This window comes from Chenopodium quinoa, unplaced genomic scaffold (assembly GCF_001683475.1).
Source record: "Chenopodium quinoa cultivar QQ74 unplaced genomic scaffold, ASM168347v1, whole genome shotgun sequence".
Classification (NCBI taxonomy): Eukaryota; Viridiplantae; Streptophyta; class Magnoliopsida; order Caryophyllales; family Amaranthaceae; genus Chenopodium; species Chenopodium quinoa.
Genome location: NW_018742726.1, coordinates 536,031 through 608,119, shown reverse-complemented (window position 1 = coordinate 608,119; position 72,089 = coordinate 536,031). Strand labels below are relative to the sequence as shown.

The window sequence follows — 72,089 nt, the reverse complement described above, 5'->3', positions numbered from 1 at the left end:
CAATTTTAGATCCACTTGTAATTTATGATCTCCAAAAGGAATGTTAAATACACTTGATTTCCACTTGATCAACAAATACAAATTGAAATAATATAAGGATGTTCTGATCTAATATATCCAAGAATTTTTTGGTGATATCAATGAATATGCAAAATTGGTTCTTTCTCACAACCAGGTATACAGTCGCACTCTAGTGGCTTTTCTATCCATAGGCCCAGGCAATGGCCTCAAACTGACCACAATATACAACAGTTCAAAAGGCATGAGAAACAATCAAACAAGCAAGATTCTTATAGGCTAACAAGAAAATAGATTAAAAAGAAGAAAATGCTACTACATTTTGAAGTATTAGTGTATTACCCACTAAAAGTTTTCAGAATGCATAGAAACATCTTAACAATATTACGAAATTTAGTACTACATGGAATCGATAAAAATCTTCGCCAAAAAAGCCATACAAAAAAAAAAAAAAAAAAAAAAAAAAAAAACCCATCCAATTGAAGCAATATTACCTCTTTTCCAAATTTTCCTCATTGCCATTCACTTGCTTCACATCTCCATGACTCTTCTCTCTCTCCTCATTCTCTTTCTTTGTTACTTTCTATTCCTCTCATTACCCAACACCAAAGCTTTTTCTTTTGTTTTTGTTTCAAGGTTCCTCTAGAATGAATTTAAAATTGTTAAATTGGATGTTTGTACAGAAAGCTGAAACGACAAAAAATCAAACCAATAGTAGAACATCAATTGCGGCATTGAATGTTGAGATTAATCAAATAAAGGCCGATTACTCAAAGAACCACCTAAATTGCAGCGATTTACCCAAAAAAGGTGTGTTATATTCTCCAATTCTGATTTAAGATGCTACTGAAGTTTAAGACAATTCAATCCCATCTCTTAATTTAATTTATATTCCTTATCACCCTTCGTCCTAGCCTCAATTACTATGACCCAGATAGCAAATCAATAATTCCACAATTTCAGAATCTACATTTGAAGATTAACGCATACTAATTGAAAGAAAGGGAAAAAATTGACAAAAATCAAAGATTAATCGGCATTAAATTGGGGAATACAGGTAAAAAAACAAAAAATAAACAATTTCTTCATTATCTTAAACAGCTAAGAAACTGAAAGCAAATTAAATAACCGGTATAACTCAATAAATCAATAACCAACTCACTTATTCATTAAATTAACTCACTAATTCACCAAATAACCATATGGTACTTTGTAAAAAAAGCCAACAAGACTAATCAATACTTTATCTAAAGTGACAGTAGTTACAAACCGCTAAAGGAGAAATCAACCATAGCACATAAAGAATAAGAATGTCATGCTTAAAATAAACTCTCACCAGTTTAACGGGTTCCGCACTTATGTCTTGATGGAATTCAAGTGGCTTCTGCTGCTCAATCTGGGGCCCACTAGCGTAGTCACAGTGGAACCTTATCAAAATGCAGGTGATATTGTTAGCATTACACTGGTTATAAGCACTCTTGCTAAATTTCCCACTAGCTATTTCGGGTTCTTCATCTGCCCAGGCCAAGCACTTGAAACAACATCATGAATTCCTGACCACAAAGCAACCACAAACAACTCAAGCTAATTGATAAAAACTTTGAATATAATCTGATGCAAAAAAAAAAAAAAAAAAAAAAAAAAAAAAAACACAATGCATAAGTGAGATAATGGATAATGATAAGACTATGGAAATAAAAATAAATAACTAAAAAATGGCCCATATATATAGAGAGATTATCCTCTTCAAGTTGAAAAGAGAATCACTAAAAGAACCAAGAATATTACTCTTTTACCTAGTAGATCCTACTCAAACAGAACACATTCAACATAAGGATATGGTTGAATATGCTAGATTGATGGTCAGTGTATCCATAGATGGTGAATTCCCTGAGGTAATTGAATTTGAAGATGAAAAGGGGAATGTAATATCTCAAAAAGTGCTATGAATGGAAGCTTGTTCAATGCAAGACTTGCGGTGGTCTTGGTCATGAGAGTGCAAAATGCCCAAATCATTGGGTTAACAAAAGAGATATGGCAGGGAAGGATAAGTAGAACAAACATAGGGTGACTAAGGTGTGGCAGCCTGTGAAGAGAAGGGGTGAAACAGAAGGAGGAGGGTGAGGGTATTCAGGTTAATGTTTATACTGGTAACAGGTTTGAGTGCCTTAATTCAGAGCTTGAACAAAATAATGACATAGGACAGCAGATTGATAAAAACAGGAACAGAAGTGGAAGGCTGTGTTGTATCAATGAAGGTCAGGTGTTATATAGAGGTATGGAGGAGGGGGAGTGTTCTTTTGTACTGAATGGATAATATTGGTTTCTGGAAAATTAGGGGATTGAATAAGCTCAGTAAAAGGTGTGATGTGTCTTGGTTCCTTAGACATTATACCTTGGGTTTATTTAGTCTCTTGGAAACTAAAGATAAGAGTAAGAAGTTTGGTGAGGTGTTTAGCAGTTTTGGTAGGGATTGGTCAGTAGTGGCTCATTATGGGAAGAATGATAGAGGTAGGATTTGGTTGATGTGGTTGCCTGGGATTTTTCAAGTAACTGTTCTCAGGATTGAGGTGCAACTGATTCATGTGAAGGTTACCCAAAGAGCTTCTGGTACTGTTTTCTGCTGCACTACTGTTTATGGCTTTAATGAGCTTAGTAGGAGGGTTGATTTGTGGCAGCAGCTAGTTGAGATATCCACTTGAATTTCAAGTCTATGGATGGTATTTGGCGATTTTAATAATATACTCATTTTAGAGGACAAAGTTGGCTCGAGTTGTACTTTTGCTGAAGTGGAGGCCTTCATAGAGTGTTTACATAACTCTGGCTTGATTGATTTTAAAGTTGGTGGTTTGTTTTATACCTGGAACAATAAACAAAGTGGTGAAGGGAGAGTGTGCTCTAAGATAGATAGGGTTCTAGTCAATAATCAATGGTTGGATCATCATGATAGTGCTTCTGCTACGTTCTTGCCTGAGGGTTTGATGGACCATACTCCATGTTGTGTGAAGATGTTTGGCCAGAAAGAAAAGATCCTTAAGACTTTTAAGTTCTTTAACCACTAGGTTGATGATCCTAGGTTTAGAGATGTGGTGAATAAGGGGGAGTGTTCTGTGTATGGAACTGATATGTTTCAGCTCGTAAAGAAGCTGCGAGCTGTTAAAGTGGAGTTGAAGAGGCAAAACTTAACCAACTTTTTGAATGTTGAGAATGAGGATGCTTTGGCAGCCAAGATCCTGATGCAGGTTCAAGAGAGGCTTAATAAAGATCCACAAAATGAAGCTCTAATTGAGTAGGAGATACAGGCTAGAGAGAGGTATAATTATGCTCATGCTGCTAGATACAAGTTTCTTAGGCAGAAAGCTAAGCTTTACTAGTTGAAGGAGGCAGATTTGAACACAGAGTACTTTCATGCTTTTATCAAGAAAAGAAGAATGCACAATAGGATTTGTGGTATTGTGGACAAAGATGGGATTTTGGCTCATGAACCTGAAGCTGTGGTCTCTACTTTTATTGACTATTATAAGGAGCTACTGGGTTCTAGTAAACCTGCTGAAAGGAAGTTGCATCAGGCTATTATTGAAGAGGGTAGTTTGTTATCTGATATTCAGAAGAATAATCTGTGTAGAGCTTTCTCTGTAGAGGATGTGAACCATGCCCTTTGGAGTATCGATGATGATAAGGCCCCGGGACCAGATGGTTTCTCAAGTAAGTTTGTCAAAGCTTCTTGGGATATTGTCAAGGATGATTCATGTAAAGCTGTCTTATCTATCTTTGATCATGGTTGTCTTCTTAAACAAGTTAATGTCACTCTCTTGACCATGGTTCCAAAGGTAGAGGATGCTTCTCATGTTTCTCAATATAGACCTATTGCTTGTTGCAATGTTGTGTATAAACTTATTTCTAAGCTTCTCTGCTATAGGCTGAAGGAGGTGTTGCCTGATTTAATTAGTGAAATCAGGGTGCTTTTGTGGGGGGTAGGTCCATTTTGGATTATATTCTCGTTTGTCAGGATATGCTCAAGAACTTAATAACAAGAGGAAAGGTCCTAGGTGTGCAATTAAAGTGGACCTAAGGAAACCTTATGACTCAATTTTATGGTCCTTTATTAGAGATATGCTGGAAGCTTTGAATTTTCCTAGTAGGTTTATTGGCTAGTCATGGAATGTGTCTCCACTCCTTCTTTCTCTCTAATGATTAATGGAGGTGTGCAAGGATTTTTTAAGGGTCAGAAGGGTATTAGACAGGGGGATCCTGTTTCTCCTCTTCTGTTTGTTATAGTGATGGAGTATCTATCAAGATTACTTAAGAAAGTTGGCAAACTAAGGCACTTTAAATTTCATCAAGGATGTAAACATATGCAGTTGACTCACCTGGTGTTTGCTGATGATTTGATGATGTTTGGGCTTGGTGATACTCATACTATGTTATTGCTTATTAGAGCTTTAAAGACTTTTGAGTTGGTGTCTAGTCTGGAGGCAAATTCTTTGCATTCTATTTTGGTAGTGTTGTGGAGGACAGACACTCTGAGATGTTGGCTTGCTCTAGATTCACATTTGGTAAATTTCCTTTCAAATATCTTGGCATTCCTCTTAATGCTAAGTATCTCAGGATTTCTAATTTTGACAGCATTATTGATAAGATGATTGCTAGACTGACTTGTTGGGAAAGTAGGAACTTGTCCTACAGGGCCAGAATAACTCTCATTAATTCTCTGCTTATTAGTCTTCATTCCTACAGGCTCAATGTCATCTTCTTCCTAAGGGTGTGATTCAAAGAATGGTGCAAATCTGTAGAGCTTTCTTATGGTGTGGATCTTTTGTCCTTGGTAGAACTCCTCCTGTGGCCTGGGATTGGATTTGTAAAGCTAAAAAGCATGGAGTTTTGGGTATTAGAGATTGTAGTTCTTGGAACAAAGCTGCTTTGGGTAAATATGTTTAGAAGATTGCAAAAAAGGAGGACTCTCTTTGGGTTAAGTGGGTCCATAGCATCTACTTGAAAGAAGCTGATTGGTGGGATTACACCCGCAAAAGAAGTGATAGGTGGGCTTGGAAGAAGCTGTGTTCTGTTAAGGATGATTTGAAGGAAAGTTTCTTAGTTACAAGGGGAACAGGATAAGGTTGGTTGGTGTAAATGGGTGTGGAAAAAATTTAATGTTCCCAGACACTCTTTCATTACTTAGATGGTTGTGCAAGGGAAGCTCAGAAAAAGAGATAAACTAGTAAGGTATGGTGCCTGTGTGACTGGCAGGTGTTTATTGTGTGACATGAGTATTGAAAAGCATGATCACTTGTTCTTTGAATGTCAATATAGTAGAGCATGCTTAGATATTGTTAGCTCTTGGCTTTGCTTTACTGAGATACACTACAGTGGAGCTCATACTTGGAAGCATTGGTTGAGAATTGGAAAAGATCGTGTAAGGAAGAAAGTTTTGCTTACTGTCCTCTCTACTATGGTCTATTACTTGTGGTTAGCTAGGAATAATGTCTTCTGGAAGAAGGCTTTGGTGCACCCTACGAAGTTATGCAGAATCTTGTGCTTGGAGGTCATTTTAAGGGTCCAGCAGCTTGTTGATAGTAGGTGAGTCTGTGTTCCTTAGTTGGTGTGGCTGGGAGTTGCTCTGTAGCTGTTGTTGTTGTTGGTTCCTGTTCTGCTGCAGGGTTGGGTTCTCATGTTGCCCTGTTCTGCTCCGAGCTGCTGCACTTTGATGTTGTGTTTCTCTGTTATTGCTGGTTCCTGTTTTGCTGCAGGGGTTGTTTGCTTCTGGTTGCTGCTTCTGTTGCCAGGTTGCTCTTTTATGTTGGTGCTGGTTGGTTGGTTTATGTAGCCCTTGTGTTTTTGTGGCTGGGTTTTGGTGTTGTATGTTTCTGTTTGTTTGTGTGCTTGCCTGTCGCTGCTGTTGTTGCTGAGTTGCATGTTGCTGGTGTGTTGCTGGTTTTGGTGTGGCTGCTGCTGGTGCCTGTTGTTTATTACTGATGTTGCCACCTGCTGTAGTGCTGCTGTGTTGCTGTGATGTGTACAGGAAGCTATTAGCATGCTTATAGTTGTCCTATTTGTGTAATTTCGTTGATGGTTGTTGTGGTTTGTTGTCCTGGTCCGTGTAAAGAGTACCCTTCCTAGAAGGTGCCTTTTTACTTGAGTCCAGGTTTGGTTTTACCCCTTTCTGTTTTAGGAACCCTTCCTAGAAGGTGGCCTTTAAACAGTTTGTGGGTGTTTGGGTGTGTGTTTGCCTTAGGGCTTGTGTAGTGTGGGGTTACAGCTAAGCTAATTTTGTAAGTTGTAACTGTTATTCTTTGGTAATAAAATTTTTATATATATATATGTATATATATAGGGTCGGGATCCGGTGAGAACCACCCTTTATGTGAGAACACTCCTAATATATGAGAACAAATCTAAGCCGTAGGATTAGATTAAAGTAGACGGTTAAGATTAACGGAGAACAAGTAATGACATTAGTGTAAATAATGAAACTGCCCAACTTCATATTTTACCCAAAATATCTGATTTTCTCTCTCATCAAACACTTTCACACTTTCCTTCATCTTCTCTCTTAAAACCACCAAATTTTCTCTAAAATGCATTGTAACTTCTCCAAATCAAAGCAAATCACATCGATTCCTTTTGATTTTTGCTCAAATTCAACAAATTTTATTCATAAACTTATATAAAATAAGTTGAATTGGGAAATTTAATTAGAATTTTTGCAAATACTAACCCTAATTTGGCGGAAGAACAAATTGAAGAAAATTTGGAATGGAGGTTGGCGAAGAACAATTAATTCGTACAGAAATTTGTTCTGAAATGCAATGGTAATTTATACTCCAATATTTTTAAAGATTTTGATGATTTTTTGGGCGATTTTCGACTAACTTTTGTGCGATTTTATATGCCAATTCCATCGATTTTATTTTATATATTTTTTTCCTGATTTTTGTGATTTCTATGCGTTTTTTTTTAATTATTTTTTGCAGATTTCGTTCGATTTAAGTAGTTCGATTTTTTTGGTTGAGTACATTTTTTGGTTGTTGTCTTAGAGTACTTCCTGAACTTTGAGCATTGGTTATAGCATAACAAGAACTTGGATGTTTCTATTTTAAGTGACATTCTTTTTTCCATAGTCATGAACTCCATTGTTATTCTTTGACTTATGCTTACTATTGTTAAGGCTTGGATTGTTGGTAGAAAACTGAATTAAATGAATATTTCAATTGAAAACCATGTAAGCTATATACACTATCTTCCGATGTACACTTTTCATGATGTGTTGAAGAGCCATACTTCATGGTGTTTTTTCCCAAACTCATAAGCTCAATTTTCTTTCTGTGATTTCTAACTAAGGTTATATTCATAGATTATTGTTACTGATGGGTTGCCATTTTGCTGTGATTGCCATGTTTTCCTGCACTAAAATATGATAATGTGGCCATTTCAGGTTATGGCTTCTTTATGTTGTGAAAAAGTTAGTATTCCTTTTCGACCACTGTTGGTTCAGATCACTGATTGTCTTGACTTTCCTAAGCCTACATATTTTGTGGTTGATGCAGTTAAGTGTAGTTCTTGTGTTTATATTAGAATGTAGGGTGAATGAGGTATTTTTTGTTTAATGGTGGTGAAGCAGAACTACTGCTGACTCAGAAGAAGTAGCAGCACAATGAGCAGTATATATATTCTTGATTAACAAATACAATATATGTGTTGGTGATTTTACTATGGATAAGATGTGTATGTATGACTACTGTGGGAAACTTTATAGACTCAAACGAAATTCTCTAGAAAGTGGTGATAAGAGAAGAAGGGCTGCCAAAAAGGTTGTAGGTGATGTAGTACATGTTTTGCTTGATTATGTGGGATTTCTACCTAAGGTTATTAGGAAGACTGGGGTTCATGTAACAGGAAAGACCCTGAACTTGTATTGTATCAGAAGCACTTGTTGGAGTTTGCTGCCATATTGGTAGAATGATGATCACCACGTTCTTTGTTTTTCTGAGGGAGGTAGTAACAACAACTTAACTACTATACACTTCATCATGTGTTATAATATTGGCCGATTCATTGATACTTGAAAGAGACAACTCTAAGGGATTGACTAAAATTATTTTTAATCTGCCATCTTTTGCAGAAAAATTTTACTTGACAATGGCATTGAGAAGATCATCAGAAAGGCCAAAGAAAGTCATCAGAATTGCAAGGCTGCTGCAACAGATGCTCTACGAGATTTGGGGCATGATAATTACAACTTGTAATTCCGACTGATGTTGTTGTACAAGAATGTCTTCCTCTGGATTATAAAGTGAAGTCTCAAGCCTCCATAAGAAGTAATTTTCTTCGCTTGACTTAAATCAGATTTGTTGTTATTGTCAAAATGTCTGTGTAATATGAGGAATCTAGAAAGAGATGGTATGAATGTTCATGTTATATTCCTGAAGTGGTCTCAATTTGTGAGTTTTACTAGATTCAATACCTAGCATTAGCATGTTTATGAACAGAGAATCAGCTGTCTGGTATTCAGTCTATACTCCAGTTTTTCTTTTCGGTTCCTTTTGTGCTCTGTGACTGGATCTTATATCTTATATACTTAGAGCCATATATTGGAATTCACCTATTTAAGTTAATTACAATGTATATAGATTAATGAGCAATCAATTTTTTTACTCATTTAGCAAATGAGCAAATAGTTAGTTGCTCATTTGTCAAATGAGCAAACATTTCTTTAATCATTCATGAAATCAACAAGTATTTCTTTGCTCATTTATCGAATGAGCAACAATTCTTTGTTCATTTTATCAAATTAGCAAACAACTCTTTGTTGATTTATCAAATGAGCTGATTAAAAATTTATAATATAGAAAATGATTTAAAACATATGATAAACTTATTAGCTCAATTGGTAGAGCACTATGCAAATGCATAGGGGATGTAGGTTCAATTCCTACATAGGTTATCTCTATAAACAAAATTAATTAAAAAAAAATCAAATTCGTACTAAATTATATGAGCAAATAAATGGTGTGAAATGATTTATAACTATATAAACTTTGTTACAATTAAACTCTCATACAAACTTATGTTTCCACATTACATAAATGAACCTACATGGGATTCGTACCCACATCTTTTGTGCATTTGCACAATGCTCTACCCTTGAGCTAGTAGGCTAACGTATATAAAACATTCAAACACACACAAATGAGCATTAACTTGACAAAATGAGCAAGAATCATTTTCTCATTTGAAAAATGAGCATTAAATAGTTTACTCATTTGACAAAGGAGCATTGAATTTTTTTGCTCATTTGACAAATGAACAAAAAAATTAATTGCTCATTTGTCAAAGGAGCAAATAATTAATTGCTGATTTGTCAAAGGAGCAAATAATTAATTGCTCATTTGACAAAAATGAGCATTAAATAGTTTGCTCATTTGACAAAGAAACATTGAATTTATTTGCTCATTTGACAAAGGAGCATTGAATTTTTTTGCTCATTTGACAAATGAGCAAAAAATAATTGCTCAATTGACAAATGAGCAAAAAATTAATTGCTCATTTGACAAATGAGCAAATAGTTAGTTGCTCATTTGTCAAATGAGCAATTATTTGTTGTTGATCTGGTGATTGACTCAACAAATTGTCTAAGAAGAACCGCACATACCTCTTCACCTGCAAGCCGAATAAGAATATATTCAGGTTTAAGATGCAGAGACACAGGAAGTCTGTCTAACTCTAGCAGCAGCATCAAGGGGAAGAACATAAGGTAGCAAGCTATATAGGGGGAAAGGCAACATCAGCTAGTAAGGGGAAAAAAGACGTTAGAGAAGCAGGCAGGGGAGGGGGATAAGACACTAGAGCAATAGGCAGGGGAGGGGGAAAAGACACTAGGGCAACAGGCAGGGGACAGGGAAAGGAAATAGCAGCTAGCAGGAGGGAAAGAAAAATGAAAAGAAATATATTAGTCCAAGACTTTAAAAGAAAATGTGTTATTTTCCTTATTCAAAGCTATAAGCTTGTTCAGAAGAGATGAAAGCATTTAAGTGCAAACTTTAATCAAGAACGGTATCTGAGGGCACAAAACAGAAGATGTGTTATATGAATCTAGTGTTCTCTACCTAGCCTCACTTAATTGACATAATCCCTAGGGCTATGAGCAGAAATACCTTGTAGAACTAATCCTACAACCCTCACAAAAACCGAATACCAGTCCTCTTTATAATCTGTTCTGATTAGGGGATTTTTATCCACCAATCAGCATCCGACACGTGGGCCAGCCAGGTTTCGCCACGTATCCTTCATGTAGGCCAATAGGAGCCTGCCACGTGTCATCAAGAGATTCGTCCTCCTTGGACCAATTACAATGTGACACGTGTCCACCCATGCCAAATGGGAAAACCGGCCAGCAAGGCCCAATCATTGTGGGAGGCTCAGTCAGCCTTAGGTTTAACCTAAACCTAGTACTGGCACGCATCCCAAGGCATATAAATATGCCCATTAATCCTCATTAAGGGGGGATTACGCACATTTAACACTCTAGAGAGACCCTATCACTTTTATTTCCGCATTAATTACTCCTTAATCAAGTACTAACTTGACCGTCGGAGGCGGATCTCCAATCATCCGGGGCATCCGTTTGTTTTGCAGGTACAGGCGTCTGGTTCCAGTCTCGGAATTGTAACTCTCCCGCAGGACATCAGAAAACCCCGAAACATCTTGGCGCCGTCTGTGGGGAGAGTACTTCTGAGATTGCATCCATGTCTGTACCGACTCCTGAAGAGAGGCGTCCCCTAGACGACCCTCAAGTTCAGTCGGACCATGATACTGAGGAAGAATTTGAAGTTGAAGCTCACACAGCTTCAGACGGGACCCTAAGGGCCCGACGCACCCGTCATACCGAAAGGAGGGAACGGGAACGTCTTCAAACTGGACTCAGTGATCCAGCCGGCGCACCGCCTGTTCAGCAGCAGCCGGCTGATGGGTCTGATCCCATTACAAGAAACGAACTCATGACCTTCATGAGGGGCTTCAAGGGAGAGATTCAAGAGTTGCTCAACAAGAAGCCGCCTGCTCTGGCCAAGGAGCAGTCGGCTAAGAAACCTTCCTCTTCAGGGAAGAGGAAGCCTGTTCAAGGGCGAGAGGCGACCCCTCATCCTAACTCTAGGAAGTGGGAGCCGACTGTCCTTGATTTCACAAAGTACCGCTTTCCTACCCCAGGAAAGAGAAAACCTGTTCGTCATATTCAGGCGGACGGGTCGAAGAAAACATACACAGATGCTCGGCTATTGCTAAAGCAGAAAAAGACTGACCGATTGTCAGATTCGGCCTCTACTTCAGACTTCCAAGACAGTTTACGCAATACCTCGATGAGGCATACTCAGTCGCATCATGAGAGTCAGTCAGGCGGTACCTCTCGTCAGTCCGGCTTTCATAGTGACCAGGCGGTACAAAACTTACCATTTGTATCACAACAACAATATTTTTTGCAGCCACCTCTGTTTGGTGGGCATGCATCAAAGAATGTCCAACCTATGGACTGGCAGCTACGGTTGCTTAGACTTGGGGAACAGCCGTCGGCCTTCTCCAAGGAAATTGCTGAAGCCGCTCAACCGGCCAAAGTGAAAAATGTATTAGTAGGCGCCTATGACGGCACTACTAACCCAGAAGACCATTTGATGGCATTCACCAACCTAATGTACCTTCAAGGGTTGGATGATCCCACTTGGTGCAAGTGTTTTCCAGCGACTCTCAAAGGAATCGCACAACAATGGTTCGGCAACCTGCCGACTGGTTGTGTGAATAACTTCAGGACGCTTGCTTACTTATTCACCTCCAACTTTGCCATGAACATACCTGCGAAGAAGACGACCCTTGATTTAGGAACGATTCAGCAGGGCGAGAAGGAGGGGCTTCGTTCTTACATCAGGCGGTTTAACCTGATGAGAATACAGATTCAAGGGTTACCGGATGAGGTAGCCTATACTGACTTTTTCAGAGGCCTCAATGACGGATCGACATTCAAATTTGATTTGGTTCGAAAGAGGGTGGCGACTCTTCAAGAGGCCTTGATTGAAGCGGAAGCCTATATACAGGCGACTGATCTTTGTAGTACGGGAAAACAGTCGGACGGGAAAAGGTTCGACAAAAAAGAAGGACGACAGAAACAGTCGTCGAACAAAGATGAGAAGAAGAGAAAAGAGGTTTGGGCGGCTGATTCCTCTAAACAGCCGGCCCAGAAGAAGAAGAAAGAATTCAAACCATACTCCCCAAAGTATGCGTTTAACAAGGATAGCCAAGCTATCCTAAAGGAAATCAAGGGACGAATCTCAATTGAGAAGCCGGTCCCCATGAAGGGTTCTGCGAGCAACCGGAACCAAGAAAAATTCTGTGATTATCATAAAGATGTTGGTCATCACACCAACGAATGCATCAGTCTCATGCGGTATCTGGACCGCCTGGCTGAGCAAGGCGATCTTGACTCTTATGTCAAGAAATCTACGGGGAACACTTCCTCGAAAAAGCAGTCGGCCAAAAAGAGTCAACAGGCCGACAGCTCCGATACAGATGATGCAGTCGTCTACACCATTGCAGGCGGCTTCTTAGGAGGCGGCCCCACTATTAGGGGCAACAAAGACAATATCAGGCGGCTAGATGTAAATTCCGTTCACCAAGAACGGCCCTGCAAATATTCATTTCCTGAGATTGTCGTCACTGAAAAAGATCTAGGAGGGGTAAGGGGGCCGCATGACGACCCTATCGTTATTGAATGTAAAGTAGCCAACCAGAGAGTTGGCCGAATCCTTATAGATACCGGAAGCTCCTCAGATCTAATCAGTAGCAAATGTCTGTCAAAACTCAAATATCAGACTGATTGCATACATCTGGCATCTCACCCTTTAGTAGGGTTTGGAGGAGGAGGAGTCCACCCAGTGGGACAAGTAGATTTACCCATCCGCCTGGGTGAAAAAGGGGAAGGACGACACATGGTAGTCCGGTTCCTGGTAGTAGAAGAAATCTCGGCCTACAGCATGATTCTGGGACGACCAACCCTGAATAATTCCAAGGCTGTTATAATCCCATCTCTTATGTTGCTCATGTTTGAGAGGGATGATGGAACAGTCGGGTCCCTAAGGGGAGATCAGAGGATGGCCCGAGAGAGCTATCTCTCGGATATCAAGCCCACTGTTATGGCCGCTGGGTCCAGTGGTGGAAAAACAGACCTTGACAATGTCAAGGAGAGTGCGCCTGTTAAAGAAGCAGGCGGCAAGAAGAGAAAGGCATCCCAGACGGGGGCCGCAAGAAAAGACAGAAAATAGCAATCATTGGCAGAGAAGCGGTCGGATGAATTCCGCCCTCAGCCGGCTGGTGAGCATACGGACCTGATCTTAGACGACTCGCGTCCTAACCGAACAGTCAAAGTTGGGACGACTGCTCTGAGAGTCCTGGGTGACGACTTTCACAAACTATTGAAAGAATACAAGGACATCTTTGCATTCGAAGTCCACGAAATGCCAGGCATTAGTACTGACCTGGCGGTACATAAACTGGCTGTGGATCTGAAAAAGAAGCTGGTAAAGGCAGAAGAAGCGGAACCATGGCGAAGAAAGAAGTCAGGCGGTAGCCGCCGAAGTTAAAAAATTACTTGATGCAGGGTTCATTCAGCAATGTTACTTCCCAGACTGGGTTGCAAATGTGGTGCTTGTTAAAAAACCAAATGGCCCCTGGCGAATGTGTGTAGACTACACAGACTTAAACAAGGCGTGCCCAAAAGACAGTTACCCTTTGCCTAAAATTGATAACCTGGTCGACTCAACAGCCGACCATGCTTTGATGAGCTTTATGGACGCCTACTCTGGTTTCCATCAAATTCCTTTATGAAAGAAAGATCAGGAGAAGACGGCCTTCGTCACTGATCAAGGGTTATACTGTTACACGGTCATGCCGTTTGGTCTTAAAAATGCCCCGACCACCTTCCAGCGAATGATAAACACTGTGTTCTTTGATCAGATTGGGAGAAACGTCGAGGCATACATTGATGATATGATTGTCAAGTCTAAGCTTCAGATAGATCATCTGTCGGACCTCCGAGAACCTTTCGCCACACTCAGGCGGCACCATGTCATTCTCAATCCCAAGAAATGTGTATTTGGAGTTGAGTCTGGGAAATTTCTCGGATTCCTTATCAATCAGAGAGGAATAGAGGCGAACCCTGAGAAGGTGCAGGCGGTCATCGACATGCAGTCGCCTCGTACCGTCCGAGAGGTTCAGAAGTTAACAGGTTGTCTGGCGGCCTTGGGAAGATTTCTAAGCCGATCAGGCGACAAATGCTTATACTTCTTCCAGGCCATTAAGAAGAAGGCAAGGTTTGAATGGGGGCCGGATGCTGAGGCGGCCTTCTAGAAATTGAAAGTTCACTTGCATTCCTTGCCGAGGCTGGTCAGCCCTTTGCCCAAAGAAGTACTCTACATGTACCTGGCCGTCTCTGATCATGCGTTAAGTGTTGTTCTTCTTGCTGAAAGAGACGGTTTTCAGCTCTCGGACTACTTTGTCAGTCATGTATTGAAAAATGCCGAGTTGAGGTATCCCTTAGTGGAGAAATTTGGTCTTGCACTCTTCATGGCTGTTAAAAAATTGAAGCCCTACTTTTTGGCACATGTAGTCGTCGTTTATACAGATCAACCTATCAAGCGGCCACTAACCACCATGGAGTCGTCAGGCCGGATGATCAAATGGGCCATAGAAATACAGAGCCTCGAAGTTAATTTCGAGCCTAGAAAAGCAGTGAAGGGGCAAGCCTTTGCTGACTTTATTGTTGAGATGACTCGTCCCCCTGATTCTCGAGATCTAGACCAAGTCTGGAAGGTATATGTGGACGGAAGCTCTACTTCAAATGGTTATGGAGCAGGCGTCATATGTCAGTCGCCAGAGGGCGACAGGTACGAGTATGCTCTACGCTTCAGTTTTCAGGCCTAAAATAATGAGGCAGAATATGAAGCTTTACTAGCCGGAATCCGCATGTGCAAGGCGGCAGGGGCACGAAAGATAAACGCCTGTTCCGATTCACAATTGATAGTGAGTCAGTATAATGGCGAATACGAAGCAACCCATCCGACCATGATCAAGTATTTACAGGCGGTACGACAAGCAGTCGGATCCCTTGAAGATTTTCATCTGACTCAAGTGCCGAGATCAGAAAACAACCAGGCGGATGCACTTTCAAAATTAGCATCATCCGCCTCTTGTGATACTCCTCGAACTGTTTTTTGGGAAGTAATGGAGAAGAGAAGCATCGAGGAAGACCCTATTGGAATCCTAGACAGAAGCTCAACCTGGATGGATCCAATCGGGGCATATCTGACAGACGGTACCCTGCCGGTTGATCATCACCAGGCGGCTGCGCTGAAAAAACGAGCAGCCAGTTTTGGAATGATAAGGGGAGAACTTCACAAAAGAGGGTACCTTCAACCCTACTTAAAGTGTGTCACTCCAGAAAAGGGACGAGAGATACTAGACGATCTTCACTCTTGTTACTGCGCTTCCCATATAGGCGGTAGGTCGCTTGCTCAACGAACAAGGCGGCAGGGCTACTTTTGGCCTACTTTAGAAGCAGATGCAATGGAGATGGTGAAAAAATGTGACAAGTGCCAAAGGTTTGGCAAACTAATTCACCGTCCGGCTACTGACCTCACTACCATCCATAGCCCACTACCGTTTGCTAAGTGGGGCATGGATATTCTGGGTCCCTATACGCCTGCTACAGGCGGAAGGAGGTACATACTTGTTGCAGTCGACTACTTCACTAAATGGGTGGAGGCGGAGGCTGTAAAGGGAATCAAGACGAAGGATGTAATTTCATTCATCTGGAAAAATGTCATCACTCGGTTCGGGGTTCCCATGTCTATGGTTTTTTATAATGGTCCCCAATTTGAGACGCCTGTTCTCAAAAGCTGGTTGGGTGACCAAGGAATTGCACACCACTTTGCATCAGTCGGCCGTCCACAAGCAAACAGCCAGGTAGAAGCCTTTAATAAAATCATCTCAGACGGTCTCAAGAAAAAGATTGAACGAGCAGGCGACCTATGGGCGGATGAATTACCACATGTTTTCTGGGCCATTAGGACGACTGAAAAAGGGGCGACTGGAGAAACTCCATTCCTCCTAACCTATGGTGCGGAAGCTGTTCTTCCAATTGAACACTACGAGCTGACTCTTCGAGTAATGCTATATGACGAAGAGGCAAACTGGGAAGCCATGCACCTGGCATTAGACTCACTCCCAGAAAGTAGGGGCAATGCTGTCTTGCGCCATGAAATTTACCGCCTGAGAATGACTAGATCATACAACAAAAAAGTACACAGGCGTCCACTCAAAGTGGGGGACTTTGCACTTAGAAAAATGGAAGCAGTTGGTAGGGCTAATGAGTCTGGCAAATTAACTCCCAACTGGGAAGGACCCTACCGAATCTATGAAGAGGTCAGGGACGGTACCTACCGTCTAGAAACACCAGACGACCAACCGTTGCCACGAACCTGGAATGTAGATAATCTTAAGAAATATTTCTTTTGAATGATGTAAATAGTCGAGGGCTACTTAATAAAAGTTTGATGTTTCATTCAATTTTGTACTAAGAGGGGCATGCCTACTGACAAACAGTCGGCTACTCTCCATGTTTAATTTTCATTTTTACCTAAGAGGGGCATGCCTACTGACAAACAGTCGGCTACTCTCCATGTTTAATTTTTATTCTTATTTAAGAGGGGCACGCCGCTTGTTCCACACAAACGGCTACTCTCCCATAACACAGTTCACCAAGAACTATCAAAGGCTCATGGCTAAAATGATCAGACCAGGCGCCAAGCCAACTGATCCAAATATAAGTTCAATTCGACCTGTCCCAACATTATAGCAGGCGTCCGACGGCATCCATCCGGATGAAATTCGTCGCAGAGAGCAACTCCCTTTTGGGTGGAACATTGTTCTATAAAATCATTACACGGCACCTATACGACTGTCTAACCAAGACAACCACGTAGCTGTTTCCAGGACAAGGATACCTCTCACTTAACTGACTAATCAGGTCAAACAAGTGTTCGCAGTAACCATCCGTGTCAACCAACCGACTGAACTACTTGGGATAAGAACAGTTGGTATCTTATGAGTTAATAGCCAACAAACATTCATGTTTACTTGGTCACTCCTTTAAAATTTAGTATGAAACTAAAAAGGTGTTCATACGGCGCCTGTTCACACTAGATTAAATGTGGCGGGGAACAGTCGGCCTGGACCGACTAGAGTTTCTAGCCTAAAAGAAAACAAACAGGGCAGATAGGAAACCACCTTCCTACTTGGTTGAAGGGGATCCAATCTTTAAAGTGGCCGACTGATCGCTTAGCCTGGAAACAGACAACCAATCGTCCAGGGGCATAGGTGGCGTGACTAACTACCTCGTACCTTTCCGCAACTATCGGCCATGCAAAACAGTCGGTATAGTATGCGATTGGATATCAGAGTTTCGATACTTAGCAAAGTCGAAACAAATTCGAAACGAAACATTTTGGCATAAAAATTCATACCCCCGGCCCCTTGGCCGGGTAAAAGATACAAAAAGAAGCTGGTCATTAAGACCGGAAAAATATTCAAAACCCCGGACCCTTGGCCGGGTAACAGAAACAAACGGCACGCAGGCCGTAAAAAGAAGACATAAAGCTTAAGAAGGGGGCAGATCTTCAATAATAGCAGTTGCCGCCTTGTCAGCACTCTTTTTGCTGGACTCGGCTTCAGCTGCATCCTTGTTCGATGCATCCACCCTAAGCGGCACAAGCGACACTACCGGCTCCTCCTCCTCCAACGCCTCGTCCTCAGCAGCCGCCAGGATCTCTTGATTATATCTATCGGAACACTGGCGGTACGTTTTTTCCCATGAGGAAAAGTCGGCATTGGGGAAGAGGCGGCCCTAGGTCAGGCGCTAGATCTGAGCAGAGTCTTCCATCATCTCTCGGACCAGCTCCTTCTTTTCTTGCTCGGCCTTTGCCGAGAGCTCCTGAGTAAGACTCTTCTCCTGGGTCACCAGGCGTTCCTTAACGTGTGCCAAGGATTTCTCCAAGGTGTCGTATGAGGACATTTTTTTGGCGAAGAGGTCTCAGCTCGGCCTTGAGATTGTTGATGGTCGCCTCCAGCTCATTATTTTTCTTCTTGGCCGCCTCTAACTGAGCCCGGATAGCAGAAGTAGCCTGCGCCTGATAATAAAGAATATCAATTGTCAAAACCTCATTTTGGGCAATTTGAAACATTGCCTTATCACAGTCAAAGGCGGCCTTAGCTTTTGCAGCCTTTACCTCTTTGTTCTTCCTGTCAAGCGGCTTGCGAAGGCCGTTCACTCGGAGCAGGGCCTAAGTAAAAGGGAACAGGCGTCAGTTTTCAAACAAAAAACAGGCGTCCTGGAATTTAAATAACCAAAAATATGCTAAGTATACCTCAGCAAGGACCCCTGCAATCCCGTCTAGGTCAAGGGTGCCGACACCCCTGACCGCCTCCCTCTCAGCCGGAGGGACGGCTTTGATCATAGACTTGGCCACCTCGACCAAGTCTGGCTCCTGAGGGTCGGCTGCATCAAGCATAAACAAACGAGTTAGACCTACTAAAGAAGGGATCAAGTCTAAATTCACAAGGACAGCTTCATACTTCTAGGCGGCCCGATTGGAGTTTTAGAAGGAGTGGACGGCTGTTTCTCAGCCGCCGCATGTTTCCTGGCAGTACCAGGAGAGCTCACAACAGTCATCCTCCGGGCCTTGGAGTCCGGCTGTTGGGAAGAAGAGGCTCTTGGAGTGCCCGTCTAAAAAAAAAACACTCGGTCAGTATATGCATAAACCCAACTCCAAAAAGAGAGTGAAAGGTTCGGAGCTCACCAAGGGCGCCCCCTTGTTGGGGGAGTCGGTTGAGGATTGTTGCATGATGGAGGCTCGCAACATGGCCGCCGCAGTCTTGGAGGCGGTAATTTTGCTCATGGCGTCTGCTGCAAGAACAAATAGCAAAGTTAATAAAAAGTCATAACAGTAATGCATGGAAAAGCAGAGTATTCGACAGGCGGTTACCTCTTGAGCACCGACTGCTGAGGCCACAGGCGGCCAAAAAGTACTCGTCATAGAGCCATTTGAAGCTCGGGACGCAGTGCAGGGGTACTTGCTCTCGTACCCCTGTAGTAGAGTCGACCCTCGACTCTACTTTAAAGAGTCCTCTATCCAGGATCTCCTTCTTAGCCTTGGGGGAACAGGCGGCATGCTGCGGCCGCCTGCAAGAAGAGGCGGATACCTGTTCCACCTGTTGAAGCGCTTGTTCAGCTCTGTGTCTGAACTTTCAATGATAAGGAAGGTGCTTCGCCAATCCTTCCACTTGTTTGCTTTACCTCTTGTCATGAGGTAGCCTCTGTGGCTCGTCAATTGATACCAGACGGTACCGCCTGCCTTAGGGGTCCGGCTGAGGTAGTTCATGTGGGCGAAAGCCTCGAAGTTTGGCTCCACCCCGTGCAGTTCGCACCCGGCCACATAATCGTGTACGTTGACCCAAGAGTTTGGGGCTAACTGCCATAACCCCAACTCATACCCATCCAAGATCCGCTGAACAACCGGATGTAGTGGGAAGCGCAGCCCAGCCCTGATGGCCGCCTCGTAGCAGCCAAAGCAGGCGCTATCATAACTAGTACCAGCCGGCCAGACGACTGTGTCTTCTGGATCCGGCACAAAAACTAAAAAGTCGGGGCCCATTGTGTGGTTCGCAATAAAGCTCCCCACTCTCTCTTGCATGGCCGTGATCCGGCCCCGTGGGACAGTGCAGTAGTAAGGGGTATTTTGCTCTCGGTAAGAGGCGGATGGCTCCGCCCAATTGTCCCCCTTCTCAACTGCGTGAGAAAGCCTCGCCTCTTTTAGGCGGTTGTTTTTCTCTTCTGTGTCCAGAGAAGCATGACCAGAAGAGCTAGACTCGGATTCGTCCTCTGACGAGTCCGAAGAGGACGACTCCTCCCCTCTCCCAGAGGGGCCCGCCTTCTCTCCTTCAAAAGGAGCAGGAGAGAATGTAGACTTGTCAACTGTAAAATGGGAAGGGGTCACTTTGACCCCTCCCTCAGAAGTGTCGGCTTTCAAGCCGCTTTGGTTCACTTCCACATCTGGCGCCTGGTCAGATGTTTCACTAATCGGCACCCTGTGGGAGGAGTCGTCTGAGTTCAAGATCCTAACAGTCCTTTTTGTTCTGGCCATCATGTTCTGCATAGACACAGAGACAGTCGGACTTTGTATAAAGGGCAAAGATGGGTCCGGAAAAGGGCAGGCGGCACTCCTAGTCCTAGATTCAGCTGTCCCCGGTGACTGGCTGATCACTAACCTAGGTCGTGTCGTGTGCTTCCGTGGTGCCATTCCAAAAAAGAATAAAATAAAGAGAAAATTAAGAGTAAGAGAACCGACGGTTACCTGAACGAGTGAAGTTGATGGAGTTCTGGAAATCCTGTGTAGTCGGCTTGTCAGAGCAGGCGGTAGGCAGAAAGAGTCCGAAGTGTCAGAGCAAGTTCAGGGGTCCGAATGTTCTCTCTAAAAAGTTCTCAAGTGTGAAAATGATTGAAGTCAACACACCCTTATATAGGCGAAGTGAGAAGGCGAAGGGTCACTTCCAAAATTCAAAATTTGGGCGGGAGAATCTCTCGGCCTTTCGCCGAGTGACATCTGTAGCAGGCCGTCGCCTGTCACGGTGCGACACCTGTCACAAGTAACACGTGACCAGTCACGTGCCACCTGTGAGGGGCAAATGATTAGGGGATTTTTATCCACCAATCAGCATCCGACACGTGGGCCAGCCAGGTTTCGCCACGTGTCCTTCATGTAGGCCAATAGGAGCCTGCCACGTGTCATAAAGAGATTCGTCCTCCTTAGACCAATTACAATGTGACACGTGTCCACCCATGCCAAATGGGAAAACCGGCCAGCAAGGCCCAATCATTGTGGGAGGCCCAGTCAGCCTTAGGTTTAACCTAAACCTAGTACTGGCACGCATCCCAAGGCATATAAATATGCCCATTAATCCTCATTAAGGGGGGATTACGCACATTTAACACTCTCACCTAGAGAGACCCTATCACTTTTATTTCTGCATTAATTACTCCTTAATCAAGTACTAACTTGACCTTCGGAGGCGGATCTCCAATCATCCGGGGCATCCGTTTGTTTTGCAGGTACAGGCGTCCGGTTCCAGTCTCGGAATTGTAACTCTCCCGCAGGACATCAGAAAACCCCGAAACATGTTCCATACACATAACGCATTGCCAAGGCTCTGATCAACTCCCACACAACGTTCATGTGTGCCGGAATTAGTAAATTAATTGCTCATTTTTAACAAATTATTTGCTCATTTTTGACAAATGAGTAAAAAATAAATATTAATTTTTGACAAAATGAGCCAAAATTATCTGCTCATTTAACAAATGAGCAAATACTTAGTTGCTATTTTAACAAATGAGCGAAAACTTAGTTGCTCATTTGTCAAATAAGCAATTAATTTCCTTGCTCATTTGTGAAATGAGCAACCATGATCATTTAATTTGGGAAATGGGCAATCAATTTTTTGCTCATTTAGTAAATGAGCAAATAGTTAGTTGCTCATTTGTCAAATGAGAAAATACTTATTTGTTAATTTAACAAATGAGCAAAAACTTAGTTGTTCATTTGTCAAATGAGCAAGTAGTTAGTTGTTCATTTGTCAAATGAGCAAACATTTCTTTAATCATTCATTAAATCAACAAGCATTTCTTTGCTCATTTGTGAAATGAGCAAACATTTCTTTGCTCATTTGTGAAATGAGCAAATAATTAGTTATTCATTTGTAAAATAAGCAAACATTTCTTTGATCATTTGGGAAATGAGCAATCAATTTATTACTCTTTGGCCTTTGTCTCATCATGAACTTTTTTACATTTTGGTGTATTTTGAGTAATTATGATGATTATTTCAAGATAAAAATCATAACCACAACTGGACATATATTTCTAGCAGAATCAAAATTCAGATCCTAGCAATTCAATCATAACATCATGTAACCAAGTAACCAACGTGTCTCAGGTAAAAAGGAAATTATATGTACCTTTTGTGTCTTTAGTCTTGCTTTAATGGTGTCCACAAGATTTAATGTGGTTACAGGCGCTTTTTGCAATACAGCTCTAATTTCCTCTTCTGAGATAGGGCCCTGGGCAAGTGTGCCTATAGTAGATGAATCAACCATCTTATCAAATGTAACACGAGCTGAATCCAAATCACCACTATCTACATACTCCACAAGCATGGCATTCCCAGAAAACAAATTTCTAACAAGCATTCAATCAAAAATCATATGGACATCTCCCATACTATCCCCAACTGAGCACCCAAAATAGCATTATAAGACACTACATCTCTGTGAGGCATTTTGTCGAGCACTTGGCGTGCACAACCCAACTTGCCACATTTCCCGTACATATCAATTAAAGCCAACAGGAAATGACAATGCTTGAAGTTTCGAGTGAGAGTACTAAATCAAACAATCAACCACATAAACAATCATTCAATTCGAATAGCAATTTCACAAACAAGATAGATCAATCGATTACATCAAACAAAAAATCAGTCAATTTGACGAACATAAATAAATTGATTACATGAAACAATAATTCGATTCGAAAAACAAAATAAATGAAATTTATGCAATTTTATGCAGCTAAACTAAAAAAAACAACAAATTGTTGATAAATTTGCAAATTTATGCAACTAATTGGTAGGATATACAATCTAATTAGGAAAAAAAAGTATTAAACCTAAACATCGATTTATTATACCAAATTCAAGCACAATTGAAATTTGTGATTTAATTTTTAATAAAAATAAAGAAAAAAACAAACATCTTACCTCAGAAGCTGCTTCATTGGAGTAGAGAAAGCAAATATCAAAGGAAAAATAATTAAAATAGTAAATACCTAACTATAGTTGTAGATTCAAGTCTCAGCATTACGATCAAAGCAGTGTCCGTTTAGAAATTTTTGGGGAAAAAAGAGAGAGAAAGGCAAGACCTAGATCAAAATCTAGAGAGAGAAAAATCTAGACAATTTTTTTTTTCATTTTTCTTATATACAATCTAAAATTTACAATAATGCCATTATTTTGATAGGGATAGATGTGGAGCGTTGGATCTTGTTCGATCCAATGGTTATAAAGTATTCTCACATATAAAGTGTTCTCACATAAGGGATGTGTTCTCACATGATCCTATATATATATATATATATATATATATATATATATATATATATATATATATATATATATATAAAGTAGTCTAGCTTTAATGTTCACTAAATCTCAAATTTATTTTGGAATATATCAAAATACACGCATATAGCAGATTAATTGTCCAAAGCTTACCTCATTTGGGACAACATCCCAAAGGTCGTCGCAGGAAAATTCAAGCTCCTTGTCGAATTCTTGTTCCCGAGACAGTAAATTAATTATTAATGAATGTTTATTTGTCAATCCCCTACACGCAATATTTTGGCTAGGAAACCAGTCACTCACTTTTAATTTGCAAGCTACTTCATCTCATCTTGAAGAACATAACTAAAAGATCCTAAAGGGATAAAAGTTAAAATACAGGACAAGATCCACTATTGCAGAAGCAGATGCACAATAAGTCAATAAGTATAGATCCTAAATTCCTAATCTGATCTCACAGTAGTCAGAAAAAAATCATTTCATAGTCCACTAAACATGGCGAAGTTAAACTTATGGTCCAATACTCATTCAACCATATATTCATATCCAATAAGCGTTATGCTTCCTTAATGACTTTTTTTTGTTACTTTGCACCATTTTCATTTAAGAATATACTCGCTTTCATCAGTACTGAACATTACTAATCTATAAGGTACTCTAACCCGTTTCTTTCTTAAATAATTTATGAGATATATTAATCTTAACTATGAACAAACTCAACCTTTATCAATCAATAATGGGGCCTGAGGAAAGAGGAGAGGAAACTGGGAAGAAGGAGAAAAAAAATTATTAGACTTAGCTTCAAACAGAATCAAGAGGGAAGAAAGATCAAATGCAACAAATTAATTCAAACGGAAACCAAATTATTTAAATCATATGCATAAATAAATAAATTAAACACAGTTGAAAATTAACAACAAAAGAACCAAACCATCAACTTCTATACAATAGACCTTTTGGATATGATTAGCAAAGAAATGAACAATAACCTAATGATATACAATTCACTTTACAATAAAAAAACATAAAGAATTTGTTTGTGATTCACTTAAATACAATTACAATGCTACACTCTCTTTAAGAAGATAAAAAAGTTTGAATGTTAAATATAAGATCAAATTGTGACATGATTCATATAAAAAAAAGTACTCTCCCTTCAGCCCCTTCCTAACCTCACTATATACTTTTGTTTTCAATTGGACATTGGTTATGACTCTCATAAAAACCAACATAAAGAATTTGATTACAACTCTTGTAAATATAAATAACCTAAAGAATCAGTGGTCAACCAATCAAATAACTGGTAAAGCTAAAAAAATTAAGTATATAATTGAATGTTATAATTCACATAAATGGTACAAAAAATAGAGGGAAAAAAATCAAAGAAATCTTCTAGCTACAACCTATATTAATCAATTAGAATAATATCAAAAGTAATCAAAACAATAGTTGAATACAACAAGCATAAGTGTAGTTAAGGTTCTATTCTTAAAATTTAATCTATACAAAGCATCACTGCATATCCTCCAATGTGCCCTAGTGATCATCATTTACTTTAAAGAAACACATGTACAAAACCCAATAACAAAGACTTTAGCAACAATGTACATAGAATTTTCTAGATTACCTAAATTAGGCCATCAACATTTATCAACTTAAGAAGCAGCCAGGATTATCTCACATAAAAGTAATGAAAATATATGCAGCCAATATAGCTCAAAATTCCCAGCAGAAAATACATATCAATCATTTCTACTCCTAGCTTACACATAAACGCATATATATTGAAATCAGAATTTGTTAAAAACTTAGTAGCCTGTAATTGTATGTTAATAAAATCAAATTAGTATTTTACGAAATTGATTTAAATGTAAGATCATATTAATATTTTACAAAAGTTTGATTAGGACAAAAAAAATATTATGAAAAGGAAACCAGTTAAAAAAGCAATTCGAAAAGCATAGAAAAAAATAAACTTCAGAGTAAAGAAGTGTAAAATTTGGCAAAATCAGGGTTCATACAAATGTTTTTTGTGGGAAGAAATTACCCCTTGAGATCGATTGAGCCTCCCGTTTCTACCGCAATTTCCCTCATCGTATTTAAGGTTTTGCAAATGTCGTGAAGAAGTAAAAATCATCATAAAATAATGAAAAAAAAAGAAAAAATAGTGTACAGAGGATGAATTAACTGACGAAAAATTAAGAAAATCGAACATTTAAAAAATATTCCCGCCACTGCGAGTGGTGGAGGTAGACATCTACTAAAAACCTTAAAGTCCGAGAAATTTTGTTTTCACCTTGGAAAATTTCTAGTTTCATTTAATCAACTCGGTATGAAGGCTCTTCAATGGATTCAAAGTGTGCACAGGAAAAGGAAAAGACGAACATAGAAGAAGAGAGATCTTCTTCAACGGAAGAGAAAGCTCAATTCAGGAGTCGCATCAGTAAAGTACGTGCTTCAAAACTTCAATGGAGCAGAGAAAAATTACCCCCAAATTCCACAAACCTAAAGCCCTTCCTGTCATTTTCGAGTACATTAGTGTTTATTAGATAATATAGTACGGATTTAAGAGAGAGAATATTGAATATTTTGAATCAATTTATTAACGATAAACCCTAGATTTTGATATAGAAAACCGACGCTTCCAAGCCGCTTCAATGGAGCAGAGAAAATTTTAAGCCGCTTCAATGGAGAATTTCCTCTTTGCCTTCTTCACCTCATAGAAGAAAAAAAGGGTTTTATGATTTCTATTGAATTCTATCAACATTAAGAGAGGAAAGTGGGAATAGCAGAAGGAAAGGAAGGGAGGAAAACCAGGATAAACCAGCCACCTTAGAGTTCACTCAGCAAATTAATTGGACCAAGGGCAAATAAGTATTTTCACGCATTAAGGGCATAATGGGGAATACACTATTGCTAAGCTACAGTAGAAGTTCTCATACTAAAGGGTTATAGATCGTAGAAGAAAAAAAGGGTTTTATGATTTCTATTGAATTCTATCAACATCAAGAGAGGAAGGTGGGAATAGCAGAAGGAAAGGAAGGGAGGAAAACTAGGAAAAACCAACCACCTTAGAGTTCACTCAGCAAATTAATTGGACCAAGGGCAAATAAGTATTTTCACACATTAAGGGCATAATGGGGAATACACTATTGCTAAGCTACAGGAGAAGTTCTCATGTTTTAGTAAAGGGTTATAGATCATAGAAGAAAAAAAGGGTTTTATGATTTCTATTGAATTCTATCAACATCAAGAGAGGAAAGTGGGAATAGCAGAAGGAAAGGAAGGGAGAAAAACTAGGAAAAACTAGCCACCTTAGAGTTCACTCAACAAATTAATTGGACCAAGGACAAGTAGTATTTTCACACATTGAGGGCATAATGGGAAATACACTATTGCTAAGTTACAATAGCAGTTCTCATATTTTAGTAAGGTTTATCGATGTATATCCTTTTTATCAAATTGATCAATGGGGGCTGGCTCGTAAAAGGATATCCATTTGAAAAAAAAAAAAATTGAATCAAAAGGATATTGGATTATTGGAGTTTTCACGTGCAGCCCTCCCTGTTACTTTCTTCCATCGAAGTGGCTTTTGAGCTTTTTCTTCTCCACTGAAAGCGTCGGTAAGATGTTTTCCTTGATCATCCAATGTGAGTTTCACAATCTAGTTTTGATTTGATCATTAATTTAATTCAATTTAGGGTTCTTTTATGGTATATTATTGATTATTGAACTAATAATGTAGTTACTGAAATGCTAGAATTATGGTATTCATATTTTAAATTGACAAAATACTAATTGATAATTGAGTCAATTTCGGTTGCTAATGTATTGCAAAATCCTTGAATGTAAGGATAGAACTATGAAAATGGCTCGGCCAAATTTTCCGAATTTATCAGTATAATAATTTTGATTTCTTAATGTAGCGCTCTCAAATGGAGTGGTGAAGATAGGATGGAAATTAGACAACTATTGTTAAGGATTATTTGCGTAAAATCGTGGTGAATCCTTAATTAAATAGGGGATGTAGCAATGTATTTTTTAATTATTGATGGAGGGAGAAGATTAAAGGAAAACATTAGAATTTTTAGTTTGAAGAATTTTCTCCAATTAAGTAGGAGTATGTTTCGCTTGTTTGACAATTTTTGATGTGTTATTGGTGGTGTGTTCTTTCAGCTGTCTAATTATTGGAGGATTTTGAAGTTTGTGTTGGTTTTTTCTTCAATGGCCACTTCTGAGGGTATTATGCAATATTTTTGTGGAATTTCTCCTTATCGTCTTGGCACTAGAACTTACATCAGCAATTATGATTCATCGGTATTTTCGAAATCTTATAGAACATGTATTCTGAATCGGGGTTTAAGATGTGTCCAAGTTGTGCAATGCTCCAGTGTGCAAAAGGTTAAATTTCGGTATGGAGGGTTAAGTGGTGGCTTGTATGAAATTGCAACACGTTGCCGTTCTAGGTCCTCGATATTCTGCTGTGAATCTGCTGAAAGTGTTAAAGGGTCAGCTTCGGTGGATGGTAATGGAACTTGGTATGCTGATAATGCAAAGAACCTACATCCCATTAATAGTTTGGTTAATGGGTCAAATACTATAGAAGATGTTCAACAGCTGCGAGGTGAAAAAGAAAATACTGTATCTGGTAGGAACTTAGTTTCGGCAGAGACTGAAATAACTGCAAGGGACAAGATCACTGTTGACCCTATTGAGGAGGAAGCATGGGAGCTCTTACGGGAATCTGTTGTCAATTATTGTGGTAGCCCTGTCGGAACAATTGCTGCTAATGATCCTACAAGTTCTGATGCCTTAAATTATGATCAGGTCTTTATACGAGACTTTATACCATCTGCCATGGCTTTTCTTCTGAAGGGAGAGTATGATATTGTGCGCAACTTCCTCCTTCACACGCTTCAGCTTCAGGTGTGTATCTTTATCAGAATTTACTTAGGTAGTGTATACGAGCATGTTCGTTGGTTTTAGACATTAATTGTGCTTTCGCCAAGGACTCTTTTATGCACTAGAACAGTAGTTCTTATCTGTATTCATTTAATATTTTGGGGTTGTGGAATCTGAAGTTGATGGCACCAAATGTATAGTTAGGACTTAGGAGCAACATACATTAATCCATCATACACCTCACTTAAGGTATGGTCTGAGGTATTTTTGATGGACCCCCACAGGCTAATCAGGATCAACATTTAGCTTATTTGTAATCTCTTAGGGTATGTACATTGGTAGAGAGCTCTTCATAAGGCTTCCTGCCCTTCTGTCAAAAATTGCAAAGAGCCATCCTTAAGTGGCTGTCCATGGAGAGCTACTCAAGAGCCATTTGAGGTATCCATTATTGGGGTAGAGTTGACTCTTGATTTTCTCTCTCCTTGGAGAGTTATTTAGAGAACTATTCCGAGCATGCTCTTAAAAAAAATTATCATGGCCTGAAGGAACACTGTGCTGGCTGTGCAAGACAGCGTTCGAATATATAAATAGAGTCTATTGATGATATATCCAAGTCAAGGAAGCAACCTTACTGTCCGTATGCCTGGTTGACAAGAAGCCATATGTACAAGTTCCCAACTTAAAATATCAAATAAAAAATGGTACATTTACTCCTCAAGTTAACCCAAGAAATGATACACTTTGTGTGATTTATTACTGTTATCATCACTGTTGTTTTCATCATAGCTGTTAGTTATGCTGCCATCTTATTATTCCAAGACTTTCAACTTCTGTTGGAACTTTTCCCTTTCATTAAGCTTGAGTCATTAAACGAATCCAAGGTAGTTGATGTTGGGCATTAGTATCTTCTGTGATTTTTCTCATTGTTGATGACCAGCTGACCACACTACTACTGCCACCACAGCGTGTGTGTGTCTTTCTGTAAGCTTCATTATCAGAGGTTATCATGTATGCAAACTTGTTCCTAACTCAATTGACTTGCAAGGTCATCATCAGAGAGACTATTTAATGTCTTTGCACATATTTTTTCTTGGGTTTTAAGGTTTACTTACTTTCCAGTGCATTTAATTTGTCAGAATGCTAGTGTTTTTTTGGCCATAGCCAATTTGTACAGGCAATAATTGATGCCTTCCCTTAGTGCCCTTTTCTTAATTTTTTCCCTCTCATATACATAAGTCCTTGGAATCTTGGATACTCACTGTGAGTGTATGGAAGTCTCATCTTAAACTCAGTTGTGCTTATATATCATGTTGTCAACTTGCTCTGTCAATCTTGTAAATTGATGTGACAGTTCTGGTAGTTGGCATTTCACGCTGCACATCTCTCAAAACAGACAGTACTAAGGCAGTTAGATAGTCACAAAGGAAATCAGCTGAACTTCCTTAGACTTACTTGTTTGATCTTACGTGTGTGTCATCTACAGTTTCTAGGTTTTTTGATTATTGGAGAATTTTGTTTGTTCTAATTTCAAGAATCTTTTATTTCTTTCAGATTGTGATGATGTCATATTAATATGTATTGAATTGGGTGTGAAAGTCTCATAAAGTTGATTTCTTACTGTTGTGACTTGTAACCTTTGAGAACAAGCCTACCATTGTGCTTTATGATAGTGTCATGTGGATTAAATTTGGTCTTGTAGGTACAACTTGTACAAGTAACTCCCATATCTGGTTTGTGTGCTGGTTTTTCCATAAGTTTTCAAGTCCAAATAATCATCTTCAGTTTTTCTCCATTGTAGCTTTCCATTCTGGATTGTGCAGGCTCTTCAAACCTTATAGGTTTAGATTGCCAAGTTTTACCCTGTCTTTTTTTTTTTTTTTTTTTTTTTCCCCCCCCCCCTTAACATCGATACCTGATAAAATCTTGCATAAGAATTTGAAATTGGTTTCTTTCCTTATGGACTGCTTGCCTGCTTGGTCATGAATATGATGTAGTCCTACTTGGGATTGTAAGGTTGATGATTCATATCTCTGAATATCTGAAGGTGTACAAGCAAACCGACTTCACTATTTTGTGTACGGGCTGATTTTATGATGGGAAAATAAATCTTTCTACTTTATTTTTTCTTTCTTCACTAATTCCATGCTGCAACTTCGTGAAGAATGATATAGCTTATCACAACTAGTAGTTTCAAAGTCAAGTATCAAAAACCTTCACGCTGAGAACTTAAGTCAATAAATACTTTATTTTCACACTTGACATCTAACATATTTCTCAATTGGTCTGGCACATGCATATAATAGATGCTTCTGAATGCATGTAGGTAATTGGCTGAGGGCTCATTATGACCCGGACAGGCATGAAGGGACATCATATCTATCTCTTCCTTTGTGAATCCTCTATTTGGAATGTATACTAACTAAATGTACTCCGCCTCTCCACTTATAACTTTTTGGGAAGTCCTCATGTGCATACTTCTAGCTATTTTCATAGCTCTATGCTGTTAGGGATCATCTAATAGGAGTAAGGTCTAATTCATTTCAGAAATTCCATTCTGTTACAAAGTGTAGGAAAGTTTTTAGATGCTCAATTCTTCCATCTTCACATAAATAATAGGACTTTTTCAATGTTTACTGTGTGTGTGCCTCTGTCGTGGTTATTAGTGAACAATCACCGTGAATTTGAACCAATTTTTTCTACATAAAGAAGATAGAAACAGCTTGTCATCTAGGAAAAGAAGATAGAACTTGAGAAGTTTCATAATTTGTAGAACTTAACCTGTAGAAGAAAGAAATGCGAAGTGTTTCTTGACAGACTTGAGAAGAGTGATAAAATGTTTATATGAAACACAAGTCTGCTTCCTACTATCAAACCTCATACAGCTCCTCAGTGGGTAATTGGAAGACTCTGAGTAGCATACCCAAGAAGGGAAGCAGAAATGCCAAGGTAAGAGGAGTGTATTGACTCAGCAACACTAGATAATCTTAAAGTTGTGATGGTAATAATTAGCAAACATGTATATGTTTCAACAGAAATATTTGTAAACCATTTATTGTTATCAACATGTATAAAAGAGAAATAGAAATCCAAGAGATCTTCATTTAGTGAAGAAATAATTTAATGGATTAAACACTGTGATAAGGGAAGAATGGAGGGATGACTGGCCACAAGCCCTAATACCCACAAAGCAATGTTAGGTCTCCCATTTACTTAGACCAAATATAACCAACTTGGTAAGCTGGCAAGCTGCTGCCTGCTGGTTTATTGAACTATACACAATTGAGATGATACCTTATTTTACCCTTTATTGTGGCTGTGTTCAGTTTTTTGTTCGTCATATCTCTTTTGTCTTGGCAGAGCTGGGAGAAAACAATGGATTGCCATAGTCCTGGTCAAGGATTGATGCCTGCTAGTTTCAAGGTTCGCACTGTTCCTTTGGATGGTGATGATTTTGCAACAGAAGAGATTCTGGACCCTGACTTTGGAGAAGCAGCAATTGGGCGTGTGGCACCTGTTGATTCTGGTTCTGTGATAATTCTGTTTCACAATTTGCTGTGACTCTCATTTACAGTAATTACTCATCCCTTGGTGTGAATTTTTCAGGGCTTTGGTGGATTATACTTTTACGTGCCTATGGAAAATGCTCTGGAGATCTGTCTCTTCAGGAAAGAGTTGATGTGCAGACTGGAATTAAGATGATTTTAAGATTATGTCTTGCAGATGGCTTTGATATGTTCCCGACCTTGTTGGTTACTGATGGTTCATGCATGATAGACCGTCGCATGGGAATTCATGGGCATCCTTTAGAAATACAGGTATTAATGAGCCGTCTGCTGCATTGCCTTTTCTATCTTTTGCAAAAAAAATTGCTGCTTCACTTTGTATGCTTTTGTTAAAGTCTACACAAGATAGATTTATTGCTTTACAAGTAGCAGTTTATTTCTTCCTTTCCAATTTTTTCCACACCTTTTTTATTCGTTCTAATTTAGTTTGCCATTTCAAAAATTGGTAATTTTTGTAAGGTAAGAAAAATAATCTAGAAAGCCTTCCTCACAAGGTTTTTCTAATGTAATTTTTAAATTAGTTACTGTTTGGTCACTAATTATTTATTTATTACCTCACTATTCCCACAACTAAACGTTTGGGTCGTACACTCTCTGTCATTTAATAAATTTAATGCCCAATTATCTTTCATCACATCCAAATTTTTTTTTTTATAATTATTTATACATTTATTTATTTATTTTTATCAAATTAACATATGAGGACCTAACCATCAACTTATTTCCTAAACTTATTTGCCATGATAAGTGAGCACACTAAATGGGTATCATCATGAAAAAAATTATAAAGGACTTTCAAAGCTATCTTAATGCACCGGTAAATTTTAATAATTGCGGGCTTACATTATGATTCTCCTTTGTACTGTGAAATAAATGCACAATAAGAATTCATCTGAGATATGCCAGACAACAAATTTGTTGCATGAGAATAACTAATCAAGATTTTGTGTTTGCTACCTTGCGCTTATTAGGCTTTCATAAAAGATCTTAGGGTAGATAGTGAGAAGGGAAAGTCATCCAAGTGGTTAGAAAGGATATAGCACCACTGGAATGACCTACCTTACAATGACAAAAGGGATTCTTGTGTTTCTTTATTTTTTAGGGGAGTAGGGTGGGAGTGGGGTGTACTAGACTTGGAAATCGGGTCGTTTAGGTGGGTCATTTTGGGTTTTGGATATGTTTGGGTCAATAGATAATCTGGTTGGGGTCGGACTACAAGTCAGGTTTAGTTCAGGTCAAGTTCGGGATGGGTCATTTTGGGTGAGGTCATTTTGGGTTGGGACTTTTAGGCAAGTTCAGATCGGATCGAGACTCTGGGCTAAGCTCGGATCTAGGTTAGGTATAGGCAGATTGTTAATGGGCTAAAATCTATCACCTTTGACACAGGGGGAAAAAAAAAAAGAGAATGACTGGCGAGTAAACAAAATTGTTGTTAGCATTTTACTCTATTGGATTTATCAGAGCTCTCTCTCTTTCCTAAAGGGAAACCAAGGTGGTTTCTATCTACATCTTTCAAGTTTTATTTGTCTAGTTAAAACAGGTGGTTTTTATTTTATTTTATTTTTATTATTATTATTAACTATGTTCGAACAAATCTTACAAGTTTTCTTTAACTAAGTTTAGCAAAATGTTTGATGCAGAATTGTTGAAAAGTACCCATTCAAACCTTTTTTGTCATTGTTAAATCTGGAGCATTAAAGAAGAATTAGACACTCTCTAAAAAACAAATTCCACTTTTTGCAAAATATTGAATTTACCGAATAGGTCTTGTCCATTGGTTAGGGTGAGCTATCGACAAAGGTTCAGGGCTTGTACGGGGAGGGGCTTGTGTGCACGTAGCAACACAAGCAAGAATGTTAACATGTAGCTCTAGTATCTACTAAGGGGCTTATGTGCTCTGGTCATTAAAAGCTAAGGCTCATGTAACATGTAGCTCTAGTATCTAGTGATGCTTTGTTCAGACATGGGCTAGTAGACAAACTAGAATTAGGCAGACTTACAATAATGGTAAGTAAAAGTATTTTTTTTTTTCGGGTGATTTTGACTTTTACCACAAAAAAAAAAAAAAAAAAACAAAAAAAAAAAAATTTTTAAAAAAAAAAAAACACATGAAATTGTTTTTACCACACAACATTTAAAAGTTTTATTTTACCAACAAAAAAATTCTAAAAGTTGTTTTTCACCACTTGCCGTCAAGAAAATCTTTAAATTTAACGGTTTAAATTTTTTTTTTGTTCGATATCCATGCCAAAAACATACTCTTTAGAGGTTTGGGGTCATTTTGGACCTTTGGACCCCATTTGAGGTCAGAATTGACTAAAAATTATCGAAAATGCCTCATTTTGTGTGTCACGCCAACTAAGGTATTTTTAGTAGGCAAAATGAGGTATTTACGATATATTTTTTTCCAATTCTGACCTCAAAAAACGACTCCAAAGGGACAAACTGACCCCTAAAAACATTAAAGAGTGTTTTTGGCACGAAAATCGAAGAATTTTCTAATTGCATATGATTTAATGGTTACTTTGACAGCAAGTGGTGAACAACAATATTTAGATTTTTATTTGGTGGTAAAATAAAACTTTTTTAGGTTTGGTGGTAAAAAACAATTTCGTGTTTTTTCTTGGTGGTAAAATTCTAAAAAAACCTTTTTTTTTAAAGGTTTTTCGGTTTATTGAAAATTATATTGTATGTCATTAACTCACCAATTTTTTGTTTTAGGATAATGGTTGTAATTTTGCTGGCAAGGCTGGCAAGCTAAGCTATATATTTTGTATTGGCTTTAATTATAAAATGTAAAGCCTAAAAAATTATGAAATCTTAGGAGAAAATACAATATGTGATGTACACTGGACAATAGCACCCAAAGAAAAAATTTGTAACCCCAGATTTTTAATGCTGTGTTACCCCGACACTCTCCTCAAGTATCGCGTGTCGGCTCGACACGACGCGCGACACGCGCTCGACACGCCTGGGTTGAGGCATCGACTCGCATACCGGTGAAGTGTCCCGCAGCGAGTGTCGGGATCTAGATTGCCGAAGGTGGCGTCTATTGGTTGCGGTTGAGCGAGTGTTTAAGCTCTGCAACTTTCAAGCTTTCTTCTCGACATTTCTTTTTCTTTTTTTGTCTCTCTTCTTTCATATGCATCAGATTATTTAATTTCTTAAGTTTTTTCTCTCTCCTCTCTCCTGTTTCAGTAAGTCACAAGCATTAAAAGGTATATATATTTTTTTTTTTTTTTTTTTTTTTTTTTATTTTTTTTCTTAATTTTTTTTTTATGCTACACTAGGGTGGCGGCTTGTTTGTTGATTCAATATGTGAGTGGCTTAAACCTAGTCAACAACTTTGGGCCTCTATTTTATTTTTTTCAACTGTATCAATAATAATTGATTAGGGGATTTTGCTCCCACCAATCGGAATGCGCCACGTGGGCCAATCAGGTCCTGCCAAGTGTCCCCCAGTTGGACCTCTCAGGGCTTGCCACGTGGCACACGCTTATTCGTCCACCCTGGACTTATTATGTCATGACATGTGGCATACTCCATGCCTAATGGAGAAGCCGGTCACCTAGGCCCAACTTCCGAGGGAAGCCCAATCAGCCCAAGGTTAACCTAAACCTAGATTGGCACGTTTCCCGAGGTTATAAATACCTCCCTTAATCCTCATTAAGGGAGAGGACGCAGATTACACACATTAAACACTCTCACCTAGAGAGACCCAATCACTTTAATTTCCGCATTAATTACTCCTTAATCAAGTACTAACTTGACCGTCGGAGGCGGATCTCCAATCATCCGGAGCATCCGTTTGTTTTGCAGGTACAGACGTCCGGTTCCAGTCTCGGAATTGTAACTCTCCCGCAGGACATCAGAAAACCCCGAAACATTTTGGCGCCGTCTGTGGGGAGAGTACTTCTGAGATGGCACCCACGTTTGTACCGGCTCCTGAAGAGAAACGTCCCCTGGACGATCCTCTAGTTCAGTCGGACCACGATACTGAGAATGAATTTGAGGTTGAAGCTCACACAGCTTCAGACGGGACCCTAAGGGCCCGACGTACCCGTCATACCGAAAGGAGGGAACGGGAACATCTTCAAACTGGAAGCGAGCCAGCAGGCGCACCGCCTGTTCGGCAGCAGCCGACTGATGGGTCTGCTCCCATCACAAGGAACGAACTCATGACCTTCATGAGGGACTTCAAGGGAGAAATTCAAGAGTTGATCAACAAGAAGCCGCCTGCTCTGGACAAGGAGCAGTCGGCTAAGAAACCCTCCACTTCACGGAAGAGGAAGCTAGTTCAAGGGCGAGAGGCGACCCCTCATCCTAAATCTAGGAAGTGGGAGCCACCTGCCCTTGATTTCACAAAATACCGTTTTCCTACTCCAGGAAATAGGAAACCTGTTCGTCATATTCAGGCGGACGGGTCGAGGAAAACATACACAGACGCTCGGCTACTGCTAGAGCAGAAGAAGAGTGACCGATTGTCAGAGTCGGCCTCTACTTCAAACTTCCAAGACAGTCTGCGAAATACCTCGATGAGGCATACTCAGTCGTATCATGAGGGTCAGTCAGGCGGCACCTCCCGTCAGTCCGACTTTCATAGCGACCAGGCGGTACCAAACTTACTGTTTGTACCGCAACAACAGTATTTTTTACAGCCACCTCCGTTTGGTGGACATGCAGCAAAAAATGTCCAACCTATGGACTGGCAGCTACGGTTGCTTAGACTTGGTGAACAGCCGTCGGCCTTCTCCAAGGAAATTACTGAAGCCGCTCAGCTGGCCAAAGTGAAAAATGTATTAGTAGGCGCCTATGACGGCACTACTAACCCAGAAAGGGTTGGATGATCCCACTTGGTGCAAGTGTTTCCCAGCGACTCTCAAAGGAATCGCACAACAATGGTTCGGCAACCTGCCGACTGGTTGTGTAAATAACTTCAAGACGCTTGCTTACTTATTCACCTCCAACTTCGCCATGAACATCCCTGCGAAGAAGACGACCCTTGATTTAGGAACAATTCAGCAGGGCGAGAAGGAGGGACTTCGTTCTTACATCAGGCGATTTAACCTGATGAGAATACAGATTCAAGGGTTACCGGATGAAGTAGCCTATACTGACTTTTTCAGAGGTCTCAAAGACGGGTCGACCTTCAAATTTGATTTGGTCCGAAAGAGGGTGGCGACTCTTCAAGAGGCCTTGATTGAAGCGGAAGCCTATATACAGGCGACTGATCTTTGTAGTACGGTAAAACAGTCAGACGGGAAAAGGTCCGACAAAAGAGAAGGACGACAGAAGCAGTCGTCAAACAAAGACGAGAAGAGAAAAGAGGTCTGGGCAACTGATTCCTCTAAACAGCCGTCCCAGAAGAAGAATAAAGAATTCAAACCATACTCCCCAAAGTATGTGTTTAATAAGGATAGCCAATTTTATCCTAAAGGAAATCAAGGGACGGATCTCAATTGAGAAGCCGGTCCCCATGAAGGGTTCTGCAAACTATCGGAACCAAGAAAAATTCTGTGATTATCATGAAGATGTTGGTCATCACACCAATGAATGCATCACTCTCATGCGGTATCTGGACCGCCTGGCTAAGCAAGGTGACCTTGACACTTATGTCAAGAAATCTACGGGGAACACTTCCTCGAAAAAGCAGTCGACCAAAAAGAATCAACAGGCCGACAGCTCCGATACAGATGATGCAGTCGTCTACACCATTGCAGGCGGCTTCTCAGGAGGCGGCCCCACTATTAGGGGCAACAAAGACAATATCAGACGGTTAGATGTAAATTTCGTTCACCAAGAACGGCCCTCCAAATATTCATTTCCTGAGATTGTCATCACTGAAGAAGATCTAGGAGGGGTAAGAGGGCCGCATGACGACCCTATCGTTATTGAATGTAAAGTGGCCAACCAGAGAGTTGGCCGAATCCTCATAGATACCGGAAGCTTCTCAGATCTCATCAGTAGCAAATGTCTGTCGAAACTAAAATATCAGACTGATTGCATACATCCGGCATCCCACCCTTTAGTAGGGTTTGGAGGAGGAGTCGTCTACCCAGTGGGACGAGTGGATTTACCCATTCGCCTGGGCGAAAAAGGGGAAGGACGACACATGGTAGTCCGGTTCCTGGTAGTAGAAGAACTCTCGGCCTACAACATGATTCTGGGACGACCAACCCTGAATAATTCCAAGGCTGTTATAATCCCATCTCTTATGTTGCTCAAGTTTGAGAGGAATAATGGAACAGTCGGGTCCGTAAGGGGAGATCAGAGGATGGCCCGAGAGTGCTATCTGTCGGATGTCAAGCCCATTGTTATGGCCACTATGTCGAGCGGTGGAAAAATAGACCTTGACAATGTCAAGGAGAGTGCGCCTGTTCAAGAAGCAGGCGGCAAGAAGAGAAAGACATCCCAGACAGGGGCCGCAAGAAAAGACAGAAAATAGCAATCATTGGCAGAGGAGCGGTCGGATGAATTCCGCCCTCAGCCAGCTGGTGAGCATGCGGACCTGATCTTAGATGACTCGCGTCCTGACAGAACAATCAAGGTTGGGACGACTGCTCTAAGGGACCTGGGTGACGACTTTCACAAACTATTGAAAGAATACAAGGACATCTTTGCATTCGAAGTCCATGAAATGCCAGACATTAGTCCTGATCTGGCAGTACATAAACTGGCCGTGGATCCGAAAAAGAAGCCGGTACGGCAGAAGAAGCGGAACCATGGACAAGAAAGAAGTCAGGCGGCAGCCGCCGAAGTTAAAAAATTACTTGATGCAGGGTTCATTCGGCAATGTTACTTCCCAGACTGGGTTGCAAATGTGGTGCTTGTTAAAAAGCCGAATGACACCTGGCGAATGTGTGTAGACTATACAGACTTAAACAAGGCGTGCCCCAAAGACAGTTACCCTCTGCCTAAAATTGATAACCTGGTCGACTCAACAGCCGGCCATGCTTTGATGAGGTTTATGGACGCCTACTCTGGTTTCCATCAAATTCCTTTATGGAAGAAAGATCAGGAGAAGACGGCCTTCGTCACTGAAAAAGGCAGTCTTGGGAAGATTTCTAAGCCAATCAGGCGACAAATGCCTATACTTTTTCCAGGCAATTAAGAAAAAGGCAAGGTTTGAATGGGGGCCGGATGCTGAGGCGGCCTTCCAGAAATTGAAAGTTCACTTGCATTCCTTGCCGAGGCTGGTGAGCCCTTTGCCCAAAGAAGTACTCTACATGTACCTCGCCGTCTCTGATCATGCGTTAAGCGCTGTTCTCCTTGCTGAAAGAGACGGCTGTCAGCTCCCGGTCTACTTTGTCAGTCACGTACTTAAAAATGCCGAGTTGAGGTATCCCTTAGTGGAGAAATTTGGTCTTGCACTCTTCATGGCTGTTAAAAAATTGAAGCCCTACTTTTTGGCACATGCAGTCGTCGTGTATACAGACCAACCTATCAAGCGGCCACTGACCATCATGGAATCGTCAGGCCGAATGATCAAATGGGCCATAGAAATACAGAGCCTCAAAGTTACCTTCGAGCCTAGAAAAGCAGTGAAGGGGCAAGCCTTTGCTGACTTTATTGTTGAGATGACTCGTCCTCCTGACTCTCAAGTTCCAGACCAAGTCTGGAAGGTATATGTGGATGGAAGCTCTACTTCAAATGGTTGAGGAGCAGGCGTCATATGTCAGTCGCCAGAGGGCGACAGGTACGAGTATGCTCTACGCTTCAGTTTTCAGGCCTCAAACAATGAGGCAGAATATGAAGCTTTACTAGCCGGAATCCGCATGTGCAAGGCGGCAGGGGCAAGAAATATAGACGTCTGTTCCGATTCACAATTGATAGTGAGTCAGTACAATGGTGAATACGAAGCAACCCATCCAGCCATGATCAAGTATTTACAGGCGGTCCGACAAGCAGTCGGCTCCCTTGAGGATTTCCATCTGACCCAAGTGCCGAGATCAGAAAACAACCAGGCGGATGCACTTTCAAAATTAGCATCATCCGCCTCCTGTGATACTCCTCGAACTGTTTTTTGGGAAGTAATAGAGAGGAGAAGCATTGAGGAAGACCCTATTGGAATCTTAGACAGAAGCTCAACCTGGATGGATCCAATCAGGGCATATCTAACAAATGGTACCCTGCCGGATGATCATCAACAGGCGGCAGCACTGAAAAAACGAGCAACCAGTTTTGAAATAATAAAGGGAGAACTTCACAAAAGGGGGTACCTTCAACCCTTCTTAAAGTGTGTTACTCCAGAAAAGGGGCGAGAGATACTAGATGATCTTCACTCTGGTTACTGTGCTTCCCATATAGGCGGTAGGACGCTTGCTCAACGGGCAAGGCGGCAGGGCTACTTTTGGCCTACTTTAGAAGCAGATGCGATGGGGATGGTGAAAAAATGTGACAAGTGCCAAAGGTTTGGCAAACTAATTCACCGTCCGGCTACTGACCTCACTACCATTCATAGCCCACTACCGTTTGCTAAGTGGGGCATGGATATTCTGGGTCCATATACGCCTGCTACAAGCGGAAGGAGGTACATACTTGTTGCCGTCGACTACTTCACTAAATGGGTAGAGGCGGAGGCTGTAAAGGGAATCAAAACGAAGGATGTAATTTCATTCATTTGGAAAAATGTCATCACTCGGTTCGGGGTTCCCATGTCTATGGTTTTTGATAATGGTCCCCAATTTGAGACGCCTGTTCTCAAAAGCTGGTTGCACACTACTTTATCTGTCGGCCGTCCACAAGCAAACGACCAGGTAGAAGCCTTTAATAAAATCATCTCAGACGGTCTCAAGAAAAAGATTGAACGAGCAGGCGGCCTATGGGCGGATGAATTACCACATGTTCTCTGGGCCATTAGGACGACTGAAAAAGGGGCGACTGGAGAAACTCCATTCCTCCTAACTTATGGTGCGGAAGCTTTTCTTCCAATAGAACACTACGAGCCGACTCTTCGAGTAATGCTATATGACGAAGAGGCAAACTGGGAAGCCATGCGCCTGGCATTAGACTCACTTCCTGAAAGGAAGGGCAATGCTGTCTTGCGCCATGAAATTTACCGCTTGAGAATGACTAGATCATACAACAAAAAAGTACACAGGCGTCCACTCAAAGTGGGGGACTTTGTACTTAGAAAAATGGAAGCAGTTGGAAGGGCTAATGAGTCTGGCAAACTAACTCCCAACTGGGAAGGACCCTACCGAATCTGTGAAGAGGTCAGGGACGGTACCTACCGTCTGGAAACACCAGACGGCCAACCGTTGCCTCGAACTTGGAATGTAGATAATCTTAAGAAATATTTCTTTTGAATGATATAAATAGTCAAGGGCTACTTAATAAAAGTTTGCATACTTAATATTCAATTTTGTACTAAGAGGGGCACGCCTACTAACAAACAGTCGGCTACTCTCCATACTCAGTTTTCATTTTTACTTAAGAGGGGCATGCCTACTGACAAACAGTCGGCTACTCCATGTTTAATTTTTATTCTTACTTAAGAGGGGCAGGCCGCCTATACATTTACAGTCGCCTACTCTCCATTGAGTATTTCGCTTTATCATCAGAGGGGCATGCCGTCTGTACCTTTACAGTTGGCTACTCTCCATTGAGTATTTTACTCTATCTTCAGAGGGGCATGCCGTCTGTACCTTTACAGTCGGATACTCTCCATTGAGTATTTTACTCTATCTTCAGAAGGGCATGCCGTCTGTACCTTTACAGTCGGCTACTCTCCATTGAATATTTTACTCTATCACCATAGGGGCATGCCGTCTGGACATACAGTCGATTCCAAGACAGACGACCACCCTCCTATACTTAGCTAAAAAATGATGGTGGCCTGGCCGACCCTGTGCCTAAATAGGCAGCTGCCCTCCTCTTACTTAGCATCTGCGTCCACCAAAGGACTAACCAAGGCCACAAGCCGAATGATCAGACCAGGCGCCAAGCCAAACGATCCAATCTTCAAAACTAATACGACCTGTCCCAACATCATAGCAGGCGTCCGGTGGCATCCCTGCGGATGAAATTCGTCGCAGAGAGCAGCTCCCTTTTGGGTGGAACATTGCTCTATAAACTAATTACACGACACCTATACGACTGTCCCCAAGGGCAACCACGTAGCCGTTTTTGAGACAAGGATAACTCTATCACTAACCAAACCAGTGGTAGCAGTTGACATCTGAGTCAGATGACCGCCTGTATTACTTGGGATAAATGCAGGGGGTACCTATTGAGTTAATAGCCAACAAACATTGGCGAATCAAAAGGTTTAGCCGGCCTCCGCCGCCTGGTACCTTTACTACTCAAGCAGGAGTGACGGCGACTGAGTAACACCAAAGTTAACTCATAGTCACTCTCTCAAACTTAGTATGGAGCCTAAAAGGTATGAGTCGTCCGCCTGTTTTTAGCAAACAGGGGCTCTCAACCACTACTCCTGCTAGGTTAACAACCTATGAGTTAAAAGCCAACAAACATTAACGAATACAGGGGAACAACCGGTACCCACCGCTTGATACCTCTACTACTCAGTTACTTGGCGACTAGGTAACAATCATGTTTACTTGGTCACTCCTTAAAAATTTAGTATGAAACTAAAAAGGTGTTCATACAGCACCTGTTCACACTAGATTAAATATGGCGGGGAGCAGTCGGCCTAGACGGCCTAAAGTCTCTAGCCTAAAAACATGACAAGTAGGAAACCACTTTCCTACTTGGTTAATTTTACAAATGACAGGACCGCCTGCCTAAAGGGGATCCAGTCTTTAAAATGGTTCGAATACCGATTGGATAAATGGCCGACTGATCGTCTAGCCTGGAAACAGACAACCAGTCGTCCAGGGGCATAGGCGGCGTGACTAACTATCCGTACCTGTCTGCAACTATCGGCCATGTAAAACAGTCGGTATAGTGTACAATTGGATATAAGAATATTCAATACTTAAACAAATTTGAAGCAAAACAAAAATATTCATTAAAAGGAAGCCGGTCATTAAAGACCGCCAAAATATTCAGAGCCCCGACCCCCTGACCGGGTAAATACAAACAAACGGCACGCAGGCCGGGGAAAGAAGACATAAAGCTTATGAAGGGGGCAGATCTTCAATATTAGCAGCTGCCGCCTGGTCAGCACTCTTTTTGCTGGACTCGGCTTCAGCTGCATCCTTCTTCGATGCATTACCCCTAAGCGGCACAAGCGCCACTACCGGCTGCTCCTCCTCCTCCAACGCCTCTTCCTCAGCAGCCGCCAGGATCTCTTGATTATATCTATTAGAACACTGGTGGTACGTTTTTTCCCATGAGGCAAAGTCGGCGTTGGGGAAGAGGCGGCCCCAAGTCATGCGCTGGATTTGAGCAGAGTCTTCCATCATCTCCCGGACCAGCTCTTTCTTTTCTTGCTCGGCCTTTTCCTGGGTCACCAGGCGTTCCTTTACGCTCGCCAAGGATTTCTCCAAGGTTTCGTATGAGGACATCTTTTGGCGAAGAGGTCTCAGCTCGGCCTTGAGGTTGTTGATAGTCGCCTCCAGCTCGCTATTCCTCTTTTGGGCCGCCTCTAACTGAGCCCGAATAGCGGCGGTAGCCTGCGCTTGATAATAAAGAATATCAATGGTCAGAACTTCATTTTGGGCAATTTGAAACATTGCCTTATCACAGTCAGAGGCGGCCATAGCTTTTGCAGCCTTTACCTCTTTGTTCTTCCGGTCAAGCGGCTTGCGAAGGCAGTTCACTTGGAGCACGGCCTAAGTAAAAAGGGGAACAGGCGTCAGATTCCAAACAAAAAGAAAACAGGCGTTCTGGAATTCAAATACTAAAAAATATGCTAAGTATACCTCAGCAAGGACCCCTGCAATCCCGTCTAGGTCAAGGGTGCCGACACCCCTGACTGCCTCCCTTTCAGCTGGAGGAAAGACCTTGATCATAGACTTGGCCACCTCGACCAAGTCAGGCTCCTGAGGGCCGGCTGCATCAGGCATAAACAAACGGATTAGACCTAGTAAAGGAGGGAGCAAGTCTAAAATTTACAAGGACAATTTCATACTTCTAGGTGGCCCAGCTGGAGTTTTAGAAGAAGTGGCCGGCTGTTTCTCAGCCGCCGCATGTTTCCTGGCAGAACCAGGAGAGCTCGCAACAGTCGTCCTCTGGGCCTTGGGGTCCGGCTGTTGGGAAGAAGAAGCTCTTGGAGCGCTCGTCTAAAAAAGAAGAAAATAGTCAGTATATGCATAAACACAACTCCAAAAGGAGGGTGAAAGGTTCGAAGCCCAACAAGGGTGCCCCCTTGTTAGGGGAGTCGGTTGAAGACTGTTGCATGATGGAGGCCCGCAACATGGCCGCCGCAGTCTTGGAGGCGGTAATTTTGCTCATGGCGTCCGCTGCAAAAACAAATAGCAAAGTTAATAAAAGTCATAACAAGAAATGCACGGAACAACAGAGTATTCGACAGGCCGGCTACCTCTTGAGCACCGACTGCTGAGGCCACAGGCGGCCAAAAAGTACTCGTCGTAGAGCCATTTGAAGCTCGGGACGCAGTGCAGGGGTACTTGCTCTCGTACCCCTAAAGTAGAGTTCACCTTCGACTCTACTTTGAAGACTCCTTTATCTAGGATCTCTTTCTTAGCCTTGGGGGGAACAGGCGGCATGCTGCGGCCGCCTGCAAGAAGGGGCGGATTCCTGTTCCACCTGTTGAAGCGCTTGTTCAGCTCTGTGTCTGAACTCTCAATGATAAGGAAGGTGCTACGCCAGTCCTTCCATTTGTTTGCTTTACCTCTCGTCATGAGGTAGCCCCTGTGGCTCGTCAATTGATACCAGCCGGTACCGCCTGCCTTAGGGGTCCGGCTGAGGTAGTTCATGTGGGCGAAAGCCTCGAAGTTCGGCTCCACCATGTGCAGTTCGCACCCGGCCACATAGCCGAGTACGTTGACCGGGGTCAGGGCTAACTGCCATAACCCCAACTCATACCCATCCAAGATCTGCTGAACAGCCGGATGTAGTGGGAAGCGCAGCCCAGCCTTGATGGCCGCTTCGTAGCAGCCAAAGCAGGCGCCATCATAACTAGTACCAGCCGGCCAGACGACTGTGTTTTCTGGATCCGGCACGAACACTAAAAAGCCGGGGCCCATTGTGTGGTTTGCGATAAAGCTCTCCACTTTCTCTTGCATGGCCGTGATCCGGCCCCGAGGTACCGTGCAGTAGTAGGGGGTATTTTGCTCTCGGTGAGAGGCGGATGGCTCCGCCCAATCGTCCCCCTTCTCAACTGCGTGAGAAAGCCTCGCCTCTTGTAGGCGACTGTTTTTCTCTTCTGTCCAGAGAAGCATGGCCAGAAGAGCTAGACTCGGAATCGTCCTCTGACGAGTCCGAAGAGGACGACTCCTCCCCTCTCCCAGAGGGGCCCGCCTCCTCTCCTTTAAAAGGAGCAGGAGAGGATGTAGAATTGTCAACTGTAAAATGGGAAGGGGTCACTTTGACTCCTCCCTCAGAACTGCCGGCTTTCAAGCCGCTTTGTTTCACTTCCACATCTGGCGCCTGATGATGTTTCACTAATCGGCACCCTGTGGGAGGAGCCGTCTGAGTTTGAGATCCTGACAGTCTTTTTTGTTCTGGCCATCATGCTCTGCATAGACACAGATACAGTCGGACTTTGTATAAAGGGCAAAGATGGGTCCAGAAAAGGGCAGGCGGCACTCCTAGTCCTAGATTCAGCCGTCCCCGGTGACCGGCTGATCACTAACCTAGGTCGTGTCGTGTGCTTCCGTGGTGCCATTTCAAAAAAGAATAAAGTAAAGAGAAAATTAAGAGTAAGAGAACCAACGGTTACCTGAACGAGTGACAATTGATGAAGTTCTGAAAATCCTTTGCAGTCGGCTTGTCAGAGCAGGCGGTAGGCAGAAAGGGTCCAAAATGTCAGAGCAAGTTCAGGGGTCCGAATGTTCTCTCACAAAGTTTTCAAGTGTGAAAATGACCGAAGTCAACACTCCTTTATATAGGCGAAGTGAGAAGGCGAAGGGTCACTTCCAGAATTCAAAATTTTGGCGGGAGAATCTCTCGGCCTCTCGCCGAGTGACACCTGTAGCAGGCCGTCGCCTGTTACAGGGCGATACCTGTCACAGGTAACACGTGACCAGTCACGTGCCACCTGTGAGGGGCAAATGATTAGGGGATTTTGCTCCCACCAATCGGAATGCGCCACGTGGACAATCAGGTCCTGCCAAGTGTCCCCCAGTTGGACCTCTCAGGGATTGCCACGTGGCACACGCTTATTCGTCCACCCTGGACTTATTATGTCATGACATGTGGCATACTCCATGCCTAATGGAGAAGCCGGTCACCTAGGCCCAACTTCCGAGGGAAGCCCAATCAGCCCAAGGTTAACCTAAACCTAGATTGACACGTTTCCCGAGGTTATAAATACCTCCCTTAATCCTCATTAAGGGAGAGGACGCAGATTACACACATTAAACACTCTCACCTAGAGAGACCCAATCACTTTAATTTCCGCATTAATTACTCCTTAATCAAGTACTAACTTGACCGTCGGAGGCAGATCTCCAATCATCCGGAGCATCCGTTTGTTTTGCAGGTACAGGCGTCCGGTTCCAGTCTCGGAATTGTAACTCTCCCGCAGGACATCAGAAAACCCCGAAACAATAATCATTACTCCATACCATTTTTATTTTTATTTTATTTTATTTTTTATTTTTTTAACTCATTAAATGATAATTATAACTATTATATTTTAATGAATTATCTAAATAATTTTCCGACACTTTACATGCTAGCCGTGTCCAAAAAAATGGTCAAGACACTCTTATGAACGAATCCGCGTATCGGCTATTTTTTGAATCGGAGGATCAGATCTTCCGATCCCTACTTGGATACGACACCCAAACTCGAGTCTGTGCAACATAGCCAGAATGTAATATGAATGTGTAGATAAATTAAGATAGGATAGCACAAAGTTTTTTTGTCTTCAAAAAGTCTAGATGGATTTCATTTTATCTTCTTAGAAGTCAAGTCATGTTCTAAACTTACCTTAGTTATGAATCAGATTTATGGGTTAGTGGGCTGACAAAAAGTAAATTTATCTCCTGCGTCAAACAAAACCTAAACTAGTTAGGGTTAAGGAAGGGTCATACATCCACTAGAATCGCATATGATACAATGGAGACTAAGACTAGGGATAAGCTATGTCGGAGAGGGGGTGAAGTTGTTCACTAAACTATGATAGACAAAATGACAAAAGGAGTAAATAAATACGTTGGAAAATCAGCTCGTTAGGTACCAAGGAATCCAACACTACCAAACATGCATTAAACTAAGGAAATGAGAAATAGGAATTTTTTTGGAATTCTAACATGAATCTTCTTCAAGCATCAAAATTATAGAATTATTGAAAGCTGTAAATCATATAAATACATGAGTAAACAAGATAGGAGCAAGCATTTAGGGGGTTTAAATTCGGTTTCATCTCTTAATTCTTCACCTACTACTATTTATATTGAGGACGAGGTAGAAAATTTGGAGTTCCAAAAAGCTAATAATCAATATAAGGAGGAGGGTCACTGCAGGTAGTTACATTATGATCCAGTTATTAGTGGCTTGAATAATAAGATAGCTAGCAGTTTGAGGTAAAGTCCTGTTTTTGGAGCATATTAGAGAGAGGAAGACACATTGAATAATGGTAAGTGTAGATAGAGAAATCAATACTTTGGAGAGCACGAACCTCTCAAATGTTGGCTATGTTGTAATCAGCGGTTCCCACAATGTTTATCATAAATAAAATCATATTTCACTAGTTTTTCGTTAATTTGATTAGTAATATTATCATCAATTCATCTTAACCTTCTTAATAATTAAAGTTTACTAGGGAGTAAATGGGTATGGGTATTACTGGAAAGTGGGTGGAATAATTTGTAACATATTTGTTCAAGCAAGATGAATAGGTGGAGAGGAGAGAAACTCCATGGGGAGGTGGGTGAAAGCAAATGCAGAAGCTATGCATTTGGGTATGAGGAATGTCTTTGGTCTGGCATGAGAAAATCCTGTCTTGATGTGATAATTAGGTTCTTACCGTGAGGAAAATTCTATTACTCTATATTTGATCATCTGATGGAGCTTGGAAGCGTAGGAAAAGGGAGGACAGACTGACAGAGTATGAGCTGCTGGAGGGCGGTAGGTAGTCAAGATAAACGGTAATGTTAGGGAACAGTATGCAGAAAAAATTCTTTGTTTTCTCCCATTCATACTGAACTGTATGTTGTTTATCTCTGGGGCTTATGATGAGATGGGGTTAGGAAGGGGGGAGACATTTGGGAGTTGGGACTGATCCTTCCAAAGTGTTTGGATCCATACAATGATAGAAAGTCTGATACACGTGTATGATGTATTGATGTGGCTTTAATTGCAGAGGAAAATTAAGTCCCTAGGAGTGTTGCAAGTTTGATTGATAGGTCCATGTGGGAATTAAAATGAAAAGATAGAAGAGATAAAATAAGGGGAAACTTTTATTAGAGTTTCAGGAAACTGGACCTGAAGTAGTTTCTAATTGAATTCCCTTTTCTTATGCTCCTCTAGTTTCTAATTGTGAAGCTATCACATCATTTATCTTTACACTGCTTCTTTTCAGGCACTTTTTTATTCTGCATTGCGCTGTTCTCGTGAAATGCTTGCTCCAGAAGATGGATCAGCAGACCTTATACGTGCTTTGAACAATCGTTTGGTTGCATTAGCTTTTCATATCAGAGAATATTATTGGGTTGATATGAAGAAACTTAATGAGATTTATCGTTACAAGACTGAAGAATACTCATATGATGCTGTCAACAAATTTAATATATACCCTGATCAGATCTCTCCTTGGCTAGTGGAATGGATGCCAGGTAAAGGAGGTTATCTAATTGGTAACTTGCAACCAGCGCACATGGATTTTCGATTTTTCTCTCTGGGTAACCTTTGGTCTGTGGTAAGTGGCCTTGCAACGAAAGATCAATCCCATGCCATTTTGGACCTCATTGAAGCCAAATGGGCAGACCTCGTGGCAGACATGCCGTTGAAGATTTGTTATCCTGCTCTTGAAGGTCAGGAATGGCAAATCATCACTGGCTGTGATCCCAAGAATACGTACGATTCTTACCCTGCTTATGCATTGTACACTCCTTATCATGTACTTCCTCCGTTTCTCAATATTTGCATCATGTTCTAACTTTGACCATGTTTTACTAATACATATATATAAAGTTCACTATTTTAATTGCTGTTGAGGTAATCTCAATATATATTTTCAAAAAATATATATTTTCATATTTTTTTATTAAAGCAAAACTAAAGATTATTAATGGTCAAAGTAGTACGTTGGAAACGTGTATAGTCAAAAACTCAAAATGATGCAAGTATTGAGAAACGTAAGAAGTGTTATTTTGACTTACCACACCAATCTAAGATGAGTATTACCAAAGATAAATCTGTTGAAAATTGGGTTGGAAGATATGTATAGAAGAATTTATGGAAATTGGGAATTAATAGCGGGAGGAAAATATTAGTCTGTGACTCTAAAGGCTGTGGAAGTTATGTACTTCCCCTGTTTTCCTAAATTCTACTCAATTTCCGTTTTGTCCGTTTTTCTAAGTTCTACCCACTTTTACTTTATTCCTTTTATGACAACCTTATATTTATTATTTATCATCTACGACCTACTTTGTGGGGCCCAATTGCTCTCTATCTCGCTCTTCTTTAACACAAAAGCATCCACATGCGTGATCCCCATTTTTACTTTTCCTTATTTTATGTAGTTACAGTAACAAAATGGAGGGAGTAATATTCTGTAATATACTCTCTTTTCAATGGCTAATATTGTTCATCCTCATATAGCTCCTTCATTTTTGCAGGCCCTGGTCCTATCACAATGCTGGCTCCTGGCCGACATTGCTTTGGCAGGTCAGCATTTTATTCATTCATTATTTTTCTTGTGTATGCTAGGCCATTTTAATGACACACCATTACTCATACTGGTTTCATCACTGTGCTTATGGGAGTATTTTGCTATTTCTATAATGTTGGGAAATACAATATGCGAAGTATGATATACAAGGATTAACCTTGAAGTGGAAGTGATATATCAAATAGGATCAAATGCAGGTGTCTGACTAGCTGTATTCTGTTTATGTCCTAAATCCCAAGCCCTGAATGATGTGTCATTTGACCTAACGTGAGAGAATTTATGAGTTTATTTTGTGATAAAAGAATATTTCAGATTTTCATAATGAACTGAACTGATTTGAACTGATTTGATCTATTTATATTGATGAATATGACAATTTACTTTCCATGTTATAAGTGGTTGTTAATCAGCATAATGTAACCACCCAAAACTTGACAAACCCATTTTAAAATGTCCTTCCTCAAGACATAGAATGATTAAATACACAACCATCTGTACTTGAAATTAACGAAAGCCATGAACTGGAGAACATATGGGCTAAAGGAAACGAAGATGAGCACAAAAGAAAATACTATTCAAATCCAAAGTACATATGGGTAAAGGCCAAAGAACATTTTTATTTTCTATTTATAAACGAACATGATGTAATTTAGAATGAATATATATATATATACACGGGGAGGTTCCGCTGAAAACAAAGCTTATGGTGAAAAACTAAAAACAAGCAATCTTAGCTGTTGAATATTCATTAAATAATCTGATGGTGTGAAACAACTCATAAGATAAGGTAACCATATAGATTTTGAAAACATTACATAGAGGTCACTATATATACAAAAATAAGGTAATTATATCAATTTGACAACATTTATATGAAGGTCACTGTATATACAATTAAGTTAATTATATCAATTTGGCAACATTTACAGAAAGGTCACTATATACCAAAGTAAGGTAATTACATCAATTTGACGACTATTACATACAGGTCACTATGTGTAAACTTAAGGTAATTATATGAATTTGACACCATATACACAAAGGTCACTATATACAAAAATATGGTAACTATATCAAGTTATAACAATTTGATACCATTTACACATAGATCACTATATATAGAAATAAGGTAACTATATCAATTTTGACGACGTTTGCACAGATGTCACTATTTAAAAAAATAAGGTAACTATGTCAATTTTGACGATGTTTATACAGAGGTCAATATATATAAAAATAAGGTAACTATATTAATATTGACGGCATTTACACAAAGATCACTATATATATAAAAATAAGGTAACTATATCAATATTGGCAACATTTATACAGAGGTCACTATATACAAAAATAAAGTAACTATATCAATTTTGACGGCGTTTACATAAAGGAGACTATATAAAAATACGGTAACTACATTAATGGTGCTTATAGCAAATAGAGGTCACTATATGTCTATATATAAATATAAGGTATATATCATTGATAACTATATACAAATGGAGGTTACTATATGTCTATATATAAATATAAGGTATATATCATTGATAACTATATACAAATAGAGGTTGCTATATATAAAAACAAAGAGATCGCTACATGTCAAAAATGAGTTACTATATGTAAGCTATGTAGGATTTGAACCTACATCCCATGTGAACCCAAGATTACACATTGCTCGACCAATTGAGCTAATAGGCTTTCAACACACTAACCTAGAATAAACTATCTCATCTTCGTAATTTACAAAAGGTTTGTAAACAAAATCATTATGAATTTGTGTTAATGATGTCTAAGATGTATTTTATTTAGAATCATAATTTTTCTTATAAAAATTCTAATTAACACCAAAAGCAATAATTCCTAGATAAAGTACTTGCAACACCACAATTATTACGATGGTCATAGATATGGGCACACAATGCCTATCATATTGGATTAAGTGTTGTAAAACTTACTACTCCAAACTTCTGCTCAGGGTCATTGTATTAAGTGTTAGCACTAAACCCACATAGCAACAATGATATCCAAATTTTAAATGCAAGGAAAACTGTAAATTGTCCAGCAAAGCAACGAAACTATTTGCACAACTATACCAATTTATTTTGCTGTCGAGCAATTATCCAGCATCATCAATCATATATACTAAGCATCATTGAATAAACCTTTGAAAGACTAACATTCGGACTTTGACACAATAGACATCCTACATAAGAAATAGACCCTATCTATAACATTAACCTTGAGCAGAGACATCCTTTCAGGTAAAGGCTCACAAAAGCAGCCAACATGTGTAATACGTAGAACTAAACTAATTCACCTTACCCCAACAACGAACAATCATGGTAAAACCAGGGATATCGGTCTGAGTAGAGATTTTGTTAAAGCCAAATTAAGTGCATTAGCATGATGTTAAAGGCATCCTTGTTCCATCTCAAATTCTCAATTTAACTACTCAATAATCCCAAATTAGGTCTCCTCCGAAACATCCACAAATGGTAGCATTCAACGTCTTAATCAAAGGGCAAAGGTCATCGTATCACTTGGCTGATCCAGTGACTCATCAGAGTAAACCATATCATAACAAGCAAACACAATCTTCCTCAAAGACAATGTAGTTTCACCCCTGACTAATAATAATAACAAAAAATATGACAACGTGGAATATCGTCTTTTCTAATCTCACAACTCCTCCCCCTCAAACTCAAAACACGAAAAATCAACTAATTCTACCGGATTCTCAATCATTAGATCACTTGGCAGCTTGGCTGATCAAGTGACTCATCAAAGTATACCATTTCATGATTAGCTAATCACAATCTTCTCCATAAACAATACTTGTTTGATTTTATACCTGACTAATCATATCAAATATATGACAATGTGAAATATCCTCTTATCTAATCTTCCCGCCTCCTCCACTCAGACCGGAATCACAAAAAATCAACAAATTCTACCGGATTAGCTCTATCATTTCGCCAAACTTCCTTAGCCACCGTGAATTTCAAATAAAATTAGACCCAAAACAAAATTTTCTCCATTCCAGTTAAAATCAACAAAAACAAAAAAATGCTCAATTCAAATCAAATCAAGCTTCTTACTATCTAAAATTAAAACGTTATTAGCTTAATTTGAGCTATTCTCATCATAATCAAACATCTACGTTGTACAACAAATTTATAATATACGAAGTATTTTCCAATCAAAATCAACGAAATGCACTTAATAATTAAAATCTATAATTATAATGTAAAACACATAAAAAGGTAATTTACTAAAATTACCCAAACTTAATTTACTAAAATCACAAACACAAAAATCGTGTAACTAAGAAGGTGAAGAACAACAACAAGAGTAGAATTTCGAGCAAAAATTACACATAAAAACCTAATTTACTAAAATCAAGCAAAATTAAACAAAATACAGTTAAAATATACTCCTACGAAAACGAAACTTAAGTCGAAACTCAAAAATTCAAATCAAATCGAAAAAATCAATAAAAAAAACTTTGCAAAAGTACCAAATTAAACAAAAATCATAAACGAAAAACACAATGAACATATTAAATTTCAAGTTGAAACTACAAAAAAATACGCATGAAATTCAGGCGAACAAAATTTCAGAAACCTAAGAACCTCAAATCAAGCAAAAATAGCGAAATTAACACGAATAACTCACTTGATAATAGATCGTAGAGCTGAGAAATTGCTGAAAATCAAAGTAATTGAAGCTGGATTTGAAAAAGTAGCATGAAATTGGCAGAAATTAGGGGAGAGAAAATAAAGGAGGAAGAAAATAACGTGCAAATGAAGGAGGAGAGAGAAATTGTAGACATTTTGCGTGAAATTGGGGGAAAAATCTCAACCATAAGATTTGGTAGATCATAATCTACAGTTTAGATGTCATGTTTTCAGTTTTCAGCTTAAGGTTGGTTTTCACATGATCCAACTCCTATATATATTGGTTGTAGTGATAAATTACATATGGTAAAAGAACTTAACTACCACCACCTATAGTCACACTCGACCCGCCCCGAAGAGTATGACTCAAAACCCTTACATACATTTTTACCATCACCCGTTAAACCTTCACCATTGCTTGTCCATGCCACCGTCGTTCTCAAAACGCAGAAAAAAGAGAGGGAGATGGTGAATGATTTCCAACCCTACCACAACTTTGACCCAACTTTCTCATGAGTAAGAAATCATCACAAACACCGGTCAAAGAGAGAATGAGAGCGAGGAGAAAGATGAAGTGTAAAATACTTGCAATAAATCTACAAAAGGAGAGAAAGATGATGGTGGTGGAATAGCAGTGGGTATGGCTCAGATGAGATGGGTTGAGAAGCTTTGAAGGTTGTGGGCTGCTACTTGGACTGCTAGGTTGGATCAAATGGGCAGTGGATGGAGAAGGTGGTAGCTGCTTAGTGAGATGGCTGACATGGAAGACAGAGAGGGGGTAGGCAGTGGAGTATCCAGGAATTGGGAAAAGTGGGTTAAGTAGATAACTCAAATTCGGATCACAACGGGTATTTTGAAAATTAAAAATCAAATACATAAGTTCAAATCCGGATTACATGTTTACAACAGATATTTAGATAATTTAAAATCCAATACGTAAGCTCATTGTGTATACTAAAATAAATAAAACTCTAAGGGCTTGTTTGGCATCGTTTTTTGTTTTTTTGAAAACAAAAAACCAAAATCAAGAAATAAGAAAAAAGGTGTTTCCAGTTTTCTATTGTCTGTTTTCAAAATTATCATGATTTGAATAAGTTTGATTAGTTTTTTATTCATTATATGACATATATCATTTGGTTTTGAAAAACAGAAAACCAAAAAACAAAAAAACCATAGTGATGCCAAACTTTTATTGTGAAAACTCCACAATATACATTAAGCAAGAAACAATAGTCAAAATGCACAAGTCCGACACACCACAAAGGACAAACTATCTAAATACTAATAAAACAAAACGCTGATTAATTTTAGGATGTGTTAGTTAATCATATAATTACTTTTATTTTAAAATAAATATACATGAATCAAGAAGAAAAGTTCAGTTAAATTCTCTTACACCCAATTCATAACTCTCATCTATCGTTAATCATAAATATTTAACAAATCTTTATAATAAACAAGTCTTGCAAATAAATTTAATAAAACCGTGCATCGCATGGGAATTAATCTAGTACAACTATACAAGATTACAATTGACAAAAACACAAGTATACAAGATTACAAGTCAATTGCTCAACAATTCAACAAATCATGAATTCAAATCTACAATTATTTCAACAATTCAGCAAAACAACAAATAAAAGAATAAAATCCCAAAAAGAGAATTCGAATAAAACCCCCAACAAAATAGAAAAAAGATTTGCGCGTTAAGAAGCAATAAGGCCACAACCACTGAGCTAGCTTGCAACATATTTATTTCTTTTGTGCGCATTATTATTTTAACCATTTTACTTTTCGTTTTTTTGAAAAAAAAAAAAAAAAAAACTAATCAATTTCTTATGAAAAATTGGTGGTTTCAATGAACCCCCTTGAACCCACCCTAGATACGTCCTTGGGGGTAGGGTTATGGTAAATATGTCCTTTTGATTTCCTTTCTCTATTGTCTTGGCCCTTGTTCCAAATCACTGTAAAAGGTAATAATGATAAGAAAAAGGAGGAAGTACAACACATGTGTACAAATATTCAGCATTATGAACACTCTACTAATATGACTAGCTTAGTCCATCTCATCCTTCCTGTCATCATGTGCCTTAGCTAAAACCTGTACATAATTATGCAAAAGAACCTTGCAAAAATGTAAATGTTTATTTTAAACATATTACATATCCCATCCGTTATTTGGAAAGATCTAGGAAATTAAATCTTAGCTTGTTAAAACATGTATACTCAATGAAAACTTTGATACCTTTTATGGCATCTCGTTCAAACAAAACGTTTCAAAACATATTGGCACTAGATACTTTTGAATACTTGCCAATGTGCAATTGATGTGTTAATATGGTAGCAAATAACTAAACAAACCACAATACTAGTTTTGGCCGTGTACATATGTGGCACACAAAACTTACATTATATTAGCTAAATTTGCTAGTCTAATTGATGAACACTCTCTCATTATAGCTGAATACTAGTGTCATTATCAATTAGGTTAACAACAATTAGTAATATCACATCAAAATTTTATTAGTTCGTAGGATACCTCCTAGTATCTCTTGTTTGGGAGACATGCACTATCCTTGGTGACTTGTTAATTAACAAATAAACCCCTTACATCAAGAGATATGTGCTCATCTAGTTTTGACATCTACTACTACTACCTCCGTGTTTTAATAAGTGTTACACTTTGACTAAACATGCATGCCTTGACACGACTTTGACCATTAATTTATCTAATTATATGTTAGTAAAATTATTGAAAAATTGATATTATGAAAGTATATATTGTAACGAATCCAACAATGCATTGTATAATAACATTTGTTTTTTTATATGTTAAAAAGTGTGAAGTTTAACATTTGAGGGAGTATTGACCTTCATATTTTCAATATGCTTGGGAGCTCATCCACAAGAAGGCTAATTTATGTAGGATTATTATATAAAATGTTATTGGATTAGTCACTATTTATTTTTTAATAAATTCGATTTTTTTATTTTATTTAAAGTTTACTATTTTACAATTTAAGTTATTAATGGTCAAAGTTATGTATTAGCAATATAGTCAGTGAAAGTGATGCATTTATTCAAGAACAAGGTAGAAAACTAGAAATAGAAAACAATGATAAAAAAAAATTATGAAATTAAGCATTTCTTTAGAGCTATGAGCTATGATCGAAATTAACTAGTTATGATACCACTGTTGGAGATTGTAAGATTAAAAGTATAATATACAACTGTAAAGTGAGCAATGTATCAATTATGATTAGATGGAGGTGGCTACTGGAGTCACTTTATATTGTTCACGATCCAAATTCCTATCCCTAATGACTTTCTATCTAACATAAGATGCCTTATGACTGTAGAGTTTTGTGGCTAACAAAAAATCGCACAATATTATCATAAGCAAAACTAATTTTTTCTCCTTGTATCCTTGAATATTACTCACCTTTTTTCAAACTCCTTTAAATGATGGTTTTGTTATGTCCGTTTCTTTATATCGTACGATTCCTTATGACAATTCATGTTAGCCGATCCCAAATCATTTTGGGACTAAGGTTTGGTTGTTGATGTTGTTGTATCCATGAATATGACAAATCAATTCCATGTTATTAAGTGGTGGTAATTAGCATATATTGTAATTACCCACTCTTTGTTACTAAATGTGGTAGTTACATTTCCCACTAATTACGAAACCTGTTCACACTTGTAACTCTTTAATTATGGCCGTAACAAAACTGTTCAAATTACATATAATATGTCCGTGTGCAGCTTACATCTTGCATTCAGATTCTATAGGTTTGGATAAGTTAAAGATATACATAGTACAAAGTATAATAATACTGCTGACAATTCATATTTTTCACAGCTTACTGTTGCATGTATTAAGATGAATAGACCTGAAATAGCAGTTAAGGCTGTTCACATAGCCGAGAAGCGCTTATCCCAAGACAAGTGGCCAGAATATTATGACACAAAAAGAGCAAGGTTTATTGGTAAGCAAGCTCGATTATTCCAGACATGGTCAATTGCAGGATATCTTGTTGCAAAGCTACTCCTTGCCAACCCAAATGCAGCCCAGATGCTAATTAGTGCTGAGGATTCTGAACTCGTCAATGCCTTTTCTTGCATAATTGGAGCTAACCCTAGGAGAAAACGTGGTCAAAAGAGTTTGAAGAAGACTTTCATAGTATGAACAAGAATAGCTTTCTTCTTGCCTTACAATTTTACGGCTAATGGTGTTGGAGCTATGCCCGGTCACGAAGATATATATCGATCGTTCAAGTATAGAAGCGTGAACAAATGTTGAATTGTCCATTACTCCATCAAATTCATTTGGTTTGGTATCCAATTTTGGATGCCAAGAATCCTATTAAATATTTAAACATGCTTATTCACTTGTTACTAGTAAATTTTTGTGTAGATTTGGATATTTTATGTAAATATTGGAAAACTCATTATTATGTATATATGGCTTAGAGCATATTGTCATGGGACACGCTCTAATGATTAAGTATGTCTATAATGCGAACACTTTTGAGATGTTTTGAGCTTTCAAGAGTTGTGTGGATGCTTGAATATAATAAGGTGCTCAGCAAACACTAAAACCTAAAGAGCATATATGTAGAGGAGTTTTAAACGACTATCTATTGCATATTTGGTGTACTAACCGAATTTGCATGCCAATTTGAAAGGTGAATTGATTTACCAAGTGTACTCTCTGTTTCGAGGCTACATTGGGCAGCTATGGTTTCTAAACTAAATGTTAGAGTCGTACCTTTTTGTATCATAATCCCCACACCAGTTTCAAACTTTCGGAAATTTCCAAGTGTACTCTATGTTTGTGGCATGGTAAGTTGAAGGTACTAGGAGAGGTTTTCTTTGAAGAAGAAGGTATCAGGTTTTAGAGGTTAACTTTAGATTCATTCCTTCGCTTTGATTTGGTGATTTTAGGTTTCTGTTACTAATTGTTGGTTTATGGTATGCTTTAGATTTTTTTAATGATAATTGGGGGTTTGGAGTTTACTTATTTGTATTCTATAACGACAATGTTTCATATATGGCTGGCCACAATGTGGGGCCGGAATTACTTATGTCATTTAGTTATTTTCAAAGCAATTAGTATTTCCTATTTAGTGGGGTTTTAGGGTTTTCTACTTTATATAGATCCCAAACTTATGAAAAATTTAAAATTATATTGAATTAAACTAGTTGAAGTACTTTTCGTGGTAGGTATTATATGGCAGATTGTTAATTAGGCCATTAGGGAGTTATGATTTTGGTTAAAATTAATTGTTTTTTTATTTTTTATTTTTTATTTTTATTATTATTATTATTATTATTATTATTATTATTATTTATTTATTTATTTATTTATTTATTTTTAAGGTTTTTAATTGTTTATGTTTTGTAAATGCTCAATCATCTGATGAAGTAGTTCATCTAATTCAATATCTGTGATGCAATTATTAGCCCTTGTTTTTTATTGTACAAATTTATAAATGTTAATTTTCCCAGATTTATATACCACATTCAATTAATTCGAAGGCTCATAACAAAACCAGGGTTTTACCTTTTGACCAAGGCGTGAAAGGTACAATGTTGAAGGTAAATTCAATTCAATTTTTGTAACTTAATTTAATTCTTTCGATGTATAACTTATTGAAGTTACTATAGATCTTTTCAGGATATAGTCTTTAAAGTAAGCATTCAAAGTATGTAATATAATTATTTTCGATGTATAACTATTACCATAGACAAGAAAGAATGGGGTTTCTTCTATAGAACCTTTCACTGTTGTTCGAATAGACCATAACACATTAACCAACTCATCAGCCCATAGGCCGCTTGCTTTCTCAAGCTTTCGCTTGATGCCATTGGAAATTAACTTGTTATAGGCCTCAACCTCGCCGTTAGCTTTTGACCGGCCAACCGAAGCAAAGCAATGTGCTATGCCTTGGTCGCTAAGCTAATCTCTAAGATGGTCGGTCTCGAACTGAGGTCCATTATCGAACACCATGGACTAGGGAACACCAAAACGAGTAATTATATTCTTCCAGATGAAGGCGGACACATCTTTCCACTTAATGCCTCGGACGACCTTAGCCTCTACCCACTTTGTAAAGTAGTCAACTGCTACTAACACATATCCGCCGCTGCCCTGATGTAGGAGTGTACGGCGATAAGATGTCCATGCCCAATTTGGCAAAAGGGAGTCGGACGGTGTATGAGGGTAGCGAATCTCTGGCACTTATTACATTTTTTCACCAATTCCATGACGTCCGAATTCATGCTCGGCTAGAAATACCCAAGATGGGCCACCTTTTCACCTAGGGCCCGTCCGCCTATATGTGATCCGCAATGCCCCTAATAGAGGTCATCCAAAACTTCATGCCCTCGCTCGGGCGTAACACACTTCAGATATGGCTTAATAAAAGATTTCTTAAACAAATTCCTCTTCTTTCATCTCAAACCATGGCGCCTTTTTCTTCATCTTCCAACTTTCTTTTGGATTGTCCAGAAGAACTCCATCTTTGAGATAGGAAACGACTCCATCCATCCATGTGGAGGTTTGGTTAATGGTTTGAATGTACTCGGCATCAATGCTCCTCTTTTCCTTAACTTCCTAGAACACAGATATCGGAGTATCACATAATGCCGAGGAGGCTAGTTTTGACAAGGCATCCCCCTGATTGTTCTCGGACCGAGGAGTGTGTTGCAGCGTAAAATGATCTAGGCCCTTGGCCTCTTCTTTTACAATCTAAAGGTACTTCATCATTGTCGGCTTCCTAGTCCCGTAATCACCATTCACATGGCTGACTATCAACTGAGAGTCCGAACAAGCCTCAATTTTTGTTGGCCCGACCGCCTTACACATTCTATGGTCGGCTAGGAGGGCATCATACTCGGCCTTGTTGTTAAAGGCTTAAAACTGAAATCTTAAAGCATACTCAAACTAATCTCCCTTCGAAGATAAACAAATAATGCAAGCACCACAACCGGTTACCATTGCACTCCCATAAACAAACACTTTCCATATATGATCCCATGTCGGCTGTTTGTCCGGCCGTGTCATTTTAGCCAAAAAATCCTCGAAGGCTTGACCCTTAATTTCTTTTCTGTGTTCGAAGGAAATATCAAACCCTCTCAATTTTAAGGCCCATTTAAGCATTCCTCCATTGGCCTCAAGTGTTGTGAATGGCTTCTTTAACTGTTGGTCCGTGTAGACTACAATTGAGTGAGCAAGAAAGTATGGCCTAAGCTTTTTTAATGCCATGAATAATGTCAAGCCGAACTTTTCAATGGGTGGATACCTGAGTTTAGCATTGTGCAACACATGGCTGATGAAATACACAGGGATCTGATGGCCGTCCCTTTTAGCAAGTAGGACGGTGCTTAGAGAGTGATCAGAGATTCCAAGATACATGTATAACTTTTCATCTTTGAACAGACTGACAAGCCGAGGGAGGGTATGCAAATGTTTTTTTAACTGAACGAAGGCTTCCTCGGCCTCTATAGTCCACTCGAACATAGCATTCCTCTTGATTGTTTGAAAAAAGTTGTGACACTTATCCCCTGATCGTGACAGAAACCGTTCGAGGGCGGCTAAGTAGCCGGTCAACCTCTGAACTTCTTTTATGGTTCTGGGCGATTTCATGTCTAAGACCGCTTGGATCTTCTTAGGGTTATCTTTAATGCCTCGTTGATCGATCAAAAATCCCAGAAATTTGCCAAACTCAACACCAAGGACACACTTCTTTGGATTTAACATCATCTTGTGCCACTTGAGTTTGGTAAAGGTTTCTCGGAGGTCGCTCAAATGGTCGGCCGACTTCTTTGATTTAACAATCATATCATCAATTTAAGCCTCCGTGTTTCGGCCGATCTGATCTTTATAGACCTTACTCACAAGTTGTTGAAAGGTATCTGGGGCGTTCTTTAAGCCGAACGACATGACATTGTAACAGTACAACCCATGCTCGGTCACAAAAGCTGTTTTCTCTTGATCTTTTTCCCACAAAGGGATTTGGTGAAATCTAGAATAGGTGTCCATGAAACTCATCAAGGCATGCCTGACCGTTGAATAGATTAGGCTGTCGATTTTGGGGAACGGAAAGCTGTCCTTGGGACATGCCATATTGAGATCGGTGTAATCAACACACATTCGCCAAGTTCCATTCGGCTTCTTAACCAAAATTACATTAGCCACCCAATTAGGGTAATAACATTTCCGAATGAAACCTGCATCTAGCAATTTCTTTACTTCGGCCGCGGTCGCCTGATTCCTTCCTTCACCATGATTTCTCTTCTTTTTCCGGATAGGCTTAACGGTTGGATTGACTACCAGCTTGTGCATGGCCAGATCTGGGCTTATACCCGACATCTCATGAACTTCAAAAGAAAACACATCTTGTTTCGGGGTTTTTGGGAGTCCCTCAGGAGAGTTACAATTTCAAGAATGCGCGTCGACCGTCTATACCTACAAAACCACGGAAACTCCGGTTAGGTGGAGTTCCGCCTCCGACGATCAAGTTAGAATGTGTCCGAATGTATAAGAGTGCAGAATGTAAAGGTTTTTCACTTGGATTCCAAGAGAATTCTGCAATTAATATTGCTCGGTTTTTTCGTGTGTATTTATGAATGTGCAATAAATGAGGATTTTCCTTTATTTATAGTGAGAGGAGATCAGTTCTCCTTACATTAGAGTGCCACGTGTCACTAGAGGACCGGTTCTCTTAGAACTCCTATGATGTTGACACGTGTCAGCACATGATTTGTCCACGTGGGAAGGGGGTATTTTTACCCTAAACATTTGCCCCTCACAGGTGTGACGTGGCTTGCCACGTGGAACCCGTGACAGGTGTCACGCTCTGAGAAGGTGACGTTTCGTCTCCTTCTCTCTCTCTCTTATTTATTTATTTTTTTTTGAATTCGAATTTTGAATTCGAATTGGGAAGGTGACGGTTCGCCTTCTGGGGTTCTCTATAAGTAGAGTCCCCCCTCCTCTCATTTTCACACTTTGCAAATTTTTGTTGAGTGAATTTTCAGAGAAAGAGAGATCTGATACCGGTTACTAGTTCTTGCGCAACCGTCTTCCTTTTTCTCACTCAACCGGTCACTATCTGAGTGCTGATCACCCAAAACTCATTAAAACCGCCTGAGGATCCTTCGATTGATTCCAATTGCTTTCAGTACAACCACAGCCGGTTAACCGTCTGGGGTATCTTCAACCAAAGCTTTAAACAATCTTCAATTGCTCTTCAAGAAGGTTCATTCGGACAACCGTCTAAGTTTCTTCTCCAATTTTTAGTTGCGCTTCAAGAGGATACATTCGACCTACCGTCGGGGTATCTAGTAAGCAACAAAAAGATTTCCAGCTGCTGATTCGGATAGCCTACTTTCCTCTCACTCAAATCATCTTCAAGGTACCGAATCTACCCCTTGCAACTTTTTTGAGTTTTTTCTGTTGTATAGCTTGTAAAGATAATGGACTCACCCAACACACATACGGCACGACCTAGGACAGTTGTCAGCCGGTTACGACTGAGTCTAGGACTGGGGATGCTGTCTGGGGGTGTTTGGATCACCCTTACTCTTCTGCGAATCCGACCGTCTCTGTTCATATGCAGGACAGAATGGCTAGGACGAGACGGACGGCTGTAGACCCCGAATACCAGTCAGACGGCTCAACTGAAGCTCCGGTTGACATTGTACATTATGACCATCCGGGTGTACCTAGCACGCCCAGTGATGATATCTTGGAAGAGTCAGAGGGTGTAGGCGGTGAAGAGATCATCCAGCAATCAGACTGTTCAGAGTCTACCATGGAACCGGATGCCCCCCAAGAGGATAAGGAGGCATATAAATGGCCCTCCATCAATAACCCAACAGAGGCGCACATGACCGCTAGGGATGTGGTCACTCTAAACGCCACCTGACCCGGGTTTTTACAGAAGCGCCCAGTTGGGGAAGGATGGGAAATTGTTGTGCCGCTTGTAGAGGCAACCGTCGTCTGAGATGATGACCATGATCATGCCGACGATTATTTTGGCTGCTATGAGGTGGCGTTCAAAGGTCGTCCTCCGGTTCCCCCTCTATGATACAATAAAATCCATTCTAAGGGGTTACAACCTTGGCGTTTGGCAGTTAACACCCAACTCTTGGGTGAATATATTAGGATACATAGCCGCCTGCGAGATGCAGGACATAATGACGTGCCCCAAGCGGCTGGAATGCGTGGTATACTTTGACCACGCATCCGGAATACATGATGACGCTTGACAAGTCGTCAAAATGGAGCAACCGGAAGAGCAACTTATTCCCCATCGTTGCGCCTAAACCACCGGCTGCGTCACTACAATAAGCACCCGACTCTCCTTGGAAAGAAATGCGCCCTTCCTAGAGTATCGGAAGAGGCTTGGACGCAAATAATGGGGGGCTCTTCAAGAAGACCTCCCTGCCTTTGGATGATGGACTGAAGTCATTGTCCCCAAGAACTAGGTCCCTTATCCGAACTAGCTAAAGGACGAGGCGTTCCTTTCCGACTATGGCCTTAGCACAATGTTTAGTAGACGTATGTTGACTGATAACAGGAAATTTATGCCACCTGTATCATTCTTGAATGACATTTGACTTTTTGATTTTCTTCTTTGCAGTGAAAGGATTAGAGATGGTGCCTCCAGAGAAGACACCCGCTAAATCGGCTACTCAGATCCGGAAGGATCAGTTAGAAAAGAAAAGGGCCCAGCTGGCGGCCAAGGATGATGGGGTAATTGCCGACTAAGCTCTTTTACCGTTTGTATGGTTTGATGTCAACTCTGTTATTAACCGGCTGTTTTTTTTTTCTTTTGCAGACGGGAAGCAAGAACGTTCCTCGCTCTCTAACAAAAATGTTAAAGAGACCGCGAAAGGAGCCCTCCTAGCCTGCTTCCAAATCCAGAAGGGTACCGGCTGCCCCTGCCTCTTCTGGAAGGCCGCCTGTGCCAGAGAGGTCCACCTCAGCAGGCAAGAGCCTAAAAGACCTTGGCTTAAGCATAGGGCCGGATGAGGTTGAAACGAGGGAGCCTGAAATTCCCTCAAGCCGGCTGCTTGCTGTAGCGTTCGGTTCCAATGCGGCTGGGGGTGGGATAACCCCTTAGCCTGAAAATGAAGGTATGGATCTCACCTTTAATCCTCCCTAGCCGCTTGGGCCTATGCGAGTCAAGTCCCAAGCTACCCAATCAGGGAATTCTTTAGGCAGCTGGCAGAATGTAGGTGTCGCCTATGCTCAATACTTAACAAATAAATTTGTTGATGTAGATGCCTCTTCTCGTTGGCCTGACCTCCAACAGTATGCCAAGAGGATGCTGAGGACCCTCACCTAGTCCAAAAAGGAGTCGGTGCCGGGTATTCACCATGTCAACATTGACCGTATCAACTCGCTGCTCGCTGAGGTAATTGGCCGGTTGGAGTGCTTTTGTATAATTTTACTCTTTTGCTAGTTGTAGCATAACTGAAAGACTAACCCCTTTCCGGCTGGCTTTGCAGGTGATGCTAGGGGTGGACAGCCTCAAGACTCCCTTGAGGAAGATACAAGAGGAGGTAAGGGATGCCAATAGAAGGGCAGCCGATCTCATAGATGTTACCCAATACAACACTTTAATGTATGAGATTAAAACAAAAAGCCGGGAGATGAAACAGGAGGAGCTTATCTAGGAGCTTACGACTGCTGTGGCGACGGCCAACAAAAACGCGGCTGACTTTGAGCTGCAAGTTAAGAACCTCCAAGCTGATGTAAAAGCATTGGGGGAGGCCGATAAGGAGAACACCCAGCTGCGGGCAGACGTCTCTCGGTTGAAGAACGAGCTGGCCCAGACCAAGGCGGATCACAAAGCCAAGCTGGAAGCTGAGCAAGACCGGCTCATCTCTAAGAATGAGCGCGACTGTGAAGAGCGCATGAAGATGACCTGGTCTCTGATCCACCCGGACACCGACTGGGCTTTCTTTGACTTGCGGTACAAGTACGCCACTGAGGTGTTCGATGCCCTGGTTCTTGGAACAGAGAAGCCGGCTCCCTTTGAGGAATATGTCGACATTGCTGAGGAAGAAGAGGAGGAGCAGGCGAAAGAACAAGCGCCGGGTGAGGCTAACGAAGCTCAAGCCCAGCAAAATCGAGACGCTCCTCCATCTTGCCAGGGCCAGTCATCTCAGCCTCATCAGTAGTGACTTGATAGTTTTTCTTTTTCTTTCTGTTTCCTGCCTACGAGCCGAGTATTTCATGTACTCTTCTTTTCCTCAGACGTAGGTCCGGCTGACAATTATTTTAGTAATATATTCTGCCGAATGAGTCGGTTTTTCCATATTTATAATTTGCTTCAATTTTTGCAATTTTTCTAATATGCTCGTGCAAATATTTTTCTTTTTGTAATTTGACTCAGCACATGCGGTATGCCGGATGTCTTGGTTATACCTGCCCCTGGACGGTTGTTTGCTTGGACTTTCCCACCATAAGTAGGTAGCCGTCCAAACAAGCATCCAGACGGATAGACAAGCGGTCATTGACTGTATTTAAAGAAGAATTATTCCAAGTTGGATTAGCAGACGGTGCTCTCTAGGGTCAACCTAGACTATTCGTTTAACCGGCTGCGAGATACCCTTTGGGTAACCTGCCATCTCCGTTTGTTAGAATGCAGGCGGCCATTGGCCGAGCGTATGCATCATAACCAGGTTATGATTTAATTGCCAAGGTTTTGACCTAGCTTAATTTGGGTTTGTAACCGGCTTTAGTGCCTTCGGGCAAAGACCGGTTACATTCGGCCAAGATTTTAGTTACCGTCTATGTTGCTTTGAAGCAACGACCGGTTGTATCTAGGTTTTAATTTATTATTCAAACAACCGTGAGTTATCTTTAACCTAGACAGTCGGTTAAAGCCGCTTGAGTTATGATTTATAGAACAATGTACCACCCAAATGGGAGATGCTCTCTTCAACGAATTCACCCAAAGGGGAGTCGCCGCTTGCCTGCTCATGTTGGAGCAAGCTGTTTAAAAGCTATCCGGTCATTGGCCTTATAAATAGCTGCTAAGTTTGATACTTAGCTTATATCTACTCAGTATATAGCAGACGGTTGCCCGGTTGTGCATTACACAGATGGGACTTTGTACAAAAAACAATGAAAATAAAGAATTCCTTCATTAATATACTCTATTTACAAAGATTTACAAGTCTTTAGAAGTAGTACTTTTTTAAGTTATCTACATTCCAAGTTCTTGCTAGCTTCCTGCCGTCTGGAGTTTCCAGGCGGTAGGTGCCGCCTCTAACTTCTTCAAAATCCGGTAGGGGCCCTCCCAATTAGGGGTTAACTTTCCTTGCTCATTTGCCCTACCGATTGCCTCCATTTTTCATAACACAAAGTCCCCCACTTTTAGGGTCCGTTTGTGTACCCTTCTGTTGTAGGCTCTAGTCATTCTCAGACGGTATATCTCATGATTCAAGGCGGCGTTGCCCATGCGCTCCAGGAGTGAATCTAATGCTAGAAGCATGGCCTCCCAATTATCCTCTTCATCATACAGCATGAGTCGAAGTGTTGGCTCATAATGTTTAATAGGCAGGACGCCTTCAGTGCCGTATGTCATGAGAAACAGGGTTTCATCAGTTTCCCCTTTTTCGGTTGTTCTGATGGCCCATAGGACATGAGGCAACTCATCTGCCCATAGACCGCCAACCCTTTCAATTTTCTTTTTAATGCCGTATGAGATGAGCTTGTTGAAGGCTTCAACTTGGCCGTCTGCTTAGGGACGACCGACTGATGCAAAAAAATGTGAGATCCCTTGATCTCCCAACCAGTTCTTGAGGGTAGGCGTTTCAAACTAAGGGCCATTGTCAAAGACTATAGACATAGGTACCCCAAACTGGGTGATGATGTTCCCCCAAATGAAGGAGATGACATCTTTTGTCTTTATACCCTTGACCGCTTCTACCTCAACCCATTTGGTGAAGTAACCTACAGCAACCAATATATAGCTCCGTCTACCTGTAGCAGGCGTATATGGACCCAAGATATCCATGCCCCATTTTGCAAATGGAACCGAGCTGTAGATAGCCGTCAAATCAGTAGCCGGACGGTGTATGAGCCGGCCGAATCTTTGACACTTATCGCACTTCTTAACCATTTCCATAGCGTCTGCCTCAAGAGTGGGCTAAAAGTAGCCTTGCCGCCTGGCCCTTTTTTGCTAGAGTTCTGCCGCCTATATGTGATGCACAAAATCCCGAGTCCAGATCCTTTAGAACCTCTTTCCTCCTTTCAGGGGTAAGACATTTTAGTAGCGGCTGGAGGTAACCCTTCCTGAAGAGTTCTCCTTTATAGATTTCAAAACTTGCGGCTCGCTTCTTCAATACAGCCGCTTCTGAAGGGGCATCCGACAAAGTGCTCGTTGCCAAATAAGCCCAGATGGCATCCATCCAAGTAGAGCTTCGGTCAAAAATTCCAATGGGATCATGTTCAATGCTTCTTTTTTCCATGACTTCCCAAAAGACTGACCTAGGTGCATCACAAGAGGCGGATGATGCCAACTTAGATAGTGCATCCGCCTAATTATTCTCTGACCTGGGCACCTTACTCAGATGAAATTCGTCAAGTGTCCTAGCCTCGTCTTTGACCGCCTGCAGATATTTGATCATAGCCGGATGGGTGGCCTCATAGTCACCATGGTATTGGCAAACGATGAACTGCGAATCAGAGCAGGCGTCAACTTTTCTTGCCCCTGCCGCCTTACACATGCGGATACCGGCTAGCAGGGCCTCATACTCCGCCTCATTATTTGAGGTTTGGAACTTGAACCGTAGTGTATATTCATATTGGTCCCCTTCTGGAGACTTGCAAATTATGCCCGCACCACAGCCGTTCATAGTAGAGCTCCTGCCTACATATACCTTCCAAACCTGATCAACATTGTCTGGCTGAGCCGGCCTTGTCATTTCTACAATGAAGTCGGCGAACGCCTGTTCCTTCACTGCCTTTCTAGGTTCGAAGGTTATTTCCAGACTTTGCATTTCAATAGCCCATTTGGGCATTCTGCCGGATGACTCCAAAGTTGTCATTGGCTGCTTGAGGGGTTGTTCTGTGTATACCACCACCAGATGTGCCAAGAAGTATGGTTTCAACTTCTTGATTGCCATGAAAAGAGCAAGGCCAAAATTTTCAACCAAGGGGTACCGTAGCTCAGCATTCCGAAGAACATGGCTAATAAAATAGACCAGGAGTTGAATGTCGTCTCTCTCAGCTAGGAGAACGGCACTGAGGGAATGATCTGAGATGGCCAAATATATATAGAGAACCTCTCCTGCTAGAGGGCTAACCAGCCGTGGCAATGAGTGGAGGTGCTCTTTGAACTTCCTTGACAGTGCGGGGTGACTTCATGTCAATTACCACCTGTACCTTTTCTAGGTTGGCCTCTATCCCCCTTTGATCATTAAGAATCCGAGAAACTTCCTAGACTTTACACCAAAGAGACATTTATTGGGATTAAGCATGACCTTGTGCCGCCTGAGGGTGGTGAATGTTTCTCGGAGGTCAGCAAGGTGATCCGTCTGTAGCTTAGATTTGACTATCATGTCATCAATGTACGCCTCCACATTCCTCCCAATTTGAATAATGAAGAATGTATTAATCAAAATATTAAAGGTAGCAGGCGCATTCTTCAGCCCAAACGGCATCACCGTATTACAGAATAACCCTTGATCAGTGACGGATGATATCTTCTTGTGATCTTTTTTCCACAAGGGTATCTGATGGAAACCTGAATAGGCGTCCATGAAGCTCATCAAGGCATGACCGGCTGTAGAGTCGACAAGACTATCGATCTTTGGAAGTGGATAGCTATCCTTCAGACATGCCTTGTTCAGATCTGTGTAATCAACACACATCCACCAGGTACCATTCGGCTTTTTTACAAGGACAACGTTTCCTACTCAATCCGGGTAGTAACATTGTCGAATAAACCCGACATCCATCAGCTTCTTGACCTCGGCGGTTGCCACCTGAGATCTTTCCTCACCGTGATTCCTTTTATTTTTCCTAACCAGCTTCTTTTTTGGATCCACGGCGAGTTTGTGGACAACAAGATTCGGGCTGATGCCTGACATCTCTTCCACTTCAAAGGAAAAAATGTCTTTGAATTCTTTCAATAGTTTTTTTTCAAATCTGCACCCAACTTGGAAAAAGTAACCGTTCCCACTTTAACGATTCGTTCCGGACGGCTGTCATCTAGAACAATGTCAATATTTTCACCAGCCGGCTAGGGACGGAGATCATCTGACCGCTCCCCGATCAGTGATTGCTATTGCTTCTCTTTTTTGACGGCCACCAGGTGGTCCGCCTTTCTCTTTTTGCCGGCTGCTTTGGGAGAGGGCACGACTTTCTTGAAGTCATCAAGGTGAATGGGTTCCTCGCCTTGGCCGGTTGCGACTATAGTAGGCTTGACGTCCGAGAGATAGCACTCCCTTACCATCTTCTGATCCCCATTCAGGGAACCCACTGACCCATCATCCCTCTCAAATTTGATCAGCATAATGGATGGGATAATGACTGCCTTGGACTCATTGAGGGTTGGACGACCCAAAATCAGATTATAGGCGGTCAATTCCTCGACCACCAAGAACTTGCCGACCATGTGTCGTCCCTCCCCTTTTTCTCCTAGCCGGATGGGTAGATCAATCCTCCCCACCAGATGCACTACTCTTCCCCCAAAACCAACTAAGGGGTGAGAGACTTTGTGCATGCTGTTAGGCTTTTACTTGAGCTTCGCCAAGCACCAATAGCTTATAAGGTCAGACGAGCTCCCGGTTGGCAACCTTGCATTTGATCCGGCCCACTCGTTGGTTGGCAACCTTGCATTTGATGACTATGGGGTCATCATGAGGCCGCCTGTCCTTTCCCCGGTCTTTCTCAGAGATGACGACCTCATGGAAGGTGTCTTTCGACACCTAGCCCTCATCGACTGAGTTGACATCCAGCTTTCGTATATTGTCCTTGGTACCTTGGATGGTAGGACCCCCTCTAGCAAAGCAACCTGCTATGTAAAGGTTTGCTCTTCATCAGTGTCAGAGTTTATAGCTAGGTTGTCAGGCTTCTTGGACGACTGTCCACTATTTGTTTTGGGGTTACCCTTGGACTTCAGCAAATAGGACTTCAAAGCCCCCTCACCAGCCAGACGGTCTAGTAACCGCATGAGGCTATAGCAGCCATTGGTGTCATGGCCTATATCCTCATGGAAATGACAGTACTTGCTCTTGTCTCGGCTTTTGATGGGACTTTTCATTGCTGCTGGTTTTTCATTGGCCAATCGGTCTTTGATCTCCATGAGGATGGAGGAGCAGTCCTTGTTGAACTCGTACTTGGGGACGTACGGCTTCACCTCTCTCTTTTTCTTTTAGGATGGCTGACCAGAATGGTCCGCTACCCAGATTTCTTTTCTTTTCTTGATCTCTTCTTTTTTAGCCGGCTGAGAAGACAGGTTCTCCTTTTTGTCGGACTTTTTAGGGTCCAACGGCTGCTTGATGGCACAGAGCTCCGTGGCATGTATATAGGCTTCGGCTTCCATCAATACTTCTTGGAGGGTAGGAACCCTTTTTTTTACCAGGTCGAACTTGAAGGTTGACCCGTCCTTCATACCCTTGAAGAAGTCTGTGTAGGCAACTTCGTCAGACAACCCTTGAATCTGAATTCTTATCAGATTGAACCACCAGACATAGGACCTTAGTCCTTCTCTATCTCCATGCTGAATAGCTCCCAAGTAAAGACTTGTCTTTTTGGCAGGGATGTTCATAGAGAAGTTGGATGCGAACAGGTATGCAAGCGTTTTGAATTTGTTGATGCACCCGGCTGGCAGATTGCCAAACCATCGTTGGGCTATGCCCTTCAACGTAACCGAGAAGCATCGACACCAGGCGGCGTCATCCAACCCCTGTAAGTACATGAGGTTGGTGTAAGCCATTATGTGGTCTTCTGGGTTGGTGGTACCGTCATAGGTACCAACCAACAGGTTCTTAACCTTGGTCGGTTGAGCCGCCTCGGTTATCTCCCCGGAGAACGCCGACGGCTGTTTCCCAAAGTTTAGCAGCCGGAGCTGCCAGTCCATGGGTTAGACATTTTGTGCCGCCTAACCCCCAAAGAAGGCCGGCTGCATGTATGGTGGTCCATACGGCATGTATGGATATTGGGGCACATACAGAGCCATCTTGATAATCTGAGGGCCAGTACGTGTGGACATGCCGCGTGACTGACCCTCTTGGTTTGTTTTCGAATACTTCATTGAAGCACTCTGTAATTTGTCTAGGTAATTCGACGTTGAGGCCGACTCAGAAAATTGCTGACTTCTCTTCTACTGGATTAACATTCGGGCATCTGAGTAAGTCCTTTTTGATCCATCCGGCTGAACTTGCCGGATGACCTTCCTTTTCCCTGATTCAGGGAAACAGAGCTTTGAAAGATCGATCATGGGCCCATCCGCCCCCTTTGGTTTAGGGTGAGGAGTAGGCACACGATCCTTGACATGCTTCTTCCCTGAGGGAGAAGGCTTCTTGGCTGACTAACCCTATTGGTGCCAGTTGACTTGTTTATCAGGTCCTTAATCTCCCCTTTTTTAAACTCGTCATGAATTTCATGAGTTCATCCCTAGTTACAGGGGCAGCACCCTCCGCTGCCTGGGGTAACCCAGCCGACTTGACGGTTGGGTTGCTTGGACCTGCTTTGTCTTCGCCTCGT

General features: G+C 40.8%; 1 protein-coding gene and 1 long non-coding RNA gene across 4 annotated transcripts in view; one reads left to right on the top strand and one right to left on the bottom strand.

The window, feature by feature from the left end:
• LOC110723248 overlaps positions 1–2,744 on the bottom strand; it is a 5,909-nt gene extending 3,165 nt beyond the window's left edge. The window contains exons 1-3 of one of the 2 annotated variants that reach the window (XR_002511691.1): positions 1,815–2,744; positions 1,355–1,571; positions 513–705 (exon numbers count right to left, since the gene is read on the bottom strand). This is a non-coding gene — a long non-coding RNA (uncharacterized LOC110723248). The remainder of the gene's footprint in view (positions 1–512; positions 706–1,354; positions 1,572–1,814) is intronic. The other variant, XR_002511692.1, reaches the window with a different exon arrangement.
• Positions 2,745–26,730: 23,986 nt separating this feature from the next.
• LOC110723246 (neutral/alkaline invertase 3, chloroplastic-like) lies at positions 26,731–57,905 on the top strand. 2 transcript variants are annotated; one of them, XM_021902586.1, is made up of 7 exons: positions 26,731–26,902; positions 27,456–28,205; positions 31,539–31,704; positions 31,785–31,996; positions 48,363–48,856; positions 49,621–49,669; positions 57,216–57,905. In XM_021902586.1, the coding sequence occupies exons 2-7, from the start codon at positions 27,504–27,506 to the stop codon at positions 57,540–57,542; spliced, it is 1,950 nt and encodes a 649-aa protein (XP_021758278.1). In that variant the 5' UTR covers positions 26,731–26,902; positions 27,456–27,503; the 3' UTR covers positions 57,543–57,905. The 2 variants fall into 2 exon arrangements, with proteins under 2 accessions (XP_021758278.1, XP_021758279.1); XM_021902587.1 differs by having other exon boundaries at positions 26,731–26,929.
• The last annotated feature ends 14,184 nt before the right edge of the window (positions 57,906–72,089 follow it).

What these genes read in the sequence shown, in the direction of transcription:
- LOC110723246 (XM_021902586.1), top strand. Translation starts at nt 27,504, where the DNA reads ATGGCCACTTCTGAGGGTATTATGCAATATTTTTGTGGAATTTCTCCT. An exon ending in TTCACACGCTTCAGCTTCAG is followed by an intron (nt 28,206 to 31,538) that starts GTGTGTATCTTT and finishes TTGTCTTGGCAG; the next exon opens with AGCTGGGAGAAAACAATGGA. An exon ending in TGTGGCACCTGTTGATTCTG is followed by an intron (nt 31,705 to 31,784) that starts GTTCTGTGATAA and finishes TGAATTTTTCAG; the next exon opens with GGCTTTGGTGGATTATACTT.